The sequence below is a fragment of the Phyllostomus discolor genome, chromosome 3 (assembly GCF_004126475.2).
Source record: "Phyllostomus discolor isolate MPI-MPIP mPhyDis1 chromosome 3, mPhyDis1.pri.v3, whole genome shotgun sequence".
NCBI classification, from domain to species: domain Eukaryota; kingdom Metazoa; phylum Chordata; class Mammalia; order Chiroptera; family Phyllostomidae; genus Phyllostomus; species Phyllostomus discolor.
Genome location: NC_040905.2, coordinates 1,104,653 through 1,162,578, shown reverse-complemented (window position 1 = coordinate 1,162,578; position 57,926 = coordinate 1,104,653). Strand labels below are relative to the sequence as shown.

The 57,926-nt window shown below is 61.3% G+C and overlaps 1 protein-coding gene across 1 annotated transcript; it reads left to right on the top strand.

Moving 5' to 3' along the window:
- The first annotated feature begins 7,233 nt into the window (after positions 1-7,233).
- DDX4 (DEAD-box helicase 4) lies at positions 7,234-45,970 on the top strand. The gene is made up of 21 exons (XM_028516439.2): positions 7,234-7,351; positions 13,352-13,415; positions 18,337-18,414; positions 20,840-20,917; positions 21,830-21,880; positions 22,840-22,899; positions 28,926-29,027; positions 29,946-30,026; positions 31,197-31,238; positions 31,564-31,611; positions 31,710-31,757; positions 31,969-32,111; positions 32,716-32,868; positions 34,219-34,373; positions 36,518-36,647; positions 37,841-38,007; positions 40,781-40,926; positions 43,963-44,062; positions 44,836-45,106; positions 45,232-45,342; positions 45,884-45,970. The coding sequence occupies exons 1-21, from the start codon at positions 7,280-7,282 to the stop codon at positions 45,959-45,961; spliced, it is 2,178 nt and encodes a 725-aa protein (XP_028372240.1). The 5' UTR covers positions 7,234-7,279; the 3' UTR covers positions 45,962-45,970.
- Positions 45,971-57,926: the final 11,956 nt, after the last annotated feature.

Genomic DNA, 57,926 nt, shown 5'->3' with positions numbered 1-57,926 from the left:
GGGCAAAAGGACATCATCTGCTGAGGGCTCAGAGGACGGTTAGCAACTTTTAGCAATAAAGCATCTTCAACGAGGATCCGCCCATTGTTAGACGTAAGGCCATAACACACTCAGTAGGGCTACAGAATGGCGTCAACCTAACTACGCGCAGGGAAACCGAAGAAGTCATGCGGCCCGCTTTACCGCGGTGGTCTTCCTCGGGACCCCAGGGTCTGCCGGCATTCTCAGGCGAAGAGGCCAAGCCGCCCACCTGTGGGGACACTCAGTGTCCCCCGCCCCGAGCCCAGCCAAGCCTGGGGTGGACGTACTCGTCTGGCCTCAGCCCACCTGCAGCCCTAGCTCGGGCCCCAAGGAGCTTCCTCCCGTCTTCCTCCCTTCCTACTCTGCTGGGACAGAGAAGGACGCTCCTGTTCCCGCACCCCAGGTCTCCTGCAGCCCCCCCACCCCCACCCCCGGGTCTCGGCCAGGTGTGCAGCTAAGGTAACCCCGCCCTCCCTGAGCCTCCGGCGGACACCCACTCGCCCTGCGTCTCCCAGACGAGCTCCCACTCGCGCTCCGGGAGCCGCGTGCGCCCCCCTCCGCAGCCAGCTCCGCCCGGCTCTGGCCTCATCGCTCCCCCGAGACGCCAGTGTTCCACGCGCGCGCGTCACCAGAACTTCCCCGTGACAGCCGGCGCCCCTGCCGGCTCAGCGGTTCCGCCCGCCCTGCCGTTCCGCCGGCTCAGCTCTTCCGCCGCTTCCCGCCCCGCGCTCCCTCCCGAGACGCGGGTTGCAAGACCCGGGAATACGCTCTACCTGATCGGGCCAAGCCCTCAGCCTCCAGCGCGAGGCGGGAGGTTGGGGACCCCTCCCAGATCCTGGGAACCGGGGGCAGCCCCGCTTCGCGTCCCGCGAGCAGGAAGTGGCCGCGGGGGCCGTCGGGGGATCAAAGTCGGAGAGGGCTGGGCCCTGCTGCGGACTACAACTCCCAGAAGCCCCTGCGCCGGCAGCACGCCCCCGGCCGCGGAGCCCCCGCCCCCGGTTCCGGCCGGGACCGCGGGGCCGCTGCTCGCAGGTCTCGGCGTCTGTCGCGCGCTGTCCCCCCTCCTCCCCCCCCGTGTCGCATGTCACATTCCTGCCCCTGGGGCTGCAAGGCTTCTCGAAGGAAGGACGCCAGCGCCGGCAGTCCTTACAGCCCGCAGGCCACGTGGCTCCCGTGCTCTGCGGCCCAAGCTTTCCGGGTGACGTCCGGGCTCTGGCACGTGCTGCTGGAACTCTGCACCGGAGGGAAGCCGGTTTGGAGAGAAGTGTTAGGTCGGCGCTCCTCCCCGCCAGACGCTGGGTCCTTTTTCCTCTTTTGAATGCATGGCCAACTTCATCTCTACACCGGACTTGTTCAACCTTTTCTATCTCATGGCATGCGTAAACTTCTAAAATTCTGCGGCACGCCAAAAATATATTTCAGGTCCATCCGACAGAAAAAAATAGGTATAATTTTGATACATTCACACCCAACAGGCTGTAGTTGTGTTAGCTGTTGTCAGTTTTTATTTGACATGTAAGGGGAAAGTCAGTGTTCCCTGGCCAAATAGCTCGGTATCGCATGTTTTAAAAATGCTTGTGGCACGAGGGTTTAAAAATCTCCATTCGAGGCTGAAAGAGGCGTTCCCGAGGGTTTCGGCACCTCCTCCCAACCCCAGGCATTTCTACAAAGCGACCTCAGATAGACATACAGTCGAGGTAAGATCAGCGTGCTTGTTGTAAAAAGTCAGCTCAAGGTGGGTCCTCTGAAGAGCAGTTGGAAACTTACCCACGTCCATCGTCCACAGGATGCTGGTGGTCTTTTTTTTTTTTTTTTTTTTTAACAAAACAACCAGAAAAAACCCTGACAATGTCCTGTAGTGTGATAAAGAACTCGAGCCAACGTGTCCAAATGAAGCAGCTAATGTTGAGTGCCAAGCGTTTTATACACATCATTTAGTCTTCACCGTGATTCTGGAAGCGTCTTTTACCCGTTTCACAGAGGAGCAAACAGTCCTGGAGACTTGAAGGGACTTGCCCCGAGGCCAAACAGCTAGTAGGAGGCCGGTGAGCTGGAATTCAGACTGAGGCCCGGTTCGGAAGTCGTGCTCTCCAGCAACGCTTGACATCGCCACAGTGACCGAAGGCGTGGCAGACGCATGGCTGGTGCTACAATGGAAACGGAGGGCCACCGAGTCTGGGGCTCGTGCTGCCGGTCACCGCTCAGCCGCAGAGCAGAGACAGGGATTGGATTGTAATTGCGCTTTTATTACTGTCAGAGGCTGGCAGTCTGAGAAGGTGGTGGGTTCAAACCCCGACACCCACCTTCCCTTGAGCTCTCTGAGGCAAGTTTACATCGGGGAAAGGTGGGGTTTGGAAGGGGGATTCCTGGGGGAGCAAGGACCTGCTGTTCCTCTTGGGTGGAGGGGGAGGGGGGCTGACAGGGGAGGCTGCAGCCCCTTCCCCAGCTCGCCCCCTTGGTGTCCATTTGCATCAGCACCCCTCTCCCCTCCTGGCACCTGTGGGTCACGGCCAGGGAGGCTGAGTGCTCTCTGGTCGGGGAGCAGAGGGGTAAAGCATCTGCTCTCCAGTGCCCTCAGTCAGGGGGTCAGGGGCGGGGAGGGCTTGCAGTTCACCAGTGGCCCTGAGCCGTGCGAGCGGTTTGGCTGTGTTTCCCATTCCTGTCTCAGTCTCCCTGTCCCCTCGCCCAGGAATCTCCCCAGCTCCCCACTCTCCTGCCTCATAAGGAATGTAAACGGTCCAGACTTCCCATGGTTTGAGCTACGGCTTTTTGACTTTGCACTGGTGTGGAAGTGATACACTTTCAGTGGAAACTACACTTCGCATTTTGAATTTTGATCTTTCCCAGGCTAATGACACGGGGTGCAGTACTCTCCCATGCCACAGTGCGACCACGGGAGTGAACCACCAATACGCTACAGCGTACCCATCGTGCTAGCTGGGTTTGCCCACCCGTGGGTTACCATAGGCGTTCTGAACACGTGTGAGGCAGGCCAGGCTCAGCCATGATGTTCGGTAGGTCCTCGCTCCCAGAAACCATGCCAAAGGAGTGGTGCGGTGGGTGACAGTTCCCCACTGTTCCAATGCCCACTGCTACATGGGTTCTATTTTATTCAGTGGGTTATAATCTGTTCATCATTTACTTTGATGTTTAAAGTGTCCCTGATTGGCTAGGAGCAGCCCATCCAGTTGGTTCCGTGGTGCTTCGATCATTTTCGGAAGTTTTCTTGCTTTTTTTTATAGGAGCTGATGTTTCGGGCTGGTCCTGTGTATTCCTGGCCCCCGGCCACATGGCATCTGCCTTCCCCCCAAGAGCGCTGGTTTCTCGTAGTGGCAGATGGGGTTCGGAGACCCCAGTCTGGGTGCCAGCGTGCCCATCGCCAATGGGTGGGTCCTTGTTTCTAGGCTTTCCTCAGTGGGCACAGTTGGGGAGTCCTTTTGTATTTTTTTTGAAGGCAATACATCATTAGTTCATATTGATATTTCCAATTCAAATTTAGGAATATAGGGTTATTTCTTGACCTCTTTGATTTTGTTTCAATCTGTTTTCTCTCACAAAAGCATTAACTTAACTATATACTATTTTAATGCTAACAATACAATCCGTTTATTTTTTGATAGTGGGGTATGATATATCCCACTAGGAACCTATGGTCAAATTACTGTATTTTAAATCACTTGAAATAACTCTTCTCTGTGTGGTTAATCCATGAATTTAATACATATTTACTGATGCATCTTTGTTTATTTTTTGCTTTAAATTTTAAGGTTGCTTTTTTGATTTTGATTTCATTTTGTTTGGTGATCTTGCATAACAGTCACGTGGGTTCACAACCAAATCCACTCACACAGAGGAGTCTAGTGCACGTTCTTCCCTGTCTCGGCCTGTCCCCTCTTTCCTTTCTCCCAGGTAGGCATTGCATACACACTGGGTTATCTTTCTATTTAAAAACACGTAATAAGCACATGTGAGCCGGCGTACCGGACACGCGACTCTGCACCTGTTTCCCAGCACCGATTCCTCGTGCTCGCCCCAGACCAGCACCCGAGACAGTCCTCGCGCCTTTGCACAGCTGCTCAGGAAGCCGAAGGGGAGTAGCACAAGCCACTCTGGCACAGTGTAGGAATTAAATGTGCTTGAGAAACGGCCGGTGCAAGGGCCCCCTCCTTTGTCCCCCGGAAATCATGAGACAAGTCTCCCGTGTGAGTGGTAGCCCCCACCCTGCCCCTGATACCGAGAGGGTAGCAGGCATCCTGGTCACCAGAGAGGGGATTCAGGGCTCAGAAGGCTGTATGGACAGACATTGCTACTTCACCACTGTAGCGACTCAAGAGGGAACCCTTTTGTTTTGTCAATTCTTCATGAATTTATGGTTTCTCTATGTAAAACGTTTAAAAACTTCCTGCTTTGGTCACTTTTTAAGTCTCATAGTTTTATGGGGCTCCTGCATGTACAAAGTTCAGTTTCTCTCCTGTTAATCTGTCTTACGACAATTTAGTTATCTTATCTCAGTCAGACAACCTAGAGCAAAGGAATGTTGTTTTACCCTGCAACACCATGGGCAATGTCTTTAGGCCTGCAGCAGGGCCTGACACCCAGAACCGTGTCTGGTGGCCTTGCTGTCCGGGTAGCCTGCCCAGGTTGCCATGGTTAACGAGTGGACAACCGATGCCAGCTTTCCAGCCGGCTGCCGGTGGTTGCCTCCTCCATCCCTGTCTGGCAGCTCCGACTCTTCCATCTTCGGAGACGGGGACGAGAAGAGATACATCACTGTTCCTTGATGGGGCCTGGTCCCTGCTTCTCAGGGTGAATTAGTCCTCCTTCCACACCCTGACTGAAGGGGACGACCTTCACAAATCCCTCCTCCTTTGCCAGTCAGTACAGAAAAGCCAGCTACCTTTCTTAGGAACGGCCAACATGTAGTGGGGATGGACAGGGCTAGACCTCGGGATGCTACGCTTTCCTAGTGACCGTTCAACCAGCTCCAGAATTCACTGACGAAACACTTTTGCTGCCAAGGGCCGAGAATTCCCCTGAGGAAAGGATCGTCCAGGGCGCCCTAACCCAGCATTTGACCTTTTACCCTGCACCCTTTCAAGCTCTCACGCAATAGACTTGCAGGAGTGCTTAGGGACCACTGCAGGGGTGTCAGTTAGGAGGCCTGGCTGACTATAAGCGGGGTCTCCAGGAGCACCAGTTCAATCCCAACCGGACTACTTCCTAACCCAGAACCTCGGTGTATTAGTTCTCAGTGGGGAGCAAATGAGTCTTGTCCTGGGTCTGCTTTCTCACCGTCAGAAGGCCCCAGGGGAGCTGAGCGGTGCTAACCAGGAAGGGGCTGAGTGAGCGTGCCATCAGGAGAGGTGCAGAGGAGACGGCTCCGCCCGACCGCTGCTGGCTCCAGCGGCTGTCCCCAGACCCGAGTGTCTCCCGTCCACACCCATGGCCACCACACTGCAGTCTTTTCAACACAGCCTTCATCTTTTTGCCATCCCTGGATCAATGAATACGATGAAGCTTTTATTTAATTAATTAAAAATATTTATTTTAGCTTCATAAGGAGGAATTATTTTCTGAAATGACAGTTTTGACAGGCTATGGTTTTCTCATACACATTAAATATTAAGTGTAAACACTAAAAATAACTATCAAAGTGAAAATTGTCCGTGGGTTGCTAAAATCAGTGGCATGCGTACCCCCTTTGGTAACTGTCGCCTTAGCTGCCGCTGGAAGAGCTCCAGAGTCCCCATGTCCCCAAGCCCGCAGGTGTACCGAACCCTGGCTCCGCTGACTTCCTCCCTTAGCTATGTCCCCGGCACCACGCTTCCTGGAACGATGGCCAAAGCTGCTGGACGTCAGTTACACACGACGTGACCGATGGGAGCAGGAGGCTCGGCAGGGCCCCGGCCACTCTGGTTCGACCTGTGCCCCTGGGGTCAGGGGGGGGTCACATGTCCAAGCCTGGATGAGCCACCCACGCAGCACAACTTCCTCTGCGTCCGAGGGCAGCTCCTTTGCCAAGACGTGGTCCCCGGCTCGGTAGGACGAAGCCTCCGGGCACATCGGCGGGCAGCGTCACCCTGCCACCAGACCCTGGGGTCCCCGGAGAAGAGGCAGGAGCCATCACCCGAGGGGCCAACTGCCGCGCTGTGGCGGGGGTGGGGGTGGGGTGGGGGTGGGGGTGGGGTGGTGCTGGGCCCGCGACAGGGCAGGAGCGAGCTCGGGCCCTGTCCCCTGTCGCGTTCAGTGCTAGGAAAGGGGGGGGGGCGTGTGTGTCCGGTGGCGCTCGCACAGGGAAACACAGGGTCTCTGCACAGCGAAGACCCTCCTCCCCAGGGCTGGAGGGACAAGCGGCCACAGCCCAGCCCTGCCCCCTCGGGCCTAACGGGCCGCAGAGTCCAGGACGTCCCAGCGGGTGGTGGGCGGGGCCATGGTGGAGCAGGGGGCAGAGCAGGTGGGCGGGGCCTCGCGCCGCCCGGGCGCTGATTGGTTGACGGCGCGAGCCGTCGGGGCCATTAATGGCTGCCGCACGCAGCTGACGCAGGCTCGGCGTCCCGCACGTGCGGCCGTTTAGGGGCTTTCTGCGAGGACCCGGGGCGAGGCCGCGGCCGAGGGGTGAGCGGCGGCCGTGGCCCGTGGCGCGGGCTGGTGAGACGGGAGGTGGACGGACGCCCGCGGGGGGCCCCTCCTGCCCGGGGTTCCGGCGGCCGCGGGGCGGGTCCCGTCGGGGGGAGGCCGGGGCGGTCCGGGCTGCGCAGAAGCAGCTTCGGAACCCCGGGGCCTCTGCGGGGGCCTCGGCCTCTGTTCGGGACCCCGGTCGCCTTGCCCACCAGCTCCGAGGCGTTCGTTGGTCCCTGGGGGCTAAGACAGTTGTCAAAACCCCCAGCCCAACGCCTTGCCCGCCTCGTAAGGGACCCGAAAACGCCCCCTCCCCGTCGCTCGGGGCCCCTTCGCAGGAGGAGGTAAACCTGCGACCAGCCTTGGGGGCGAGCGTCTCGGGGGCTGCCCAGGGCGTTCGTTACGCGAGTGGTCGCACCAGCTTGCAAAGACGACACGGGTGGCACTACGTGCCACCTCCCCGCGAGAAGCCAAGCGTAGTCCCCTTTTTTCCAAGGACACTGGCGGGAGGATGACCCCCTAGCTGAGAAGTTTCACGCGTCTGCGAGGCGGTGATCGCCGGTGCTTCTGGAGACGCGGCTCTGGTGTAATTGAGGCCCAATGTGTCTGTGTTTTCACGAAAACAGAGCGGAAACCCACCATGGGAGACGAGGACTGGGAAGCGGAAATCATCACGCCCCACCTGTCTTCCTACGTGCCCGTGTTTGAGAAGGTAGTACAATTGAAAGTGCACAGTTCGTAAGTGCTGCGGGTTGGATCCAAGTGGAAAAATCACGTGGTGGGAAGGTTTTGGGCGAACTCCTATTAGATTTTAGTTCATTTCCTTCTGTTTTTTTTTCCCCAAACATGTTTTTATAGAGGTGGTAATGATAGGAAAATTACAGTTGCAATTTTTGATTCTAGCCTTTTCATTTTTCACCATTCCATATTGGTTTCCTAAAAATAATTTCTTGTGGTTATTTAACATTTCATGGAAAGGCTCTGCCATAATATAATTGATTTGCTAGTGGTGGGAATTTGGATGTTGTTAGCTTTTCACTGTAACAGTGTCACAAATATCTATGGCTTATTTGTTTTAATCTGGGGGCTTTTTAAAAAATGGAATGACTTGATCAAAGAGTATTTTATGGTTCTTTTTTCTCCTGGTTCTCAATGGAGTTGTTATAATATAAGTTTAATTCACAGATGCACTTTCTCCAGTGGACTTTAGTAGGCAGCTGTCTGATGTTTATTTTTTCTTTGTCTAAGATTTTGTCTTCGTCAAGTATTCTCCAGACAACGCACTGCACTGGAGCATGTTGTGCGTGTTTGTTGCGTAAGGTGTCTGAAATTCCGTATGGCTGACTCGCATCTCTCCGATGTACCTTTTTAGAACTTTCGTGCTATTCACTAACCTACCTCATTTCATGATACTGGGAATACTCATTTGAATGTAATTTCTGTTAACAAATCTACCTTATGATTCTTTATACATACGTGTGTGGGTCTGATTTGTAGCAGATTTCTCCGTCTGTCTGCAGACGTGACACCTGGTGCTGGGTTTTGCGGTAGCTATTTGGCCTGTTTGACTCGGAGGAACATGGCACAGTTAACTGCCTTGTTGCCTGCCCTGGCTGAACATAAAGGGCCAAAGCTAGTGAGTCTGCGACTTTTTAAAATGACATTTGTATGGAGGGGAAATCTGAGCCCAGTTTTATTCAGCTAGTTTCTTTCAGTGGCACAGTTTTGTTTTTGTTTTTTTTTTTTCCTGAATGTGTTCTGTTTCGTTAAACTTGAAGTAGCTCTGAGACTGCCTTGGATGGACCATCATATCTGTGATCGGCCTTTTCCGAGTGCTCCTCAGGGTTTCACCTGGAGATCTAATGTGGACACATGATTATATCATTTTGCGTAATCGGACACTGTTCTTCTGGTGGCTGTTAGGCTGTGCCAGTTTTAGATTTTGAGGCGAGTGTGCCACCCGAGGTCAGCAGCAAAAGGTGTGAGGTGGGGACACACCTGATAATCTAACAGGTGTGCAGTGCAGACAACTGAGCACGCAGGGGTTTGCCCGCTGCCTTGGAGCTTGCTGGGGTGAGTGGGGGGGGGGGGGCTGTGCTCGAGGGCGTGGCCAGCTGGGCAGGGTGGGGCCTGCTTCCTGGCTGCAGTGCCTCCTGTTCCGGGACCTCGCAGGGGTCACTTCTCTCTGACCTCAGGGCCTTCCCCGTGGCACGTCTCAGCAGGCACGTACTCTCACGATTAAAGTGGAAACAGCTTTAAAGAATTGGTCCGTCCACAAGCAAAGTTCGTAATATCATTGAGATAAGCAAGCTTGCACTTCTCCGTGCACAACACTACTGAAACAGCAGGAAAAAATGGGGTCCTTGGACATCGTTGAGTTGGCAGGCCTAAGGAAGTTGAAGTGCTGGTGCCTGGGGAAGATTTCTAGCAGTTTCTGAGTCTAGGCATCACCGGGGTGCGGGAGAATAGTGTCTCTCTTCATGGAGGCACGGAAGATCACGCGTGCTGCGTAGGGCCAGCTGTGGGGGATGGACAGGGTGCTCCTCCTTGAGTCTTAGAGGAGGGTGGCAAGGGCAGAGGGCCACAGGGCCCAAGGAGGCTAGAGAGGTGGTGGAGAGGCTGGTGGAGCTGGTCCAGAGAGCGAGAAAAGTGGGCGCTTTTGGAGGAGGGCAGGCAGAAACCAGGCCGCAGAGTCTGGTCGGAGGTGGGGCCCGGCTGGCCCCCAGGAGCAGGGGGGGCTGAGCCTCCGGTTCTTGCTCCTCCTCTCGGCCGGCCCCTGCCGGTGCTTGCAGTGGGTTCTGCCGCTGCAGCCTGGGGTGGATGGCCTCAGCCTGAGTTTTGATTGCTGCATGTTTTTGTTTGGGGAAATTGCTTTTACGTGGAAAATGCTTTCATGCAGAAATGAGGGCCTGGGTTATAAGCTCTTACAACAGTCACATGTATTTCTGGGCTTTGGTGGTTACTCCTACATTTCGAGGTGCTTTGCTCTTTCCTGTGTGACCGGATAGCCCCCTGGAACCTCAGGTCTGCGAGTGACACCTGAGACTCGGCGAGTCCTGGCTCTGCCCGGGCCAGTGGAGTGGCGTTAACGGCACGTGGCAGCTGGGCAGCTGACGGAGGGGCGGGGGGGGGCCGGGCCTCACCTGGGGCCTGAATGGGCTGTGCTGCCCTGCCTGGACCCACGGGCCGGAAGGAGGGTGGAGGGCGGCAGTGTCCGCACCGTGGGGCTGGAGCGTGTGTGAGACCGAGGGGGAGAGCTGCACTCACTGTCTGTTCAGAGTTTACACGTGTGGGGCACGCCGGCGGGTGTGGCCCGTCTGTCCAGGGTATGTGGACGGCCTCCCTGAACTCTCTTTGGTGTGGGGCCTGGAGCAGGAGGTGAGATCCTGGTGTCCGGCGCAAGCTGCTGTGCGGCCCCGATGCTTTCCAGGGGGTTTTGGGCCTAAAGTGCGAGCGGTGTCTGCAGAGGCCCTTGCGGGGCTGGGCCGGAAAACACAGAGCCGTGGGCGCTGGACCTTCAGCTGGGCGGGGGAGGGTGTCTTCAAGGCTCACACGTGGTCCTGCTGGAAGTTTGTTTGAGTAGCAGACCCCTGTGTTTAAAAAGAAAAACAACTCAGCTTGTGAATGGAAGCACTCTTTTGCTTGGAAAAGACAAAAGACTTACAGAAGCACGATGTTCCGTAATGGAAGATAACGAGGGTGCTTACAAGGGAAAAGAAATTTGTTTATCGTAACAAGTAGATGATTTGCAGCTGTGTGTGAGGAGTGCCTGTCCTTGCGTGTGCTCTTACGGGTACGCGTTTTGAATTTCCGAATTGGTTCACCCGGATGCCTTAAAAGGCTGCACGTGGTTGACAGTGAGGTGTCCACAGTGAGGTGTCCACAGTGAGCTGACGAGAAGGCCTGTGGCCTGCCGGGGGCGGGGGCAGTGCTGAGCACAGCGGGCGAGGGGCTCGCTCTCACGGGCCCCGTGTCCTCCAGGCGGGGGCAGGACAGGTGCATTCGAGAGCCAAGTAATTATCAACAGTGAGCAGTGCCGTGAAGAAAATTGGGGAAAGTGTGTGTGTGCGAGAGAGGTGTGTGCGTGTGACAGAGGCACAGACAGACAGACAGAGGTGGCCGGACTGCAGTCGGGTGGTGAGGGTTCGCCTCCCTGGGACAACAGAGCACCTGGTGCAGAGGCCCCGGGGAGGGCGCGGACTCGGGGCCCAGGGCAGCAGGAGGAGCCGTGTCCCAGGGCTGCTGTGACGAGTGCCCGCAGAGGTGGGTCCTGGGGGGGGTCGGGGGGAGAGGGCGTGCAGGCCCGACGTGCACTACGCAGGTGTGCGCAGGGCTGCGCCCCTCCTGGAGGCGCCACGAGCCAGTCCGTGACCCCGCAGCTCGGGGCGGCAGCTGCCCCCCGCTTCCTCGGCTGTGTCTCTGTTGGCGTTGTCTTCCTGCGGTCCCCTCCGCGTCCTCGCGGACGGCCTCCACCTTTCTCTCACCAGGACACCTGTGAGGTCGGGGAGGCCCACCCAGGAAGCCCACCCTCTGGAATTACAGTGCGGGCACTTTGCCCAGATAGGGCTGGATGTCTGGGGGCCCCCCCTTAGCCTCCCCCCGCAGGTCTGGCCAGCGCCCAGGAGGCCGGGCAGGTGGAATAGGAAGGAGAGGGAAGTGGAGTGGGGGCTGGGTCCGGCGGCGGAGCTGCAGGCAGAGTTGAGCGGCCGGGCTGGATGTGGGAGGAAGAGGCCCCAGGGTGCTGGCTTGGCCTTTCAGTTCCAGCCACCAGACGGGTGCCGTTCGCGCCCTGGGAGGGAGGGAGGGGCTCCACGGGAGAGGACGGGTGGGGGAGGGTGGTGCAGGGCTTCTCCGTGTGTGGTGGTTGGGTGTGACACTGGTGTGGTCCCGCGTCGGGGAGGGTGTTCGTCGGTCAGGCCGTGGGGCTGCTGCTCAGGAGAGGGATCGTTGGGGCGTGTTCTGTGCATCAGTGGGACTTGGAGGCGTGAGACTGGGTGAAGCAGAGCTGGGCAGAGGGACACTGGGATGGCTGAGCCGTGGGCCCTGGGGCAGCCCAGCGTCAGGGGCCAGCGAGGAGCCCCAGGGGCTGGCAGAGCGGGCAGCAGCCAGGGGTGGGCGGGACCGGATGGACTGTGCTCCGGAGACCAAGTGGGGTTCCACCCCCCCCTTGCAGGACGCACTGCCTGCAGCAACCCAGTCCCTCCTTTCCGGGTCGCCCGCCTTTCCCTGCAAAGGAAGGGTGGGGGCTCCACCTGGGGGACTGGGGGGGGCTGGGGAAGGGGGCGGTAGCTGGAGGGGACTAGGACGTCCGTCCTTTCTAGGGTGGAGAAAAGGGTTGAGGATTTTATGCTGAACTGATCACATTGAACACATTTTTTGATGTTTCAAAACTTGCCTTGAGATCGGTAAGTTCCATGTATGTGGGGTATTGAATTCCAGGCCTGAAGATCACCTGATAACAGGTGTCCAGGTCTTTGTGCCGGAGCCTCTCCCCGCCTTCTGCCGGCTCTGCAGCCGCTGCACAACCAGCCCGTTCTGGTGCTCTCCTTGCCCCGTCCTGCGCTGGCCCCTGAGGAGGAAAAAGGCCTCTAGGGGTCCCCTTTGAGAAGGGAAAGGGGGTCCCCGGTTGGTTCTGATGTCTGTGACGGCAGACATCGCAGCTCTCTCCGGTGCCCCGCACCCCCGAATACCGGGGGTGCACGTGCCTTTCGGTTCCTCGGGAAAGTGACTGGAAGACACTCAAGCCTCGTGAAAGCCGTTTAGGGTCTCTTGCGAAAGACACTTTAGAAAATCACCTGGGGCCACCTGACGTGGTGCCCTCCCTCCCTCCCTCCCGGCAGCAGCTCTGGGTCTGTGCTGGAGGGGTGCTGTGGAGGCAGGCCCTGCAGCCCCCCCCCCCCCCCGCTGCCCCCCGCTGTGTGGCCACGCTGATCCCGGCTGCTGCTGCTGCTGCTGCGTGGGGGAGTTTCAGAGCACGGCTCCCTGGGGAAGCTCCTGTGGGAGGAAGCCACGGACTGGATTCACGAGGGACTCCCGGGGGCAGAAGGGAGTTTCCTCGGGCGTGGGTTCCTTTCTGCGGGCCGGAGCACGTGGGGACGCGAGGGGAGTCTCACAGGTAGAGGCCGCTCCGCACTGCTCCCCGCCTGCCCTGCCTCGCCCCCGCCGACGAGTGGGTGTGCATGCCGCGCTCCCTAAGCTGGGCTGCGCGTTGGCGGCGGTCACTTTGTCCACGTGTCCCTCGGTCAGCGTTCGCTTACAGCACAGTGTTTGGTTATACTTCTCAAGTTCACGGGTGGCCAGGCCTCCGCTTCAGTGGTCAGCAGACTCTTTCCCTAAAGAGCTGGGCGGCGAGTACCGTGGGCTCTGCAGACCGTCCAGCCCGGTCACGGCTCTGGGAGCCCAGTGGAAGCAGCCACACACGCGCCCAGACGGAGGAGGGCGGGGCCTCCAGCCCCGGCTCCCTCCCGGGGCTCCCTCCCGGCTGCGGTGTGCCCACCTCGGTGCTGAGGGGCGTGTTAATACGCTCTCCACCCAAAGTTGGTGTGAAGATTTGGGGGCAGCTGATAAAGGAGCATCCAGTGACCCAGGCGGATGGCAGTCCGCCATCGTCTTGTTCTGAGCAGAGCCCACCGATTGAGAGTTGCTGATGTCTTGAAGCGGACGACGCGTTCTCGTCAGTCCAGGTAGAAAACCCGTCTCTCCCTCCTCACAGGACAGGTGTGCTTCGGGAGCGAATGGAGACACTTTCCACAGGAGCCCGGGCTCGTCGTCGGCAGGTGGGTGTCGAGGCGGGAGGCGGGCCCTTGCAGGTGGAGGGCAGTGTTGCGCGGGCGAGAGCTGCCCGCGGGCGTCTCGGAGGGCGTCTTCCTCGGAGAGCTCGGGGCGGGGCCGCTCCGGCCGGGGAAGGGAGACAGGAGGGCGTCCAGTGCTGTGGGCGGTTCTGTTGGCCGGGAGGGTTGGCCTAAGGCCTTGGCCCGGCCTGGACGCCTCGCGCTCGGCTGGCAGGCCGCGGGGCCCTGGCGAGAGGGCGGGCCTTTGGACTGCGGAGGGGGCTGGAGGGGGCCGACGCAGTGGCGGCGACCTGTCCGGGCAGCCGCTGTCTCTGCCGGAACTGCCGCTCCTGCCCCGAGCCAGCGGTGTCTCTGGCACCTGACGCTGCGTGGGGGGAAGGTCCAGGAGAGGAGGAGACACGCAGTCGGGGAGGCAGCTGCGGTCCCCCCGCCCCCACCCCGCTGGCTGACCTGAGTGTGCGTGGTGCCGACACAGAGGGTGGGATGGGTGGGAGCGGCAGGGCTCAGCTCAGAAGGTACCCCCTGCCGGTGGCCTTGCGTTTTGCTGAAGTCCAAAGGAGGCTGAAATGCTATTTCTGCTGCATTAAAAAATTGTAACATGAAATTGACCATTTCAACCACTTTTTAAAGAGTACAGGACAGTGGCATTAGGTCTAGCTGACTCTTAAGCGAGGCGGGAGTTGGGGGCACTGACCCCGCGTGGTCAGAGTCCGTGGGCGCTCAGGGCCCTCACGTGAAACAGCGTGGAGGGGCAGTGTGTGCGGCCCGCCGTCCGCATCTCGGACCCCCAGCCGCGCTGGGGACGCACACGCCCCCGTTGCTGGGCGGCCATCACCGCCATTCACCCCTGGAAGCGGCTCACTAGCCACGCTGATGCTTCATGCCCATGAAACGCTGGCCCCTGGCGGCCTGCGGGCGCCGCCAGGCGAGGGCTGGGGGCGCCATCAGAGGTGGGAGGGCCCGCTGAGACCCTCCACAGTCAGGGCAGCAGGGCTGGGCAGCCCACCCCCCGGTGGGGAAGCCTGGGGGGGGGGGCTGGGGGCCGGAGCTCCTCGGGGTTAGAGCGGACGTTGTCCCCGCGGTCGCGGGAAGCGGAGAGCAGTTCTCACGAGCGGCGCAGTGCCCTGGAGTCGCCTGGGCTGCTGTCAGGCCGCACCCACCGCTCATCATCGGCACCCAGTGCCGTGCTCCGTGGGGAGCGTTCATGGGGTTGCTGCCCCCGAAACAGCGAGAGGCTGACTCTGCCTCCACCATACGAGCAGTGTGCACGCGTGTGTGCTCACAGTGCTCAGAGGGCAGGTGGGCAGAGGCGGCCCGTGCGTGTCAGCACGTCTGTTCGCAGCAGTCACGGTGCGGTCGGGAGGAGGCTCGTTCTCGAGGTGCCAGAGAGAGGCTGGGTTTTGTGGGGGGGGGGGGGGAAGGTTTCCTTCTTTTGAATGCCAAAGCGTAACATTGTTTTGTGTGGGATCTTGAAGAAGCTCGATTGGGAGAGCCCCCAGCTAAGACCCAGGACCTGTTGTGGCATTGCGTCCCCGGCGCTGAGGCCGCCGCCGCCAAGTCAGGCGACGAGAAGCGTGGGCTCCCCGCTTGCCTGCTCCTGAGAGCGGCCACTTGCGTAGCGCTGCTCATCAAACACGTGTTCTTGATTACAGGGAGACGCGCTAGGCCGATGACTGTATGCTGAACCAGTACCTAAATACCCTCGTGCAACCCCCCCAGAACTAAAAAACCCCCAAACTTAAAAATACAGAGGTGAAAAGAAGTGAGAGAATCTGAGGTCTGGCCCCAGCTGGGCCCCACGGACAGTCTGCCGACGCCGTCTGTTTGGGTCTCCGCACGGGCCCGCACGCAGAGCTGCCGCGTTGCTGCCCACACGCACACGCCCCTTGTGTCGCCCACGGCATTTCCTTCGCTCGCCGGCTCTCGCCCCCACACCCTTTTCGTGGCCTCAGAGTGGCCTTCAGGCGTCCTCCTCTCCGCCGTCGCTCTCACAGAACGGAGCGCTGTGACACTCCATGGTGACGGTCGGGAGCTGTCTGAGTCATCGGGGGTGTACTCTGACTCTGTCCCGGTTCAGCCAGAGAGTTCCCACTCTGGGTTTCAGATGTGAAGTGGTGACGTGGCCGCTTGTCAGGGACGCCATCTGGCCCTGGCCGTCCTCGCTCGACCTCTGGGGTGCAGGGTGATGTCCGCCCCTCCCCCCCGCATGCCCACGCCCACGCCCTTCCTTCCCTCTCTGCCAGTTACCACTCCTTGTGCCTGAAAGTTTGTGTGCCTGCCATTCCCACGTGGGCCATGCCACCAGTGTGTGACGGTTACATTCCCCTTATTACTCAGCCTTGTTTTTAAGAAAATTACACTTTATTGACTATGCTATTACAGTTGTCCAGTTTTTCTTCCTTCGCCCCCTCCACTCACCCCTCACTCCCGCAGGCCCTCCCCACACCGGTGTCTGTGTCCATGGTCATGCGGGTGTGCCCTTGGGCTGCTCTGTTCCCTGTGCTGGACTTGACGTCCCCACGGCTGTTCTGCAGCTGCCAGTTTGTACCTCCTACTCCCTTCCCCTTTTTTACCCATCCCCCAGCCTGCCTCCCCTCTGGCGGCCGTCAAAGTGTTCTCTGTATCTGTGCTTCTGTTTCTGTTCTGCTTGTTTGTTTAAAGAAGCAGACTCTTAACATTTCATATGATAAGGGCTTGGTGATGATCAACTGAGAACCTCTTTATCTGCCCTTCCATTCTAAACGATGGCTTTGCTGGGTAGAGTCATCTTGGCTGTAGGTCCCTGCTTTTCATCACTGTGAATACTTCTTGCCAATCCCTTCTAGCCTGCAAAGCTCCTTTTGAGAGATCAGCTGACAGTCTCATGGGAACTCCCCTGTAGGTAATTAACTGCTTTTCTCTTGCTGCTTTTAAGATTCTCTCTTTACCTTTAACCTTTGGCATTTTAATTATGGTGTGTCTTGGGGTGGACCTCTTTGCATGCATCTTGTTTGGGACTCTCTGCGCTCCCTGGACTTGTCTGTCTACGTCCTTCACCAAATTAGGGACGTTTTCTTTCATTTTTTCAAATAGGTTTCCAATTCCTTGCTTTTTCTCTTCTCCTCTGGCACCCTCATGATGCAAATTTCCATGCTTGAAATTTCCATGCTTGAGATTGTCCCAGAGACTTCCCTCCTAATTTTTTTGGCTGCTTTTTTCTCATGCTGTTCTGATTGGTAGTTTTTTGCTTCCTTATGTTCCAAATCACTGTTTTGATTCTTGACTTTAACCACTCTAGTGTTGATTCCCTGTAAATTGTTTTTTATTTTAATTAGGTATCCTTCATTTCTTTTCTTTTTTTTTTTTTTTACAGATTTCATTTATTTTTAGAGAAGGAGAGAGAAAGAGGAAGAGAAACATCAGTGTGTGGGTGCCTCTTGAGCACCACTTGCTGGGGACCTGGTCTGAAATCCAGGAGTGTGCCGGGACTCGAACTGGCAACCCTTGGTTCGAAGTCTGGCGCTCAGTCCGCTGAGCCGCACCAGCCAGGGCAGGGCAGGGCAGGGTGGGGCTGATTTGCCCTTTGAGAGTTTGGTAGAACTCACCTGTAAACTGTATCAGACACGAGGCACAGATTTAAGTACTGATTCAGTTTCTGTGGGATAACTTGATTTTTATTGCTTCTTGAGTCATTTGGGTGAGTTAATTTTCTCAGAACTTCTTAGGTTTTAAATTTAGGAGTATGAAGTCCACGGCAGTTTTGTCTTCTGTTGTGCTGCAGAGCACATCACGTGGGGTGCGTCCTCCCGAGGAGCGCCCGAGCGTGCAGGGCTGTGTCGGTGTCGGGTGGGCGCAGCGCCGGCTGCGGACTCGGGAGCGTCCGGTCCGGCGGGCGGAAGCCGCGCCCCCTGGAACAGCAGCCGCGCTGTGTGTGAGGCCGCCGCCGCCTCCGTTGAGTCACATCACTGCTCGAGTGTGCCCCCCTCCGCCCCCGCCCCCCGGCAGTCTCCCGGGCTCGGTCCCTCCGGCGGGGTTCCGGTGGTCTCTCTGAAGGACTGGCTTTGGCCTTGGGGATCACTCTGTTGTCTGTTGCCTGTTTTATTGAGGACTGCGCCTTTTCCCTCGTTTTGTGTGGTTTTGTTTTTTTTCTAACGTTCCAGTTGAGATGGCTGTTTAGCTCGTCAATTTTGATTTCTTATTTTGGAGCATGAAAACTTAGGTACTGATAAGTAACATTTTTATCGTACAGTTCTAAGTAGTTTTAAGGTCCCATTATCAGTTTTTTTTCTGTGAGCTGGACCATATAGATGTGTTTTAAAAGTGCCTTTCCAAGCGGGAGGGGATTTTAAGCAAGCTTGGTTTGTGTAGCAGCGTGTCCCGGAGTGCACGGCGGGCGCGGTCGGTGCTCGGGAGCACACCCCTGCTGCGGGGGGGGCGCGCTCAGCCCCTCGCCGGGCGGCTCTCGCACGCGCGTCCGGGCTCCTTCCGGCCGCTTTGCTCGCTGTTGCCAACACGCCCAGTGCGTGCGAAGAGGTCTCTGTGCGTCTGTGCTCGGTGTCCGTGCGTGCGGGGGAAGTCCACGCCAGCACACTCGCAGACACGTGTTTCTAATCTGCACCACGCGGGGAGTTCGCGGCTCCGGGCCCGCTGGCGTTTGCTGGTCTCCCTCGACCGCGTTGCGCGCGAGCGCACTCCGCCTCCCCTCGACGTCCGGTTTCTTTGCTTGTGGGTGACATGTCGTCCCCGGTCCGTTCTGCTTGGGGGACGACCTGACCTTCCCCTGACCTTCCGCGTGCCCGCCCTCCTGGCTGCTGGACGCAGCCCCCCCCACCCCCCGCTGCGCGGTCCGCACACCGAAAGGAGCGACGCGGGGCCGCCTGCCACGGCGCCGGCGAGTCTGACTCGCTGCGCGTGTCGTTCGCTTTAGACTTGGACGCGGGGCCTTCTCAGCGAGACCGCTTCGTGACGCGGGGACTCGCCTCTGGGAGGAGCTGGGGAACCCGAGGTAAGTAGCGCCGCCGCCCGTGCGGAGGCCTCGCAGCCGTGGGGTGGGGGCGGGGGGTGGGGGGGCGGGGGCGGGGCGGGGCGGGTCCGCCGGAACCCGGTGCGCGGTAGGTTTCCTCGGGGTCATCAGCTCGTCCTTTTTTCGAATGCCCCGGTCCTGCCGCCGCCATCCTCTTGGGGGACAGCACAGCCGGCGCCGCCGCACCGAACTGCTCAGACAGAACTGGTTGAAGACGGTGACGGCCGGGGCTGCCGCCTGCCGCGTGTGCTGCGACCACCGACGTCCAGCAGGGGGCGCGGGAGGGCCCCGGAGCCTCGGGCTGGGGTTTGGTGGTTCCCGGGGAAGGGCGCGCGGGAAGCTGCCGGTGTCTCCCCAGTGTCGGGCCAGGAGGCTGCTTCTGCAGGCCGGGAGTCCTGCGTTGTTGTGCCGGAGCAGCCGCCGCCTGGTCCGGCGGAGAGGGATGCCACGGAGGACGGCCCGGGAGTCCGTCCTTGCACTGGACCGCAAAATGCGGACAACACCCCGTGCTGCTTTATCGCGCTGTTCCTACAGGGCAATGAGCCGTTGCTGGACTCTCGGATTAGATGTATTTAAAAATACAGATGGCCGTTTACTTTTTATGGACTGTCATAGGGCCAGTACATAGCACTTACTATTGAGTTTATTTTATTTTATCCTTTGAAAAACTACTGGTATTTCTAGACAGTTTTATTCATTGGAAACTAAAGGTTGATGTGTGTGTGTGGTATTTCATTTGATATTTGGAAAACTTTGTTCAGATACAGTTAACACAAATGTGAAGTTTATGTTTTGACATGTTCCTGCTACCAGTGGAAATCGTTTATCCTTTGAGTGTACGCATATGTTCTGTTTTCTCAGCCTGTACGTTTAGTAAGGGGCATTGACGGTTCGGGCCGTGTAGTTCTGCAAAGAGGTTCAGGTGTGGGTTCCGTTTGCTGTTAATAACATTAGAAATTATATCTTAATGCCACACTTGGGGGAATATTTAATATCTAGGCATATTTTATTAAAGTCCTACTTTAGAACAGGTTACGTGGTGCTTTGGGTGTGGACTTGTAAACGTTGTTGAATAAAGCCGTTTTCAGTGAGAAGGGGGAAGCTGAGGCGGGTGGGACCGCGGGTGTGGCCAGGCCCGCGTGTTTCAGGGAGGAGCACACAGTGCGTGTCTGGCGAGAGTGCCCTGGGCGGCGTTGACCCTGGGACAGCCGTCCTCACGCTGCACGTGCTCGTAGGTCTGGGGGTTCCCAGGCCCGTGAGTGCAGCCCCCCCCCTCACCGGTCGTCGGACGTTTTGGTGTCAGTCCCTGCGGTGTTCTCTCTCAGAGCTCGAGTGGCCAGCACCGAGGTTTTGAAACCCACCCGTCACCGCTTCAGGTACACCCCAGACGAGCACGCTGCCCAGGGAAGGACGGCCCAGCGGCCTTGCTCCCTGGCCGCCCCCCCCCCCCCCCCGCACCTCCAGAGGGTCCCATGGAGCCCTCTGCCCTGTGTCGGGGCGTCACAGAGACAGCCGAGGCAGGTCACGAGGGTGCAGGGCAGGGCTCAAATGTGTCCCGTCGCCGGTTTGGACGCCTGCTGTTACCATGTTTTGTTTCAAACGACTCTGCTACTTGCCAGAGCGGTCTGCCCTCCGGACTCTTAGTGCGGTGGGGCGGAACCACGTGGGGAGGAGCGTTATCGGAGGGGGCTGCGGACGGAGTGCAGGGAGGGTCGCTCTCAACAGGGGGACCCCGGAGACTCCCCAGCAGAGGGGCCTGTGGGTGTGCTGCAGGGGTGTGGGGGGCAGTGGAGGAGAGGCAGGACGTGGGGCCCGCCTGGGGGGGCGGGCAGTGCGGAAGGGCCGCAGGTACAGGAGCCCGCGCTGTGGGACGGGGGTGTTGGGCCTGGTGGGGGTGGGGACGTGTGTGGCGGGAGGGGACGCCAGGGGCAGTGGCTCTCAGCTCGTCTCCGCAGCCCACCCTAGTTTCAGTTTAGAGGCAGAGAGAGGAGAGGACGCCAGCGCTGGAAGGCAGCGTAAGGGGCACGCGGAGCGCCCACGGCAACTGGGGGAGATGCTCGTTCGGGCGATGGCCTGCCCTCGGAGGCGGCGGGTGGACCACGCTCGGGTGAGGCGCTCGAGGAAACCCAGAGCGGGTGTTGTGACGATGACGACGGCTGCAGGGGGACAGGGACCGCGGCTCGTCTGAGCTTCCTTCAGTGGCCTGCCCGCCCCTGCCGCAGTGCCGGGGCGCTGGGGCGCCAGGCTTCTTTAAAAGGAGGAGCTGGGCGTGACAACGGCTGCTTTGTGTATTCCTGTGCTCCTCTGTCCCTGTCCTCGGAAGTCCCCGAGAGTCTTCCAGCCCCTGGTTTGTGACACGCGTCGCGCTCCGTGCCGAGGAATGTTAACCCTGTCCGAACTTTTCCAGATGCTGGCGAGAGCAGCCGGAGGGAGATGCCCTCCGCAGCGGGTGGCTTTGCCGTCGGAAAGGGCTCTGGGAGCAGAGGTAACCTGCTTGTGCTGTCTTACCGTGACCTCGGGTGACCGCCCCTTCTCCGGCCGTGGGCTCCTGTACCCCCTTCGAGACACACGCGGTCTCGTGGGGTCCCGCACACCCGGCTTGGCCGGCGGTGTCAGAGCGGCAGTCCCTGCCGCTGCGGCGTGCCTGCTGCTCTGTGGAGCTTTGCTCAGCCTCTCTCCACGCCGCCTCCCCGCAGGTGAACCCTGTCCTGTCCCTCCGTCCCCGAGACCCTGCCCCTCCCACACAAGAGACCCTGTCAGCCTCCACGGTGAACTTGAGTCTCCATCCCCATCCTGAGTTGAGCAAAGACCCATTTGGAGCTTTGAAATGAAGCATTTCCCCTATAACCCTTAAAAACCGTAGGTCAAAAGTAGGGTTAAGTTCAAGACCAGTAAGGTGTAGGTGGACGCCTTTCCCAGGCACTTTGGCAGCCCAGCGCACGAGTCTTCCGGGGCTGGGAGAGGGGGGGAAAGGGGCGTGGCAAAGGGCAGGAGCGGGCAGGCCTTTTCGGAAGCACCTTCGAGATTGCTGGGGTTTGGTGCATGAGTAACTGGGAACCTAGGTTTGTGGTGGCGCACTCCTTCTGAAGGGGCCGTCCTTGTTTTGAAATGACGTGTCTGGCCAAGGAGAAACTCGCTTTGTCACTCAGCCACATAGCAAGGCTGTAGGGCAGTGGTTCCCAGGCCCCGGGGACCGCTTGTGTGTGTGTGTGTGTGTGTGTGTGTGTGTAAGACAGTTTTCCTTGGATGGGGCAGGAGGCGGGGACAGGAGGCGGAGCTTCCCTGGTGGCCTGTCACTCACCTCCTGCTGTGCAGCCAGGCTCCTCGTTTATGACGCAGAGGTAAGGCAAGGGTCGTGTCCAGAAACTTTGCGAGTTTAACTCTCGGTTCTGTGCAGGTTTCTCAAGTAGCCGGCTGGAGGAAGGCGACAGCTGCGGCTTCTGGAGAGGTGAGGCGGCGGTCCGCGTGGGGACTGTCAGGTTGACTGTCTGCAGGGCGCGCTGAAGCGAAGCTAAGGTTCAGCGTGTTAGTCTGTCCCAGTTCCAGTTTCCCCAAACCCAGGTTATGAAGCTGCTGTCTGTCGCCAGAGCCTCAACCAAGAGCTCGGGCCTGCTGGTGGGGCCTGTCGCCGCGTGCCTCTGCCGGCCTGCAGGGGCACCTTGGGAATGCCGTGCCGCCGTGAGAGAAGGGGGTATCGGAGACAGCAAGTCAAGAGTGGAGATGGCCCCTCCGAGTGTAAACCGTGTGGGGCACGCGGGTGCCTGTTCCGAATCCCAGGCAGTCAGTCTCAGCAGTTGGGAAGGGGCGGGGGGCGCAGACGCTGCTGAAACCCGCGGCAGCTCGGCCCGAGGCGCTGGCCCGGGCCCGGAGGGGCGCAGGGGATGGTGGGCGTCCTGGGTCCAGAGCGGCCCCCCAGGCTGGGTGGCGCCTTCCGGGGAAAACCTGACCCAGTCGAGGTGGGGGGGTGTCGAGAGCCGGCCAACATTTTTAGTAAAATTGACATTTACGAAAGTCTTAATTTTTAGCATGTGCCTAGCACTTGGCAAAGAGTGGATTCTCAGTGACACACTTACCGTTAGGTATTTAGCTGTATTAGCTGATCTGTGTAGGGGATTGACTGAATGATGTTTTTATGTTTCTGTTGTTAAAATTATTTCAAGAATTGTTCATATTTTAACTTACGAAAATATTTTCTTACTAATCTACCTTGTGACAGTGGTACTTTTAAACTTGTTTCCAGATAGTTTACAAACAACTCATTGTTTCACCACAGCAGACGCACAGCAGACGCACACAGTCTCCCGGTAGTTCCAGGCGTATGCCGCAGCGACGGCAGTGCCGATGGTTGTGCTCTGTCTCTGGAGTTAATGGTTCAGATCCTACCCACACGCCCCGTTTCCGTTCCAGAGCCCAGCAGCGACGGGGAAGGCGGCCAGGCACGGAGCAGGGGGTTCCCCAGGAGAGGAGGTGAGGCCGGCTCTGGGGCCGTGTGTATGTGCGCCAGCAGCACCGGTTCTGGGGGGGAGGAGGAGAGGGCGCTCTCGTGGGGAGACCTCTGAAGAGGAGCCCTGTGGCATGGAGGCTGTGCTGTCAGTGCGTGGGTGGGGGGGTGGACGTCCGGGCGGCGTCCCTCTTCCCGCTCCCTGCTGCCACTGGACCCCCCCCCCCCAGCGCCCCAGCACGGGACTGCAGCGGGAAGGGCCGTGCAAGCCCCCCAGCCCCGATGCCCCGGGACGCCTCTGCCTCTGGGCGGGGCCCCCGGAGCCATGGGGGAGGGGGCAGAGGCAAACTCCTGTTCGTCCCTGTCTGGCGGGGCTCCACCCTGGCCTGCTGAGCCTGCCTTTCACTAACCCGATGTGGGACGGCATGAAGACAGTGGTTCTGGGTTCTTGGTTACCGCAAGCAGACACATTATCGTGGCCGCAGCCATGCAGCAGAGCTGCGTCTAACTAAGGAGTCTGTTGTTTGGGACTGCCCGGCCGTCAGGTACTGGTGGTCAGGTACACCTGCACCGGTGTGGTTGCAGCAGCTGTGGGACCTCCGTCCCCCTTGCTCAGCAGCCAGGTCAGCCGGGTGGCGGGCAGGCCCCCTGGCTGGGCCTGGATGTGCCGTGGGTTTCCTTGGAGCCTTGGAGCCGTGCTGGGGGGCGGCGTGGGCGGTGCACGGGCGGCGGTCAGTGTCACACAGTGTGGGGGCCATTGTGCGGGAGGAAGGTACAGGGGACTCAGCATCCTCTCCTCCCCCCAACAAGCAGGTTTTGACTCTTGATGTTTGTAAAGCGTGGCTTTTATTTGACACATTTTAGTGGTTTTTTGCAGTGAGTGTCCTCCTCACCGTTACGTTTTTGCTCGGTCAGTTTAGTTCATGTGTGAGTGAGGGTGCCCGAAGCCGGCTGCGGCTCTCCGCTGGGTTCCGGCTCGTGGGCCGCAGGGAGGACTGGCCGGGCCTCCCGAGGCCTGCTCTCCGCACGGGGACACTCTCGGACAGCAGCCTGGCCCGTCCTTGCCCCGGCGGCCGTCGCGGTGGGGGGGGGGGGGGGTGGTGGTGGTGGTGGTCGAGCCGCACTTCCCGGGGTGTCGGCTGTGCGTGTCTTCGGGGGACTGTCTGCTCAGGCTGTTCCACAAGCGGGGTCGTCCTCCGACCGAGCGAAGGGTCCTCGTGCCCTGGGGACACGAGTGCCGTCCGCCTTTCTCGGGCGTCTCCACTGTCCCGACAGGCCCTTCGCAGGGCAGAGGTTGTCGGCCGGCACAGTCCCACTCGTCTGTTTCCTCCGCCCGCTGCTTGTGCCTCCGGGGTTGCGCCCAGAGCGCCCATGCCTGCTCCGGGTCGTGCGGCTTCCACATGTTTCCCCCGAAGAACCTCACGGGTTTTGCTCTGACATCGAGGTCTCTGACCCCTTCTACTTCGTTCTGGCCTGCGGTGGGGGCGGGTCCCCCGATCCTCCCACCTGCGGAGCTCCAGCCGTCTCAGCACCACTCGCCCGTGTTGTGTGCTGGCGTATGTCTCTGCACGCCTGTTCTGCTTGGAATGGAAGCTCCTTGCAGGTGCAAACTAGTAATTTTCATCGAACTTGGGGTTTTTCTCTCCTTATTGTGGTAAAATAACCATAACACACAGTTTGCCATTTGCTCTCTCTCTCTAAACGTGTGAGTTGGCGGCATCCAGTCCATTCACGGCGCTGTCTGTGCACTGGTGACCGCCGCGTCCACCAGACCCGCTCGGTCCCCGCGCAGGGGCCTGTGTCCGCCGGGCAGCAGCGCCCGCGCCTCCTTCCTCCCAGGCTCCGGGGGTTCGTCTCCCCTGCGCGTGTTGCCGAGGCGGGACCTGCGACGCCTGCCCCTCCGTGCCGGGCTCCGTCTGTGTTGCACCCCGGTGGCCGTGGCCCTGCAGGCTGGGGCAGACATCAGAGCCGCCTTCTGCTGGTGTGTGGCCGGCGGCCCGCTGTGCGTGCGTCACGCTCCGCTTGTCCGCCTCTCGGGGGATCCGCACTGGGCTCCGGCGCTCCTGCAGCTGGCGTGAGTGACGCCGCTGTGTATCTCACATCCCCCTTCCCGCGGGGCTCACCTTGGCGTTGGTGTTCGCCTTTTCATAAAGGTTTTATACCTTTTAGTGACTTTTTTCTTCAACATTTAAAAAGATTTGTGTATTGAAAGTGTAGATCTAGTTCATATAGTTTGACTTCTATCTTGTTTTATCTTACAATGTGTTTATTTTAACATAAATGACTATTTTTAAGACCACGTAGGGCCCTGGCGGGTGTGCCTCAGTGGATGGAGCGCCGGCCTGAGAACCACAGGGCCACCGGCTGGATTCCCCGTCGGGCACAGGCCTGGGTTGCAGGCCAGGTCCCCAGCAGGGGGCGCGTGAGAGGCAACCACACGATGACATTTCTCTCCCTCTCTTCCTCCCTCCCTCCCCCAATGTGTTTATTTATTTATAAATTTATAAATAAATAAAATCTTTAAAACAAAGGCCATGTAGGGCGCGTGGCACTTCCGCCACCCTCAGACGAGGAGACTGCGCGGAACTGGAGTCACAGAGACGCCCGTGCCCCCCCCACCTCCGGTTGGGAGGCTCCTCGCATGACGTGGGACCGGTGCCGTTCGCACGTCTTCGTGTGCATGTCGGGGCTTCTGCTGCGTGTGCAGTCAGTGCACAGCGGGCGCCGGAGACCCGAGCCCCGCACGGCCGTGGGCTCAGCGGAGAAGGCGGGTGTGAGGGCACCACACTGAGCCTGCGGAGCAGAGGAGAGGGCAAAGAGGACGTGGTGGCGGGCTGGCCAGCGTGATCGCAGGCGGACAGACCTGAGGAGGAGGTTCTCTGAGCTGGGGGCGGGAGCGCTGCTGGCAGCCCTGGGGGCAGCCCTGCTGTTCCAGCCTGTGTCTGCGCCCCTGAGCGGGGAACAGGGCGGGGGAGTTCAGAGAGGCACGCGACCTTGAGCAAATTGAATAAAAACATTCACACCCTGTGTGTGTGTGTGTGTGTGGAAATTACAGTGTCACAAAGATAAACAAACCTTCCCCGGGGGAGGAGCAGCAGGTGCAGAGCGGAGGTGCTACTGTGGAGAAGGTGCGGGGGGGCCAGGGCGGGGGGGCTAGCAGGATCCCGAGGGCAGACGGAGGAAGGCCTGGAGCCGGATCTGGGTCTGGGAGCCGTGGCACCCTTCAGACGACGGTGGTGCTCCCAGGCCCCCGAGGGAGGAGGTGCTGAGTGATCCAGGCTGGTGAGAAGGAGCCCCAACAGGAAGAAAGGAGTAGAGAGGCGGTAAGCCTCATAAGTAAGGAAAAGTTTTAAAGTTGTGAACATACTGGTGAACCTAAATGAGTGATGAGTGTATAAGCTGATACTAATGATGATTGATTTAGGGGTTTTACAAACAAGAAAGAACCAAAATACCAGTAAAGACGTATGTTTTTTTTGCCAGCTCAGAAGCAAGGAGAATAAGTGGGAAATAATTTAAGTTTCTTAAATCCGGCAAAACTGAAGGGCGATCAGAAAAGGATAACGTAAAACGTGGGACTTACGGGGTCGGGGGGGGGGGATCCAACAGAAGGGCGGGGCTCTAGAGGGAGGGGACTCGGCTGAAGGTAATTTAGATCTTTCCTAAGTGTGTGTGGTGAGATGGAAGGGTATCAGGAAACCAGGAAAAGCGTAAAGTGAAATACAGCGGCTGGGGGAGCCCCGCAGGACAGACGGGACCACAGAAACATTGAGAAAGACAGTGAGATGAAAACACAGAGCGAGATGGAGGAAATCCAAACCCACGTGCCAGCAGTCACGGTGCACGTAAAAGTACATCAACGCGGACGGAAGGGGAGTCCGAGCCGGCCGGGCCAAACCACAGGAAGCTCAGCCGCCACGGACGCAGGCGCGGCAGCGGGCTCGTGCGCTGGCCACGGCGCAGCTGATCGGTGACCCAGGCACGCGCACTAGGAGGACGTCACAGTCTGAGGGGGCTCGACTCTGACACCACGTTCCTTACATGAAGCAAAAGTAAACGTGAGAAAAATGTGCAAATCCTAGTGAAACCCTTAATTCTAGGTTGCAGTCCGTTTTACTCAAGAAACTGAGGGCAGCAGAGTGAAAAGGACTGAGACCGCAGAAGACGTGAGTCCCAGCTGCTACTAGGCTTGGTGTAATGTTTCCGTGTGGAATAGCACGCCCCAGAATAGAAGCTGCGTGCTCTGCCCCAGCGTGTGGAGGAACACACACGCACAGGCCGACCGTCTGTGAAGGGAGGAAGAAGGTCCACAGTGCCACAGAGGTTCCGTCAGGACCATGTCCTCTTGTCAGCGAGCGGTGACAGCGGAAATCAGTATCGGACGCCCTGCCCTGGTGGCTGGGGACTGGACCTCCCAGCTTGCCAAGAGCAGTCCCTGCGGAGGCACTTGGAGCGGAACGACGTGGAAACGGGGTCCGCCAGAACCTACCGGACGCAGCTGCCACAGGCCGGCTCTAGAGGAAGTGTTACGGGCTGGAACGCGCCCATTAGGAAAGGGACGAGGGACGAGTGTCCGACTGGGGAAGACGGCTCCGTGGAGGAAGTTGGAGAGCTAGTGGACGCGAGGGAGATGGAGACACGCGGGGAGTGTCCCTCAGCGGTCCCGGGGGGTGCGGTTTCCCGCAGCGGCAGAAGCCGGGCGGGCTCGGGGTGCTGGCGCGGGGCGGAGACGGTCCCGTGCGAGGGCGTCGTCTCAGGCTCAGAGGCCGAGCTCGACGCTGCCTTCAGCAGGGAGGAGCACATGACGGTGAGCTTCAGGTGAGGCAGGGACATGCAGAGCAACTCGGGACATCGGGTGGGCAGGGGCTCCCGGGACGAAGACACACGGGGGTGGGAGGGGGAGGTGTCGGGGACGTTTTAGTCCTAAACTGGGTGGTGGGGCTGGTGTTTACTTCATTATGTTTTACGTGTGCGTATGTTTAGTGTGTGCTTCTGTTCACGCACACAAACAAGACAGTAACTTGGGCCTGAAGACGACACGCAGACGAAAGAGGTTTTGTGGAGAGAGATTCGGACAGGGCTCCGTGGAAGGCCAAGGGGCACAGACAGTTGAGAGTGATGTGGGCGTGAGCCCTGCCAAGCTGTGGCTCGGCTGAGGGGCGCTCCGGGGGCTCAGGTGGTGGGCAGGAGCTCGGAGCTGCTCCGGGTTCGTCCGCCCCGCTCCGCGAACAGGCTGTAAAACACGCGCAGCCCACGTCGAGACGGGTCTCCTGTGGGAGCGTTGCTGACCAGCTTCTCTGGGTGTGGAGAGTCCGGGTTCATAAAGGAAATCTCAGACGTGCCATTTCCACTCAGTTGGCATCTCAGCCCGGAATTCATCTTGTTCTGCCGCAGGTGCGACCCTGTTTCACTTGAACCGTGTGCACCGATTCTGTCGGTGTGCGGTTGAGTGGAAAGTGTGCTGTTTATGCCAGGAAACCGGGCCTCGTGTGTGCCTGCGTGTCTGCGTTCTGAGTCTGACGTTCACCGCTTTCTGCAGGGCCTGGCGGCTCTGCGCCGCCTCTGTCGGGAGTGGCGCCGGGAACCTGTGCAGCGCAGTGCACCCGGGGGTCCGGGCTCCGGGCCGCGTCCCCGCTCCGCGCCCCCAGCCGAGTGGCCTGGGGCAGGAGGCGCGGGGCCTCGGAGCCACCGGTGCGTTCAATCTGTGCCCAGATGTATTCAGCCCACCTGGGGGCTGCGGAAATCCTGTTAACGATGCAGTTGTGGCAACTTTCAGTATTTTCAGTGTTTTGTGGCAACTTTTTCCTTCTAGTCGTTTTTAGTTTTGACTCCCAAAGCAAGCAGTGTTTTTTTTTAATTGTAGCCGTATCTGTTTACAGTAGTAAAGTTAAATACGTGTAGTCAAACGTGGTGTTCCTTTTTGGTGATTGTTTGTTAATGCCTTAAACTATTTATGTAAGTAATTGAATTGTCAAAGTGTAAGTTAAATCGGGCCACCGTGTCCCCAAAGTGTCTTTGTTTCCCGTGGCCCGTGTGCGTGCCGCTGCTCCAGGCTACCAGGACGGGACCGATCCGGAAGCTCCGGGCTCGGCCAGGAGAGGCGGAAGAGGGAGCTTCCGAGGCTGCCGCGCGGGATTCGGCCCCGGAAGTCCAAGTGAGTGGCGGGCCACAGGCGGTGCGACCCGGTGCGGAGGAGGTGACACAAGGTGACGCCTGTCGCATGGGGGCGTTAGGAGGGTCACGTGCGGACGGCTCAGCACGGGGTGGGCGCACAGAGCACAGGCACACGGGCACTCGTGTTGGACACGTGTCATTCAGACGTGGTCCCCGCGTCCTGCGTGAGGCGGGGTCCGGGACCCTTCAGCGGGCGGCGGGACTCGGCGCTCTGCTGCGCCGTGCTGCCGAGTGTCGCCGGGCCTGGCTGGTGGGGCTGACCTCGTACCCGGCCCTCCCTGCGGCTCCGCCTCCCCGTGGGCCTGCGTTCGCCAGCGGGGCCGCCCCCTGAAAGGCCTCCAGCCGCCACCCCGTGAGGCTGAGGCGCCGTCTTCAGGCGCCACTGTCGGGCTGCACGTCTGTCCTGACCGTGGGGGGCGGACCGGCGGTTGTGGGAGCTGAAGACACAAGTTTGCAGTGACGATCCGCTGGCTGTGCAGCAGACCAGTGAACGTCACTTCTTAACAGGCGCAGGGGCCTGGGGGGCTGCCCGGGGGCGGGGGAGGGGGTAGTGGGAGCGCAGGGAGCTGCCCAGAGAAGCCGCCGCCGGGCAGCTCCGGGCCGACGCCGCACGCCTCTGGGGGCGCACCAACACCTCCAGACACGCTGTGTCGCGTTGTGGTGTGCGTGGGCCCGGGCTTCTCTCATGGAGCGACTTCAGTGAAGTGAAGTCCGAGCAGGTCGCTGTGACTGTGGGGAAACCCGGCGAGTGCTGAGCGGAAACGTGCACGGCTCCTGTCAAACGTAAACTGACGCCACGCCTTCTGGCTTCTGCCGCTGTGCCTTGGTTTTTCCTTTGTACTCACGACTTAAAGACGTCTGGAAAGTAACACTCTGGCTTTGTCCTCCACACATCTAGACAGTGAGTATGATCAGGACGAGGGGACACAGCGCACCGGCGGCCTTTTCGGGTCCAGGCGACCGGCGTTGAGCGGCACAGGTGAGGAGCAGACCCGCGGCCGAGGAGCCCCGTCCTCACGGCCCCCAGCCCTAGGCCCGCGGCCCCTGGCGTGTGTGAGTGCGCCGGCCTGGCCCCGGCCTTCCTCTGCTCTCGAGGGCTGCGGGCAGAACCGCATGGCACAGCCAGCGTCGTCTGCCGTACAGACTCGGGGCACTGAGCTGCCCCTTGCCTGCCCGGGAGTGCGGGGTGTGCGGTGGGCTCTCAGTGAGAGGGAGGGGAGCAAGGTTGGCCAGACGCACACCTCAGAGAAGGGGCTCCGAGCTGGGAGTCGGAGGCGAGAATGAGGTGGTGGTTGTGGTGAAGAGGGTCAAGTGTGGGTGAGTGGGCTGGGGGCACCCAGGCGGGGTGTCGGGCAGCACTGACCAGGGGGGCGCTGCCGGGCTCCGGGGAGGTGCAGGGGGAGCCTTGCGTGCGCGCTGCTGAGTGAGAAGCCAGCTGGGGGGGTGCCACACTGTCTGCCTCCAGCTCGGACGTGCTCAGGGGGCAGTGGCAGGGGAGGCCCCGGAGAGCCACGGTTCCGTGGGCCGGTGGGGGGGGGGGCAGGACGTGCTCAGGGGGCAGCGGCAGGGGAGGCCCCGGAGAGCCATGGTTCCGTGGGCCGGGGGGGGGGGCAGGACGTGCTCAGGGGGCAGCGGCAGGGGAGGCCCCGGAGAGCCACGGTTCCGTGGGCCGGTGGGGGGGGGGAGGCGGAGCGCCGAGGAATTGGAGGGCAGGGGCCACCTCTGTGCGGCACGCAGAGGGGTGTCACTTGGCACACCCGGCGCCCCGAACGCACGAGCCTCGTGTGAACTGGGCTCTGGTGGTGACGCGTCGTGTGGGTGCGTCGGCGGTGACAGGCGCCCCTCGGCGGGGTGCTGAGGGTGGGGGTGGTGAGCGTGGGGCAGCGGGCGTCGGGGGGACCTTCGTGTCTTCCCCACGGCTTGGCTGTGAGCCCAGAGCTACTCTGGAACGTGAAGTCTCCAAACGAAACGTTCAGACGAGAAAAAGGTTTAAGTTGCGTGTGGATTGAGGAGGTGGGTGGGTCGAGGGGCTGGGCACCCCGAGCGCACAGCCCAGTGTCTGCACAGACACCGCCCCGTGGCTCGAGCGCTGGGGCAGAAGCCGAGAGCCGAGATTGCTCTGAACGTTGTGCACGTCGGTGTCTTGCAGGCAGTGGCGACGTCTTCCAAAGCCGGGGAGGAAGTGGACGAGGTGGGTTTTCACTTGGCTCCCTTGAGAGCGCGCGGGCAGCCGCCGGGGAGCGGGCAGCTGCTGGGGAGCAGTCAGTGTGAGTGCGAGCCGGGCTTCATTTCCACAGTCGGACAAAGGTCGCTGGTGCCGCCCCTGTGTGCTTGTTTGCACGGCCTGCTCTGGAGAGCCGTGTGACACACCGGAGGTGGGGGGGGGTGCTCGGCGCGTGCACAGGGCTGTCCCTGGGCGACACCCGTGGGCGGGGACCTGCCAGCGTGGGCCTGGCTGTCTCCCCCGTGCCTCCCAGCCTGGGTCGAGGCTGATGGTCGGCCGTGGTCTTTCATAGGTGGATACAAGGGTTTGAACGAGGAGGTGGTCACAAGCTCGGGAAAGAGTAAGTCCTGCCTCAGACAAAGCGTTCGGTTCTTGCCGGGAGAGTTCTGTTGCCCCAGTTTTCAAAGCCGCCCCCTCTCTGGGTCTGGTCCCTTCAAGGCCCCTGGAAGTCGGCAGCGGAGGGAGCGGACGGCGGCGACACCCCAGGTACGTGCAGCCCTGGGCGGCTCCCGGCACGGGGGCCGGCGCTCAGCACGCCCACACGTGTGTGAGTGTGCGAGTGTGCGAGGTGGGGGCTCGAACGGTGAACATCGGGGACGCTGCGGGGTTTCCGGTTGGTGGTGTCAGTCTCGTCTGTTTTCCTCTTGCGGTTCTTCTGGGCCCGTAAGGTAGACTCTGTTGACCGTTCGCACCCCAGGCCCCAAGGTGACCTACATCCCCCCGCCGCCGCCCGAGGACGAGGGCTCCATCTTCGCGCACTACCAGACGGGCATCAACTTCGACAAGTACGACAGCATCCTGGTGGAGGTGTCCGGGCACAACGCGCCCCCGGCGATCTTGGTCAGTGTCGGGTCCCTGCCTCGCGTCCCTCCCGAGGTGGCCGTGGGGCCGACCTGGGTTTCGTAGTACAGGGTGCCTTCCTGTGGGTGGGTGTCGGAGAACCCAGAACCCCCGTCTGCGGTGCCTGGGGGGAGGGGACGGTCAGCCCCCGTCGGCCACGCACAGCAGAGTGGACCGCTGCGGCGCCGGAGGGGCTGCCCCGCTCCGCCCCACCCCCACCCGGTGAGGGCTTCACTTGGGTCCCCTGAAAAGGGCGCTTTCTCTGGAGAGTCGAGATGCTGGCCCCCCATATGCGAGGCAGAGTGCCTCAGGGGAGAGGGTTTCTAGGGTGTCCGGTGGGGGCGGCTCACGTCCCGGGGCATCTGGGGGCGCTCCTGGCGCTGCGGAGAGGCTTGAACGGGCAGGGAGGTGTGTTCGGAGCCGCCGTCCACAGGGACACGTCCGTCTGTCTTGTCCGCCCACGGGTCCGCCGCCCCTGGGAGCGGGGCCTTCTTTCCGCACACGAAGGGGGGCTGACCCAGGCTCGGGTCGGGTCGGGTCGGGGGGAGCCTCGTGCGCGGGGTGGTCTGCACTGGTGCACGCATGAGCCGCCACCCTTCCTCAGACTTTCGAGGAAGCCAACCTCTGCCAGACCCTGACCAACAACATCGCCAAGGCCGGCTACACCAAGCTGACGCCCGTGCAGAAGTACAGCATCCCCATCATCCTCGCGGGGCGGGACCTGATGGCGTGCGCGCAGACGGGGTCCGGGAAGACCGTGAGTGGCCCCCGTGCATCCCCCGTGCGTCCCCGCCCCTGCGTGCGCGCACCCACCCGTGTGCCCATTGTCAGCGTGGTCCTGAGCATCGGTTCTCGCGAGCAGCTTGGGTCTCTCTTGCTGGGTTGAGGGTTCGAAGGTGATTCAGGGAACTGTCACCAACATTTACATTTGCTTCTGACTTCCAGTTTCACTGGGTTTCATGCTTCCGAAGAAGGAACTCTGAGCTGTTTTTAGAGTCGTTTGCTGTTAGTAGACGTTTAGTTTTTCTAGGTGTGTTCAGCTCCTTCTGGAACGAGGCAGTCCCTGAAGCAAACGGTGCAGCGGGAGGGACCGGAGGCCGCGTGTGTGACGCGCCCAGGCCGTCTGGGGGTCGAGAGGGTGGGAAGTAGCCTCGTGCACCCTGGGAAGCAACCTGGGAGGCTGGGCAGACTCGGGGAGAGCTGGTGCGGCTGCCTCGGCCTCGGGGCTCGCTGCGGCCTCGGCTGAGGAAGCCGGTCCCGTGAGGTGCGAGTCTGAGAGGGTCACTCCCAGGACCCCGGTCCCGGTCCCGGTGCGTGAGTCCCGGCCGACGTGGCGGAGTCGGAGGGGAGAGAGGGAGGCGTGTGGCGGAGCAGCCCAGGCGGGGCCCAGGCGTGGTTTCAGGGGTCGGCTTTGGTGTCTCCTCTGCTCAGTGGAAGCCCTGGAGCAAAAAAAATAAAGTGTGTTTTGCCAGATGCAGTTTCTGTAGTGGTGCTGTTCATTTTGTTTGTGCTTTTGTTGGATGTGTCGAGGCGACAGTAGTTGGTGAGGTTGTTCAGGTCTCACGTGTCTGGTTCTGTAGCGTGTCATCTGCACGCTGTCTTGCGTGCTCACCGCCCCAAGTCCAGCCCCTTCCGTCGCCGCTTTGCTCTCCCCCTCCCCCGCCCCTGAGGGTGACGCGTGTGGCGGCCCAGATGTGTGATTCCCCGGGCTTGGCTCTGCTTGTGGGCTGCTGGCGTCCTGCGTTCTGGTGGCAGTGTCTTTGCTGCCCCAGAGGACTCAGAGCAGCTGCCAAACGAGGCTGTTCCCCCCAAGTCACACCTGTGTCCCCCCGTGAGTGAGCGACTGTTCCTTGAAGGGGTTGGATCCGTGCGCTGCTTCTGGAAGAGAGCTGGAAATGCTTGGGCAGGGCGGGGTAGCCTTACCAAACGTTTCACATTGTGTGATACGAGCGTCAAGACCTCGGTGCTAAAGCTTCATTGGAATGGATCGGTTTCCTCCCTCGTCTAAGTTGACCAGCGAGACGGGAGCAGGCCCTGAGGGAGGGAGGTCCTTGCAGGGAGGGCGCGGTGCCTCACGAGCGGGGGGGTCGTGCCGTTTCGCCCGCAGGCAGCTTTCCTCCTGCCCATCCTGGCGCACATGATGCGGGACGGCGTGACCGCCAGCCGCTTCCGGGAGCTGCAGGAGCCCCAGTGCCTGGTGGTGGCGCCCACCCGGGAGCTGGTCAACCAGATCTTCCTCGAGGCCCGGAAGTTCTCCTTCGGGTGAGTGCGTGCCGGTGGGGGGAGCCCCCATGCCTGTGCCCGTGCCTGCACCCGTGCCAGGGCTGCCGCGCCGGCTGTCCCCGCTCGGAGGGGAAGAGCTCAGTGAAGGGGCGACCGTGGACGCGGTGTCACTTGGTCGAAATGTTCTTTTTCATCCTCGAACTTACGTAGTCCCTGCTTATTTTAAGTTTAAAGACAAGCGTGCTTGTTAGAAGTTAGATAACGGGGAGATGGTAAGAGAGTGGTGGTGAACGTGTTGGTGTGTTATCTGGTGGATCTCAACTTACAAAATGACCTTGGGTATGCTAATAAAAATGTGGTGTTTTCACACATAAATTTGGAAGGCTGCTTATGTCGTAGTCAGACCTGATTCGCAGCGGGTTTAAGACTGTCCGCGTGCGTGTACTTTATTTCCCTGTTTGGGGCACTACGTGGTTTCTGGCTTGGGGCAGCTGTGGAGAACCGTGCGGTGAACAGCTGCCCGGTGCTTTTCCACCTTACGTTTTAAGTGTGTCCTCACAGCGTATGCTAGTAAGTTGAACGCCGAGGGACACGAACTTACTCCAGAGCTTGCACTGGCACGCACCTCCACCAGCAGTGTTCAGGGCGCTCGCTTCACCGCATACCTCGCCAGCACCTGGTGCTGTGTCGGTGACCTGCTGAGCCTTCGCACACTCCCCAGAGCCGAGCTGCTCCAACGGCAGCTGCTGTCACCGCGCAGGTGCTGGGGCCGGGCGCCGGGAGCAGCCCAGCCGGGTGCTTCGGGCTGGGGCCTCCTGGGAGGCCGTAGACACGAGGTGGCCCCGGACTGCGGCCCTCTGGAGGCTCGGCTGGGGTCCGCAGGCTGGGCCCCTGCGGACAGAGGAACGCTCCGACGGATGGACGATCGCGTGTCCCGGGCCTGGGGCGGGGCTTCCGAAGCCTGAGGGCCGGCGCAGAGGAGGAGCGGGGGGGGGGGGGGGGGGCTGGCTGAGTGGCGGCTGTGCTGTAGGAGGTCGCAGCCGCGCTCGCCACGTCGTTCTGTGTGTCACTGCGAGGTCACCGAGCCCCAGTGCCTGCTCCGGCCGGCCGTGCGGCTCCGGGGCCTAGTGTAGATGCAGGCTCTTCGTTCAGAACTCCCACGGAGCAGGGCCAGGGCCAGGGCTGCGAGGGGCCGAGCCTCAGCCCGAGCTCAGGCTCCTCTAGTGGGGGCCCCGCGTGCCCGCGAGGGCCGCCTCCTGCGAAGCCCGCCTCGCAGCCCTTGGGGGGGGGGGCGTGGGGCCCACACCGGACAGGAAGAAGGCGTGTTGAAGGACTTGTGTGCGTACTTTAAACCACCACAGGCACCTTCACTTTTAAACTTCATTTAATAGTTAAGAGGTTGAACTGCTTTTTTAAATGCTTGATGATTTTCTTTGGGGAATTATCCATCTGTTACCTAACCAGTTTACCTGCTGGGATCTTAGTGTTTTTCTTCACGATGTTTTCAGAATTTCCTGTGTAGAAGCTACTAGCCTTTTATTTTGCGTAGATCAGTTTGTTTGAAATGAGACTGTAATTCAAAGTCTTCTGCGGTTAGACACTTGGATGGTTTTCAGACCCTCGATACTGGAAACAGCGTTGGCAGTGAGTTGTGCTCTCCCTGAGCTTTGCCCGACGTGGGCACGGAGCTGAAGGGCGGACCCCACGTGTGACGGTGCCGGGGCGGAAGTCAGTGTGGGGGGCTCTGCAGAGGCCCCCCCGACCAGCGCCCCTCCCCTGCCCTGCTCCCAGGGGTCCTCGCACTTGAGGGTGGACGTCCTGCCGGTCGGCCGGCGCCGTCCTCTCCCGGCTCAGAGCACCGTCCAGCGTAAAAGCGTGGGGACGCCGTGCGTGCGTTTCCCGCCCCCCCCCCCCCCCCCCCAAGCTCACGTCTCCGTCCTGTCTCCGTCCCGTCTCCGTGGGGTGGGGGTGTTCGTCCCTGCTTGAAGAGCCGTCGTCAGATAAGCAACACAGCATTTTCCTCATAGGTTTTCATTTGTTTATCAACGTCTTCCTGGGAAGAATTTATCTGAAGAGTGTTGAATATATCCATTTTTTCCTTGTGGGTTTGGTTTTACATCTTGCTGGAGACAAACGAGTGGTTTGGAGTGGCCAGCAGGTGACCTCCGTCTCTCTGGCCGCAGCACCTGCGTGAGAGCCGTGGTCATATATGGGGGCACCCAGTTCGGGCACTCGGTCCGGCAGCTCGTCCAGGGCTGCAACGTGCTGTGCGCCACGCCGGGCAGGCTGATGGACGTCATCGGCAAAGAGAAGGTGGGCCCGGGGCGCCGCGGGCGCGTGAGGCTGGCGGGCGGGGAACGGGGCAGTGGGGTCGGGGCAGGGCCTCTGTCCCGGTGCCGCCCTGGGCGTCCGGGCGCCAGGCCCCGTCGCGTTCTCGTGTGATTCTCCGTGATTTCGGCAGGAGATGACGCACAGTCGTCTCGGTTCATGCTCCGGGACAGCAGACTCGGGGTGACTGTGCAATTTATCTTTAAAAGTCCCCCAGTTAGCTTGGGCAGCAGCGGGGCTGGATTAGAACCTGGACCTGATTCCAGAGTCCGAGTGCCTCCCAGCCACAGCGGGAGGGAAAGGCAGCGAGTGCTCTCGCCCAGTTCCCTGTCTGTCTCGATGAACCTTCTCTTCTCCTGGAGGGAAGCCTTTGGCACCAGTCGTTTTGCCTCCTTTTTGAGTGTGGGATGATCCGAACCAGGATTGTTAATTTTTAAGACTTTAAGTCAGGACTTTAAATTCACTTGTGTGAACGAGATACGCTGTCTTCAGTTCCCCTGTAACGGGGCCACTCACGGCACGCCTCCCTCGCCACGGGCCTGCGCTGCTTCCCACGGTGGTGCCCGCTGGTGGTGGGCGGGGGTGGGGGGTACAGTGCGTCCCCACCGTTCCCGAGGGGAGAGGGGAGGCCTTAGCAAGGCTGCGGAGCGGTCAGAACAGAGCTGCATTCTGTGAGCCGTTTGCATCTGACGTCCACTCAGGAGTTCTCGCTGCTTGAGGAGTCTGACCTGGTCAGAGGGCACGGTCCAGACCTGGGCCGTCCAGGCAGCGCTCGCCAGCCCCGTGTGGCTCCTCCGCCTCAGAACGGGCTGGAGATGGAAAGCTCCCCAGGAACGCCGGCCCTCGGCCAGTGCTTCAGAGCTGCGGGGTCGGGGGGCCGGGGGCCGGTGGCCGGCAGGGGAGTCCGTGAAGGTGCCGGAGTTCTGAGCAATCCAGGTCTGCTGCGGGGTTGACCCGGAGGGTTCTGTGCCCCGTAGTCCTCACGGGCAGGATGGGCCACACGCAGAGGGAGGGGAGAGCTGGCAGGAGCAGTGACAGTGTCACCCCCGGGCACGGCAGCTCTCGTCGCACACGCCGTCCCTCACTTCATCCTCACGGACGTGTTGGTGGTTGGAAGCGTGACGAGCGCTCTGGCGTTAACTGTCGTGTGCTGTCTGGTCTTCCAAACTGCCCTCAAGATCGGTCTCCGGCAAGTCAGATACCTAGTCCTGGACGAAGCCGACCGCATGCTGGACATGGGCTTCGGGCCGGAGATGAAGAAGCTGATCTCCTGCCCGGGGATGCCGCCCAAGGAGCAGCGCCAGACCCTCATGTTCAGCGCCACCTTCCCGGAGGAGATCCAGAGGTAGTTTCCTCCGCGGGCACGGGCCGTGCGCGTGAGCGCCCGCACGGGAGGGCGCAGGGGCAGTGGGGTGGCCTGGGTCTGGGACAGGGACAGACGATGGTTCTTTAAGATTTTAAAATAGTTTGAAAAGTGGGTGTGTTCCTAACAAGTTTACCGCAGTTTCCGTTGTTTCCTGCCTTCGTTCCGGGCCTTGCATCAGCGTCACATTCGGTAAAATGTGTGCGTGTGTGCTGGGGCTCAGCCCCTAGCGAGGGTTCAGTGAGGGCCCACTGAAGGAAGGCACCGTTGTACCTGTTTTTTCTTCACGTCGAAATGACAGCGCTGGGGCGCACTGGGCCCCCGGTGGGGGGCTGGCGCACCAGCCCTGACCCGCGCGGTCTGGTGTGTCCCGAGGGCGGGGGCCGCACCCCATCTCTGCCGGTGCGGTCACTCTCCCTGCTGCCCGCTGGTCCCCGGCCGCGAGGAGCCTGAGGGGCACAGACCGCGGCAGAGGCGGAGCGGTCCTCTGTTCTGGAGCCCAGGCCTCTGGGCCGCAGGACCCGGCGCTGCGGCAGGCGGGGAGTGCGGACTGGGGGCTGCTTGCTCGAGCCACAGGGCTCCTGTGCCTGTTGGTCAGATGAGGGGCCAGCCCCACGGAGAGGGGCTTCAGGCTGGCCGCCAGCTGCCTGTTCAGCGGGCGGTTCCAGCTTCCGTCAGGCGGGGGCAGCTTCCAGGGGTGGTGGCGCGGTGCGGCCCCGACCATGTCGCTCTGAGGTGGCCCCGGTCCCACGGGGAGCTGCGTGGGGCCCCGTGCGCCAGGCCTCCGAGCACGGAGCTGGCCGAGGTGCGCTCTGGCCGTGCGGGCTCAGAAGTCTGCTCGTGGAGCTAGAGCCTCGTGCAGGGAGAGCCTGGAGCTCCCGCGGAGGCGTTCGGTGAGCTGGCACCGCCTGCTTCTCAGGGTTACACAGAGCAGGGGCTTCTCACACTTAGGTGGCACCCTAAGTCTGAAGTGGCATGCCCACATTTCCACCAGCATCGTCCTTGGGAACTGCTGTCATCACTGATGACCTCCTTAACTGGTGAGTAATGTCCGGGCTGCCCATCTGCTCTCCGGTTCGCCCTGGAACAGGAAAGGATCAGGGTCACCGCCAGCCAGATGGCCGTGTGCACCGCCGTCTGAAACCCGTAAGCGTGTCCTTGGCGAGGGTTCAGAGACAGACGGCTGGGCAGGGCGGATCCGGTCCCTCCTTGTCCCTCCTCGTTACTGGTTCTCGCTCTCGCTCCTGCTCTGCTGGTGCACGGGACACCTCTCCTGCCCCTGCCGCCCCGCACGCTGACCCGCTGCTCCCTTGGGTCAGCTTCACCCTCGACGACCCTTCTCCACAGACCTCAGTGTACACTGTTTAGGACACTGTGCACATTTGTTGGAACACCTGAGTCTTCAGTAGATGCTGACTGTTGTGACCCCAGAGTTCACAGTAACACTACTAAATATCAAAGTCTTTAGCACATAATTAAAACACGTAGCCGTTAAACTGTATGTTTTGAAAAGTGTAGTGAGTGTTTTGTACAAGTGTGTACATCCTGCTTGAAGTGCGCCCCCAGAGGCAAAGGCCGTCTGTGCACCTTTGCCCCCTGGTGCCTTGCACCGCGGGTGCCCGATGCAGGGCCCTCACCAGCTGCTTGGCGAGCGGAAGGGGTGATGGGAGTGAAGCATCGCGGACCATTGCAGGGCCTGTGCCCGGGGAGGGCGGCTGGACTGGGGGGAAGGCAGGTGGAAAGGAGGCTGTCCTGCTTTCCCTGCCGGGGGACGAGGCGAGGCGAGGGGAGAGAGAGAGCAGCGGTTTGTGACGACTCCAGGCGTGCGGCGTGTGAGCCCTGGCCCCCTGCTGCCCTGGGAGGCAGCCCGCAAACAGGGGACATAGCCGCACAGGAGAGCGGAGGCCCGGGGAGGACTTGGGTCTGCCCTTTGGCCCTCCACACTCAGCGTTGTGGCGGGCAGCCCCTTTCTCCCTCTCCAGGGCTCCGGGTGACCTTGTGCGTGTCCGGATGCGGACACCCCCAGCCACGGGGGGAGCGCCCACAGCCCGCCCGGGCCTCCCTGCCTCTGCGCCCTTCGCTTCCTGGCTCGCTCTCTGGCCCAGTTCTGCTCCGACAACGCGGGTTTCTGTCTGCCTGCGGCAGCAGGGGCGCCACGCGGAGGTCTGGTTCGCTCACGACGGTCCCCTGGCGGGTCCGTGACCGGCAGACCGCTCTGCCCCAGGGAAACGCCGGAGTGAGGAGCGGAATTTCTCCCATGAACTTGCGTTTCGGTCTCCAGTGAACAGTCCTGCTTGTCGTAGTCCGAGAGTCACTCTAGTTCAGCCAACTTCTTATTTTTGTTGTGTGTGTGTGCACCGTAGATGGTTCAGCGTGGTTTCTGTCATTGTCGTACGCACACTTGATGAGGTCGTGCAGACTTACGTCGTTACACCGCTGTATACAGTTGTCTGTGCCAACTTGTCACTGTCGTGTCCACATCGTGCGCAGCCGTGCACGGGCAGCGCGTCCAGCCGGCGCCGCTGTGCCCGCTGTTCGACACAAGCTTTTTCACTGGTGATCGCGCGTCTTGCAGAAACGGGGCGTCTGCTCTGACCTTGGGGCGTAGTGCTCGGCTGACGCCCCGCCTGCCGTGTTGTGGGTGTCACGCCCGTCCATCGTCCGACGGGCCCTGCAGTGGCGCCGGCAGGGGTCAGCAGACGTCCCGGGCACCCATGGGAGCGGGCGAGCTGAGGAGGAATCTCTGTCTCTCCAGGCTGGCCAGGGAGTTCCTGAAGCCGAACTACCTGTTCGTCGCCGTCGGACAGGTGGGCGGCGCCTGCACCGACGTGCAGCAGACGGTCCTGCAGGTGGGCCAGTACGCGAAGAGGGAGAAGCTCGTCGAGGTCCTGCGGAGCACAGGTACCCCGCCGGCGCCGGCGTGGCTGCTCGCGAAGCTGTTGGCAGGGTTGCCGCAGGGGTGGCTGGGCGTGGCTCATTGAATAAGTCTGTTTCATCACGTCCTCCTCTTGTAGAGCTGTTTCTACGATCCCGTTTTCTCCTGAACGCTGCGGTAGTGCAGTCCTTGCTCCTTCACGAGGTTTAGAAGAAATAGGGGGCCTGAGACTTCGCTTGATAGTGTTTTACTAAAAAGGTTTCAGCAGCGTTTTTTGTTTGTTTGTTTTAGAAAGTAGAAAGGCTTAATGATGTATCTTTACATCAAACACCACTCCACCAAAAGTGAGTTTTTGCTGTGTGTGTAGTTCCCAGTTTTTGCTTTCTAAGGCCTCCTGCGTGGGTCGATTCAAAGCATTTTCAAGCTGGAGGGGCCTATGAGGATCTAATTCTGATTCTTCACAGCCCCAGTGAGAAACCTAGCCCCCCTCCACCCCGAAAACCAGTTTTTACGGAGACTCACCCGTTTCCTTGACCGAGGCGGCCGTGGTCCCCTGACCGCAGGCCAGGGGACTGAGAGGCACCAGTTCAGGAAAAACGGCCATTTTTTTCTTGAAAAGCAAAAGCATTTCCATTTCTCTGTCATTACTAACCTTGGCACAACCTCAGCCACTGACGTTAATTGTAACTTGTGAGCATCGTGACTCATGCTTCGCGGCGGACACTGGAGGCCGGGCGGACAGCTGGGAGGTGCCACACACACCGTTGCGCCAGGCTCACGAGCGTCCCACACGGCCTTCTGCGCCCACGGTCCGCGTCACACGGTGCGAGTGGCAGAAGTGACGCCTGACGAACGTGACTCAGGAGACCGCCTTCCGGCAGGGTGTGGGGGACGGGAAGCCCAGGACAGGCCTGTGTTCGGTCACCAGTGTCCGTGGGCCCCGTCCTGCACGCGGTCGTCCCCTGCCCACTGACGAAGTCCGGCGGTCTGGTGTCACGCCGCCGGAGCTAGCTGAAGGTCGTGGAAATCAGCTGGACGCCGTCCTGACAAACACACAGCTGGACAGCGAGCGGATCTGTCGGGCAGAGGGGTGTTTTTGAGGTCTGAGGCGTCACGGGGAACACGGGTTTGCCGGCTGGCGTGCCGCCATGTGTCGATAAAAGCCAGCCCGAGTGAAACAGGGCACGTGTTTGTAGTGCACTGAACGCTGGTAGGCTGGGGAAGAGGCACGGGGTTTTCTCAGCCAAAGCTGTTCCATGAGCCTGTGCATCAGGGATTTCACCCCTCCGGGAACTCGGGCCCTGGCGGTGGCGGCTGGGTGGGCTGGCGCGTCGCCCCTGCACCGAAAGGTCGTGGGTTCGGCTCCCGATCAGGGCACGAGCCTGCGCTGTGCATTCAGCCCCCGTCGGGGGAGGCACACGGGAGGCAGCTGGTCGGCGTGTGTCTGTCGCTCTGTCTCACATGCCGGTGAGTGCGTCCTTGGGTGGGGATTGAAAATGACAGTTATGTGGACTTGGGACCCTTAAATGTTTCTAACTTAGTTCCTGTAGGAAGGATTTTTAAAATAACTTTAATACGGTTAAAGTGTTTAGTTTCTTTATTTTCTTGGAATTTTAGGAGTATCTATCTCAGTAAAGTATCTATCTCTGTTTTATCTCTGTAAAGTAGTCAGAATCGAGGCCTTTAATTTAAGAGACTCGATAATTTAGTCTGTTCGTCGTCTGCAGAGGGTGCCAACATACTGGCCACACACAGTGGGGGATGGGGACCACACTGATGGCACGTAGTGTGGCTGCTGGTCCCGGTCTGGCCTCGCTCTCGTGCCGTGCCCACCCACCCCACTCCAGCCGCACCATGCTGCCACTGTCCCCACACACCAGGCCCGCCCCTGCCTCGCCGCAGCCTGTGCGCTTGCTCGCCCTCCTCCCAGAGCGGAGGAGCCCCCACAGGGCTGCTCGGTTTTCCACCTGCCTCTCGGGGCCTTCGCAGACGACCTCTGCCCGGGCATCTGAGCGATTCGCTGTCTGGTCTTCTGCTGCTGTCCCTGCTCAGCCCCCAGTGACCCTCTGGGACCCTCCTCCTGCTGCCCTTGTCCGGTGCAGGACCGCGTGCCCGCAGGAGGGCAGGCAGGGGCCTGGCGCCGTCGCTGGACTTCCCGCCCCTGGGACGGGATCATCCCCCCCACCCCCCGTGTTTGCTGAGCAGAGGAAGCCAACGACAGGGAGGTAGGGCGGGCGGGGAGCGGGGTCCCCCGCCTCCTGCGCTGGGCCCGTGACTGCCCCTCTCAGCATTCTTCAGGGCGCTTCCCCCCGTGGGACGCTCTCCAGCTCGTGCATGAGGTGCCGCCAGCTAAACGCTTTGAAGCCAGCAAGTAGATAACCGTTAGCACGTTAAGTAAGAGTCCGGGAGGAAGCCACCATTTAATTCTCGTTGCTCCTCTGTAAGGTGGTCTGGGGGTACAGGGTGTAAGACAAAGCGAGACTAGGAGATGTCCCAGGGTTGTGGTCCCCGAGTTCACGGGCCCTGGGTCGGATGCCGCTGTTAAGACACCCCGGGCGGTCTGGTCAGAGGGAACAAAGGGACCAGCTGGGAGGCAGAGCGAGGAGGGGTTTATGTGCAGACGGGGCGGGGCGGGGGGGGGGGGGCAGAGACCCTGAGGCAGGTCTGGAACTGCGGGGACGGGGCGGGGGGGGGGGGGGGGGGGGGGGCAGAGACCCTGAGGCAGGTCTGGAACTGCGGGGGCGGGGGGGGGGGGCAGAGACCCTGAGGCAGGTCTGGAACTGCGGGGATGGAGCGGGGGCAGGCGGTGCCCCTTAGCTTCCCTGAGTCCCTCCGTCCCTGTGGGCCTGGCGCGGGTGAGGGGCAAGCTGGTGTCTTGACCCCCTCGAGCAAGGAGGCAGTGGTTCTCTCTTCAAGGCCCCTGCCGGGGAGCTAGTGTGCGAGTCCCCAGACCTGCCGGGCCCGGCCGCGTGCGGGGAGTGAGGCCGCTTTCCTGCCCCTGTGCCGCCGCTCCCTCCTCTGGCTTCAGGGCCAGTGCTCATTGCCGTTCCGTTGTCTCGTAGGTGACGAAAGAACGATGGTCTTTGTTGAAACTAAGAAGAAAGCAGATTTTATTGCCACTTTTCTTTGCCAAGAAAAAATACCAACGACAAGTATCCACGGGTGAGTGGGCCCTCTCACTTTCCGGCAGAGCGGCGACCCCTCCTTGCCGTTGGCTCAGAAGCACGGGCGTGTGTGACTGACGCGACGCCGTCCTGGGACTGGAACTCAGGGCTCTCAGAGCCTAGACTGTTGTGCTTCTCAGTGTCCTCAGGGGCGGGCGAGCCACAGGGCTGCCCCGACCTCCTCCTCCTCCTCCTCCTCGTGAGGAGGCCGGCGTCTCAGCCCAGCCCCCCGAGGGTTCCCCGGTCCTGGGGTCACAGTGTTTCCTCTGCCGAATCCGATCTCTGTGATGGCCGGAGCTACTTCACTGGAGTGCTGAGAAGCATCCAGTTAACCCAACTTTGTTGGTACTCTCCTAAGTAGGCACAAAGTATTAACCAGTGAATGTGTAGGATTCAGAGATTATACTTTAAAAAAACCTGTATGTTTAAGAAAGCCTTCCAGCCCAGTAGTTGTGTTTCTCAGGACTGCGCGGACCGTTGACAGGTGAGCTGGGGCACCTGTCACCCTTGAGTTCGTGCATTGGCTGCGTGTGTCAGCTGCCACCTCAGGTGCCAGCGGGGACGGTGGTTCCGGCTCAGCGCGTCCCGAGGGTCACATACAACGATGGCTTGCGGGGACTGGTGCCCTGCACGGTCTGGGAGGGTAGACGTTGGTGCAAAGCGTGGCCGTGGCTGTTTTCACCGGCGTCACCACACGTGCATGCCGAACCGTGGAGGCCCTCCTCAGGGTTCCCGAGGAGCGCCCTCGACCCCGAGCCTCCCGCCGCGCAGGGACCGGGAGCAGAGGGAGCGGGAGCAGGCGCTCGGAGACTTCCGCTGCGGGAAGTGCCCGGTTCTCGTCGCCACCTCGGTGGCCGCCCGGGGGCTGGACATCGAGAACGTCCAGCACGTCATCAACTTCGACCTGCCGTCGGCCATCGACGAGTACGTGCACCGCATCGGGCGCACCGGGCGCTGCGGCAACACCGGCCGGGCGCTCTCCTTCTTCGACCCCGAGGCCGACCGGCTCCTGGCGCAGCCGCTGGTGAAAGTGCTGTCCGACGTGAGTGTGTGCCCGTGTCCCTGCGCGTGTGCCACCGAAGGGGGGGGCCCTTCACCCAGGGGGCGGACGTGCCCCGCGTGAGGGTGTTCCGGGGGCGGGCCGACCCGGCGTCCCTCTGTCCCCAGGCGCAGCAGGACGTGCCCGCGTGGCTGGAGGAGATCGCCTACAGCAGCTGCGTGCCCGGCTTCAGCGGGAGCCCCAGGGGAAGCGTGTTTGCGTCCGTGGACACGAGAAAGGTCGGTGGGGTGGGCCGTCCGGGACTGGGCTGCTGGCCACTCTTCGGGAGTGCGCCTGGCCCTGGGGGGGAACGGGGACCTCGGCGTTGACCGAAGCCCGTCTTTCCACCCTGGGAGGTGACCTCGCTCTCCGCACAGACGTTCTGGGCCTCAAGGGGAGGAGTGAACGTCCGGAGTCGTGCCGAGACGGCCTCCTTGCCCTCCGTGCCGCCCCTTGGAGTCCCGGCCCGGAACCTCTGCCCTCCCGGGGGGAGGTCTTGGTTTTGGGCTCCGGCCCGCACTGCTGCCAGAGGGGCCGGGGACCGGCGAGACGGGCGGCGCGTCTCCTGTGCCGTCGGCGTGTGGGGAGCGGAGACCGTGAGCACACGAGTCACCCGTGGGCACGCCGGGCTTCACGTGTATCCGTGTGCCAGAACTGGCGGCCCAAGTGGGTTTGGGGGCATGTTTTGTGCTGTTGGGACTCCGCTGGCCGCTCTGGGCCTTGCTCCAGGCGGGCGGGGCAGACGGAAGGCCTCCCCCCCTCCCTCCGCAGAGTTACCAGGGCAGCAGCGGCCTGGGCGCAGTGGGCTTCTCGCCCCCGCAGGCCCCTGCGCCGGCCGAGGAGGAGTCCTGGGACTGACGGGGACGCCCGCCCGCCCGCCCGCCCGGCGCTGCAGCTTCGGCGACGGAGGAGGAAGTGGCTCTGACCCCGAGCTCCAGCGGGAGCGTGCGGCCTCGCGTCTCCCCCGTGTCCCGCTCCCACCCCCACCTGTGCAGACCCCGCCGACCGGTTGTGTGAAACGCTGACGTTGCAGCGTCATGGTCGCCGTGCCGACGGCGGTGACCAGGCGGATTAAAGCCTTCCAAGCGTCTCGTGTCCACGTGTCCGCTGCGTGCTCCGGGCGCGGCCGTGGCCTCACATGCTCTGTGCGGTGTGTGTCGGCCCTGGGGCGGGCGGGTGGCGGGGTGGGCGCATTTTCACTCGAGAGGAGGGTCCCGAGGTGATGGTGGGTCGCTGAGACGGGAGGGCGGGGGGTCTCCTGAGGCGGACCGCGGGAGGCTCGCCGCTCAGGTGGCACGGCTTCGGAGCCTGAGACGTGCGGTGGCTGTGGCCGGCGCCTGCAGCGGGGGCTCCGAACTCGGCGGGCAGCGCGGGTTTGCATTGACCCGGCGCCGCTCCCCTCGCACCTGGAGGGTGGGGCGCCCCCCCCCCCCCACGCGCTGCTGCAGCCCACTCGCCGTCTCCGCTCCGCGGCGAGTGGTCAGCCGTCCGTCCTGGGGTCGGTTTGCGGACCCAGCGCGGGCACCAGCCTCGCGTGAATCAGAGGGTGGTGAGTCCACACATCCGTGCGCACGCAACGGGGGACCCCGCTCTCTGCTCAGCCCCGCCCACAGAGAACAGCGCCGCTCCCTCTGCCCCGTCCGACGTTCCGAGGTGCGTGAGGACGGCGAGCGCCGCCTCTCACGTGCCGGTCTGTGTCTCGCGCCCACCGCGTCTGGGACGTGCGGAGGCCGTGGGGCCGCTCAGTGAGTGGCCCCAGGCCTGCGGACGCAGCGGCGGCGGCAGCAGCGAGGTGCGAGCCTTGGGGAGACAGAAACGGTCGGCCCTGAGTTCGTGTCCTTGTTCGCTGAGAAGGAAACCCCAAGGGCGAGCCCCCTGCACGCATCTCGTCTCGGGGGCTGGTCAGGGAGGGGGCGGCCGCCCACGGACAGTGGGGCGCGCAGGAGACGCTGTCGGGTGACCGGTTAGACGCCTGCCTCGCACCCCAGTCAGAGGCGGCCCCGTGCTGGCTATAATGAAGGTGAAACGGAACTGCAGACGATACGGTCACGTGTCGAACCCGTGAACGGGGAGTGAGTTGCTTGTGAACTTGACAGAAATCACGAAGGAAACAGCAGATTTGTTGTTCTGTCACGAAAGGGTGGTCATCCTACAGAGCGAGGCGTCAACGGCAGGCACCACACGCAGCCCCTGCCCACCGTGGGTGCCGGCGTGCCGCTCACGCGTGCGGGCATGCGGGGGCACCGACAGACACGCACACGGGAACGGACGGACCGCCTGGGGGGAGGCTCAGGGGGCAGAACGCACACCGGCTGGTGGGAAGCTCCGTCCCCCCGGCTTCACGGAGACGCAGCCGACACACGTCCGCGGTGGGAGTGGGCGGCGCGCAGCGTGAGCCTGGGGTGGTCCCTGCGGTGGACTCGGCCAGCGCCTGTCACCTCGCACACATGGTCACGGGGAGGAAGACAAGGCCCTGGAGACAACTGGTCGCTTCAAATGACACAGTTGGGCGTGTGCGCAGGGAGGGGAGCAGACAGCCCCCCCCCCCCGTTTCTGTCCTGTTACCACGACGCTGTCAGTGGCAGGTCTCCGTTCCCGGAGGTCACGTGTGTGTGCTCCCTTCCAGAGCCCGCGGCCGCCGGTGCTGCCCATGGTCCCTTCCAGCCCGGAGACCCTCCGGGGGCCGGTGGGCACTCCAGCGCCCCTTCCTCACCGCGCTCCCCAGGCCACAGCCTCGCCCCCGGCTCCCGGGGAGGGCGACCATGTCACTCGGGCCGTCCTCCTCCTGGGCAGCGTGTTCCCTGGGGTCTGTCTGCCCCGTCTGCCCTCTCTCCTCACCAGGGGGTTGGGGGGGGACCTGCCCTTTTCACTGCGGGGCCCACGCAGGTTCCAGGTGGGCGCTCCGGAAGCTTCATCCCCACAGGTGGTGGCAGAGGTCTGAGGCTTCCTCCTGAGTGGGTCTCTCAGTTCCCGCGGGTGCGGGTGTGGGTGCAGGTGTGGGTGGGGGGTGCTTCCCAGGCCCCCCCTGCACGGGGGCTGTTGTGTTGCCGCCTCACCATTCCCCCGCCTTTGCCCTGTTCCCGCCTCATGGAACTTCTGTCGGTCAGATGGCAGAACCGTGGAACCAGGTTGTATGTGTATCGTCAGTTCTTTTGTTTTTGCCTCTTTGCGTATGTTCTGGTAGAACTTTTACCTCCAGCTCCTACTGTCTTTAGCACTTACGTTTACCTTATTTTCTGTTTTTCTAAAGGTGGTTTAACAGCGCATTTTCTGCTTCACTAGTATTTTATTTAATCCCTGGAATTTAACCTGTGAAGTCACTTTTTTACATTGCTTGGCATCAGAAGTCTAAGCCTTCGATATGTAAGCGCTGTGTGTGCCTGGCTCTGGCTTCGGTCAAGTCCAGCTTGAGTGGCCGTCCCCTTTCTGTGCCCTCTGCCCTGGCTCCTGCTGCCCTCCCCGAGGTCGCCGGGGCCTGCCCCGGAGAAGCAGTCCTAGGCTGAGAAGTGACTAATAAAACTGGGTTCTTTCCCTGAATTCCTCACATTCCAATGAGTCAAAGGCCCTGGCCTGGGTTGAGGGAGGAAGCTCCCCTTGCGTGCTGCCCCGCGTGAGTCCCACGCGGGGCAGAGCGTGTGCAGGGGACTGGTGCGGGGGCGGGCCCTGACGCACACACGGGGCCCATCCCTCAGCCTCCCCGCTGCCCTGCCCGCACAGATGTGTCCGTTGCTCCCCAGCCTGAGAGCAGACCGGCTGTGCGCTCCTCACACGGGGGCACCTGTCGAGGGCCCGTGTTGAGGAGGTCCGCCCTGCCCGAGCGTGAGGCTGCGAACCACGGCCAGCAGCTGAGCGCACGGGAGCGGCAGGGCCCCACCCAGCACCGCCACCTCGGAGTCAGCCCGGAACCTCCTCCCGAGCGCCTCTCCCCGGCCAGCCAGGAGGGAGCGAGGAGGGTGCCAGCTGGCCGCAGGCCGTGCCACCGTGTGTTGCAGCAGCTGCAGCTGAGCGACGGCTACCAGGGCCCAGTGGAGCCCTCCCTACAGGGCGGGAGGTTGGCCGGCCAGGAGCCGGGACCAGGGCCAGGACCCTGCCCGCTGGGGCTGCGCGGTTGGCGTCCAGGTGGATGGCGTCCAGGTGAGGCACCCCAGCTGCTCTGGGCTCCCCGTTGGAATCTCAGTGCCTGCCCCCTTCATGCCCCACCGGTCACAGACTCCAGCTCACCTAGAGCCTCGGGGACTTACAGCATCTCTGGACCCCAGCCCGGACCCGCCGCCCAGCCCGGACCACGGAGCCAGCTCTGCAGAAGTTGGGTCTCCTGGAGTCCGGCCGGAGAGGACACGGCAGCGGACCGGTGCCCCAGACCCCAGCACGCTGGGAACTGGGTCTGGGGCTAGGGGGCCAGGTGAGTGCCTCCATCCTCTCTCTGGGAGGGGGGGGTCCCTGCCCTTCAGCTGCCATCTGGGGAGACTGTCATCCCTTCAGAGCAGGCACTGGCATCCCCCTCTCCGTGGGGGTTTTGCGAGAATTCCTGGAAAGAGTTGCCTCGGCCCGCTGGGGTGTTCTTGGGAGTCTCCTGTCCTTGAGACTCTCTCACCATTCAGAGCAGAGCACCCTTTTCCCCTTTCTGAGCGTATGGACTCACTACGCACCCCGGAGGGGTGGACGTATCTGTTTTAATACGACCTTTGTCTTAGGGTTGGGAGGCGGTTCCCTGGGGGGGACTAAAACCCTAGCAGCAACCACCACGCTTCAAGGTGCTCAAGAGCCCCTGCGGGCAGGTGGAGACGCCCCCGAGTAAGGAGGGGGGTCCTTTCCGTGAGCGGCGGGCGGTTGGCTGTCGGCGTGGGGGGTGCCGGACTATCGGTGATCTCTCTGCTCACCTCCAACACCGGAGACAACAACCGGGTTTTCCTCGTGTCCGCCCGCACCCGGGGCAGGTGTCACGCATGTGCCACTGGGCGCCGGCTCGCTGGCGGGTGTCGCCCGAGCGGGGCTTTCTCCCGGCCGCCTTCAGGGGCGGAGAAGCACGTCGGAGGTGGCACTTGCACGGCGGGGTCGTCACTCGCATCGTCACCACTTGTGTGCACTGACCCCATTGGCGTCTGACTGGGCTCCGCGTCCAGCGGTCTCACGGTTCCCAGGCCGCGCTGCCCAGCCTCGCTCTGCCCGGGAGGGTGCCCGCGGGCCCCCGCTGGCTCCACGTCCGCTGGGCGGCCAGTGCCGCGGGCAGGGGCAGGCCTCCCTGCTGCGTGTCCATCCTGGGAACAGCCGGGCCCTGCTGCAGCGCCTCAGCGTGGGCACCGGCGTGGGCAGCAGGGCAGAGGGCGGCTCGGGGCCCGAATCGTTGCGGTTTATCGCGGCGTGGGTGTCATGCATGACACACGCAGAGGGAGTCCGTGCGGGTGAGCCGGCAGGAACAGAGAGGTCTCACCAGGGGGGTCGTCCGGGAGGCGGACGTGCTCTGCTGTGGTGGAGAGGCTCGGCCGGCCTACGCGGGGGTCCCGGCCCCACCTCTTCCTCGTGCTGTGCTCTGAGAGGGGCCAATGGTGCGGTTTTTCCCTTTAAAATAAAACTTAGCCCCAACAAAAGGCTCAGACCTTAAGGGATCCCTTAAGCAAGTTCACCTGCGGACACTCCTCACCACCTCCAGGTCTGTGACCTCCGCGTCCCCCTCTCCAGCCGATCCCCGTGTGTGGAGGGAGTCCACAGTCCGGGTTGTGCCACCGCCGGTCGCTGCCACGTGCCCACGCCGGAGCTGTGTGCACTCAGGGTCCTAGAGTGGGCCCTCCTTCCTGTGTGGCTTTCCTTTTCACGGTTTTATTTATTTTTTAGGGTTAGGGAAGGGAAGGAGAAGGAGAGGGGAAGAAACACTGATGTGTGAGAGAAATATCGATTGGTTGCCTCTCGAATGCCCCAGCCCCGGAGGGAGTCTGCAACCCAGGCGTGTGCCTTGACTGGGAATCGAACCTGTGCCCTTTAGGCTCACAGGCCAGCACTCAACCAACTGAGCCACACCAGCCAGGGCTGCGTGTTGCTTTTTAAAAATATATTTTATTGATTGTGCCATTACAGTTGTCCCAATTTTTCCCTCTTTGCCCCCTCTGCCCAGTGCCCTCTTTCTCCAGCGGTACGACCCTCCTCGCTCCTGTCCGCGGGTCGCACGTGGAAGCTCTTTGGCTTCTCCGTTTCCCACACTGCTCTTGCCCTCCCCTCGTCTGTTTTCTACCCACTACCTGTGCTGCTCATTCCCTGTGCCTTCCCCGTTCTACTCCCTCCCCTCCCCTGCTGCTGACCCTCCGTGTGACCTGTGTTTCTGTTCCTGTTCTCGTCGTTTGCTTAGTTTGTTTTTTAGTGTCAGTTGTTGATAGTTGTGGATTTGTTGTCTTTTTACTGTTCATAGTTTTTATCTTCTTTTTCTTAGATAAGTCCCTTTAACATTTCACATAATCAGGGCTTGGTGATGATGAACCCCTTGAACTTGACCTTATCTGGGAAGCACTTGATCTGCCCTTCCATTCTAAATGAAAGCTTTGCTGGATAGAGCAATCTGGGATGTAGGTCCTTGCCTTTCATGACCTGGAATACTTCTTTCCAGCCCCTTCTTGCCTGCAAGGTCTCTTCTGAGAAATCAGCTGAGAGTCCTATGGGAACTCCTTTGTAGGTGACTGTCTCCTTTTCTCTTGCTGTTTTTAAGATTCTCTTTATCTTTGACCTTTAACATATTAATTATGATGTATGTTAGTGTGTTCCTCTTTGGGTCCAACTTGTTGGGATTTTCTGTGCTTCCTGGACTTGTATGTCTATTTTCGTCACCAAATTAGGAAATTTCTTTCATTATTTTTTTCAATTAAGTTTTCAATCTCTTCCTCTTCTCCTTCTGGCACCCCTATGATTGGGATGTTGGTACATTTAAAGTTGTCCCAGAGGTTCCTCAGCCTCTCCTCGTTTTTTAAAAAATTATTTTTCTCTTCCTGCTGTTCTGACTGAATGCTTTTCCCCTCCTTGTGTTCCGAATCATTGACTTGATTCTTGGCTTTATCTTCCCCACTGCTGGTTCCCCGTAGACTGTTCTTTGTTTCACTCAGTGTGACCTGCACTTCCTCCTGTGTGTTGTGGTTGCCGTGCCCAGCGAGTCCTCAGAGCATCCTCATCCCCCGTGTGTTGAACTTTGCATCTGTAGGTTGGTCGTCCCTGTTGTATTGAGTTCTTTTTCTGGGCTTTTGTTCTGTTCTTCCACTTGGGCCTTATTTCTTTGTCTCCTCAATCTGGCAGTCTCCCTGTGCTTGTTTGTGTTATTAGGTAGAGCTGCTTTGACTTCCTGTAAGAGGCACCCATAAATTGTGGGGGGCAGAGCCTTGGTACCCACCAGAGCGGGGTGACCCGCTGCACTGCCTGGTGGCTCTGTGTGTGGGGAGGGTTCGGGGAGGGGACAGTGCCTCGGCCTGGCTTCTGGGGGTTTGTCTGGCATCTGCCCTGTGTGACGGGCACCCTTCCAGCTGTTGCCCTGGTGCTGAATCCCAGAGGGGGTGGGGCTGCACTCGTTCTAAGTCTGTGGGGCCCTTTAAACAGACTCTCTTGAGAAACCACAGTTTCTTGGGCCACCCCAACCCCCACTAGCTTTTACAGCCAGAGGTTCTGGGGCTTGATCCTCCCGGTGCCAGAACCCTGGGCTGCGTGGCCTGGCCTTTGTCTGGGACCGCTCTCTGCCAGGGCGTCCCTCCCAACTCTTACCCACCACGCGTGGGTGTGGGACCGCCCGTTCCGTCACCGCCTCTCCGTGCCGCACCACGTGTCTGTGCCTTGGCACCGTCTCCTGGACTCTGCCCCCCGCCCCCCCCGGACGAGTGTGGCTTCCGTGAATCCTTGGCTGTCGGACTTCCACACAGCTCAGTTTCCTGAGGGTTCTGGCTGTTACTTGTCTTGAGATACAGTCGTGACTCTCTGTGGTTGCCCAAGGAGGTGAAGCGTGTCCACCTGAGCCTCCATCTTGACCGGAAGTCTGTGTGTGGTTGACCAACACAGTACCTGCGAGATTCATCCGTGTCGTGTGTATCCACAGTTCATTCCTTTCTATTGCTCAGCGTCCCGGACAAATTGTGTGTCCCGCTCCTTGTTGATGGCGTTGGAGTTTACCGTTTTTCACCATGACGAATAAAACTCCAGTTATTGTAGTATGTGCTTCTTCTACAGTTCTTTGGTCAACATAAGCTCACAGTTCTCTTAGGTGTATCCCTGGGAGTAGAATTGTTGGATCGTCGTGTAGGCGTGTTTAACTTTATTAGATGGAAACAGCCAGAGAGCTTTCCAGAAATGACGGTGCCACTTAACACAGCCGCCGGTGCCGTGAGCGTGCCGTGAGCGTGCCGCTCGCTCTGCAGCCTCGCCGTTGCGTGGTGCTGCTCGTGGTGGTACTCTAGCCACTTCCCGCGGGCTCGCTTTAAGTCTGCCTGGTGATTAGTGACGCTGAGCGTCTTTCCACGTGCCCATTGGCCGTTTCTCTCTTTCTCAGCGCATTCCCACGTCTGCCCAGCCTCAGTCTGGCCAACAGTGCCCATGGGGGGGGGCCGGGGGGGGGAGCAGGGGAATGGGGGGATGGCCTGACACCAAGCGTTGTGAAGGGGTTTGTCCTCGGGCGAGATTACAGTCCTCTGGGTCCCCAATTTTATTTATCAGGTTGGCACCGGCCGTTTTCACACGTCAGTGGCTGAGCAGCGAGCTAGGAGCGAGTCTTCCGCTCACCTGACTGTCCAGGGAGGGGGTTGCTGGCAGGTGGGCGGCCTCTCGGGTCGGGAGGACACAGGACTCCAGGCTTCTCCCGCGCGGGGCCCTGCAGTCTGGCACGTGGCTCATGGAGTCTCCGCGCTTCTCTTCGTCACAACAGAGGGAGGGAAGGGGCTGGGGGAGGAGGAGAGGCCATGGGGACGTTTACGGGACCCGTGCCACTGTGGGCGACTCCGTCATACGCGGCTGCATGGTCCCCAGACGCTGCAGCCCCTGCCCCTGGGGTTAGCCTCTGCCACTGCGGATGGGGCGGCCCTCCCAGGGCCAGGCCGGGGGCTTCCTCGTTACACTGAGGGTCGTGTCCTCACCCGCCAGTAGCCCGCAGTCCGTGGGACACACCCAGAGGGTCCTAGGACGTCTTCCCCGCCCCTGCCTCCTGTGACAGCGCCACACCCCAGGGTTTGGAGAGTGACCCTGGGGTGCCCGCCCTGCCACCGCCCAAAGTGCTCCGTGGACGCTTTTCCCAGCATGGCTTTATCCGAGAGCGGGTATTTGTAAAATAAATGTAATTTGGGAAAAGGTAATAAGGCCACTTTGCCTTTCATTAACATTTCAGGACTTTGTGACTTTAAAACTTAAAAAAGTGCATAAGTAGTTTTTAGTGATTTATCAGGAAATGACCTCTATGATGGCCCAGCCCGTAGGGAAATGCAAAGCTGTTTCCCCCTCCACCTTCTCCCTGGAGCTACGGAGACACTCCCGAGATAATGGACTTGTCACACCCAGACCCTTAAGCAGCGAGAGAGGCGGCCCAGAGCTGTGTCCACCCAGGGGTGCCGGGAAGAGGGAAGGACGGGGTGAGTGCTCTGTGAGCTGAGGGGCGGAGCCCCAGGGTCCCTGCGGGAGCAGGCCTCTCTGCAGCCCGAGTGCAGCCCACCTGTCACCAGCGAGTCCTGAATGTCACCTCAGCGTGGAAGCAGGGTGAGAACACGCCCAGGTCTTGTACCAAGTCTTCGGGGTCCTGTGCCGTTTCACAGTCCCCTTGCGTCTCGGACGGGATGCTCTCGTCGTCGGAGACGCTGGGTCAGTGTTCAGAGCGTACAAAACAGACACGAGTGTCCCCAGTTACGGCTCACACACCCGGGGGAGATCCCCACGCCCAGGCTGTTCCCAACCCGCTTGGAAGTTTTCCGACGGCTGGGTCAAGGCTCAGCCTCTGCATTTAAGTTTGGGCGGGTGAAGCTGCATAAAATAACAAACCGAGGTGCTCAGGTGCTCTGGCTGCGCTTTACGGGCCCAGTGGCCGCAGGGGCCGAGGCTCCTGACGGGCGGGGGAGGCGAGTGGCCGCTGTGGTGGGTGGCCATGTCCCCCAGAGGAGGGCAGGGACTTCCGCCCCGGCCCCCCGAAAACGCTCAAGAAACAAGGAGGGTCTCAGCGCAGCCCGCCCATTTTCAAGGGTGCAGAGCTGGGAGAGAGGTTCATAAACGAGCTGGTTCAAGTGAACCGCTGGGGCAAAGTGAAACCTTTGCTGTGTTCAGGCCGCTCTTTCCGGAACCCGTGGGTTTGGATCGGATGAGACACACTGAAGTGAAAGCAGTCAAGGCTGCAGTGACGGGCAAACCCTGCATCCCAGTGCAGGCCTCTCTGAAGAGGAGGCACTTTGCTGCTGCAGGGGCACTCCCACCTGACTTACCAAAACCGTGACCTGCAGCAAGTTCTCGGTGCGGGACAAGGACCCCTGGTCCCCCCCAGCCCCCCAGAACGGGAACGTTCTCCGCTCACCACCCGGCCTTGCCAGGTCAGGGCCGGGGCGGGCACAAAGCCTTCTGCAGCCCGGGGCCTCCTCCCCCAACCCTTTCTCGTCGGGGCCCGAGTGTCCCCAGCCGACGCGGGGCTGGGGTGCGCTGCGCCGTCCCCGGGGCTGGTGAGGCCCCCCCAGGGCTCAGGGAGGAGCAGGCGCTGCCTCCGCTGCCCCCCCCCCCACCCCAGCACAAGCATGGAAGGGCCTGCGGACGCACTTCTCAGACGCCCGGCGTTCCCGGGCGGGTGCAGACGGCCTGGTGTGGTGTGAGTCCGGGCAGCAGCTCGGCCGGGCGCCCCCTGTTGGTGTCCGGGTGGCAGGGCGGCCCGGGTGGGGGCGACCGTGGGGCCTTTCCTCGCCGGCTGCCACGGTGGACTGTGCGGAGTCCGAGCCAAGCTCCCCCCAGGAATGGGCCGCCTGCTGCGGGGCCAGCGGTCACCCCAGGTGGGGGTGTCTCCCCGTGGAGCTGGAGGGAGCCGTGAACACAAGGCACCTGCAATACCTGGGCCCCGGGGGCTGGGGGGGGGCGGGCGCGGGGGCTGGGGGGCGGCCCTGCTGCGGCGGCGGCGGCGGCGGCAACTCTGCGTGCTCTCGCCGCGTGCAGCCGTCTCCCGAGGTCCCGGGCGTGGGGCGGCGCCCCTGCGGCCCTCCCTCCCGCGTGTGTCTCCTGGGGGCGTGGCTATCCACTTCTCCATCCGCCCCGTGGTGAGCCCAGAGCCGGCACGACCGAGACCGCCACGGCCACCGCCACGGCCACCGCCACGGTCACAGTGCAGGCCTCTCGCCCTGCCGGCGCAAAGGGGGCGCTGCGGATGCGCAGAGACCGCAGGGCCCCCGCCGAGCGGGCATTTGGACCCCGGGGCCGGCCCCGCCCCCAGGGGCGCTCAGGGGGCGGAGCCACCCTGTCTCCACCGCCCGCCACTCTCTCCGTTTCCGTTCCCTCCCCCGACTGGAAAACCACCCGGGGCTGAAACCCTCCACATGCTGGACGGTAAAAGAACATGGTTTGCTTTCTATTCGGAAAGGCTTTTTTGTTTGTTTTTTAAAGATTTGATTTTATTTTTTAGAGAAGGGGAGGGAGATAGAGGGAGAGAAACATCAATGTGTGGCTGCCTCTCGCGCGCGCCCCCTACTGGGGGCTTGGCCTGCAACCCAGGCACGTGCCCTGACTGGGAATTGAACCTGTGACCCTTTGGTTTGCAGGCCGTGCTCAACCCACGGAGCCACACCCGCCAGGGCCAGAAAGCCTCTGTGTTGCCAGACTTTCCCAGCAGGTACTGTCCGTGTCCTGGTCGGCGTGCACGCCGAGATGGCTCATGTTCCGTGGTTTCCACTGTGCTCACACCTGTCGCATTGTCCCGAAACCGGTCCCTCCCAAGCACCGGCGTCAGCCTGGGGCCCGTTTGGTTGCCCGGAGCAGCTGCAGCCGCAGTGGGTGCCGCAGGGAGATGTCTGTGAGGGTCCGCACACCCGCCTTGGGGGGGCGCCCCAGGGGCTCCTCGTCCCGAGGCACCGGGCGGGGGGGGGGGCCCAACCGGTCTGCCGTCACATGGACTGTCCCCTCGGCTCTGCGCTGTTCTTCGCGCTCATGCGCTCATTCTCCTCCTGTCTTCCTCTCCTGTCTTCCCCGGCGTCCGACCTGGCGCAACCAGCCGCCCGACACGCTTCTCCGAGGAACCCTCTCCCTGGGACAATGAGCGCTTGTGCCCTGCTGAGACGTGTCTTAGTCACGTCCCCGCCCAGGGCGGAGCCAGCGGCTCCTCCGGTTCCCGACGCCTCTGCTCACCTCTCCCCGTCAGCACACACCCCGGAGCCGCGCACACACGCCCCCTGGACGGCACCGTGCGGCCCCCGCCCTGTTGCCACAGGGCAGAGCGCAAGGCCTGACTCCGGTCTGTGTTGGTGGGTCTCTTCCCTCGGCCTCAGTGTTGCTCTGTTCGAGTGTGCCGTCACCTGCTTGGGCACGACCGGAGAGGTGCCCCTGCAGACAGTTTCGTCACTGAGCCAACGCCGCAGACCATGGTGGGCAGCCTGCCCCCCACCGGGCCCTGTGGTCCGGCCTGTCGCTCCGGGCTGCAGCCCCCCCCCGCCGCGGCACCTTCTGTGCCCAGCGCTGGAGGCACCTGCCCCATGGCGGGGGCGGGGGGGGGCGGTTTGTGGGTCTGGACGTAGGGAAGGGGCCATGGAGCCCTGATGGGTGTGGCTTGTGGGGTGGGCGTCGTCCTCTGGAGCCAAAGGGGCCGGTCCAGCCCGCGGTCTGGTGCCTGGGTGGCAGGTGTGTCCCCGTGGGGGTGCATGTG

Coding starts and splice junctions, on each gene's coding strand:
- DDX4 (XM_028516439.2), top strand. CDS start 7,280: ATGGGAGACGAGGACTGGGAAGCGGAAATCATCACGCCCCACCTGTCT. Junction 29,028..29,945: donor ATTCGGCCCCGGAAGTCCAA/GTGAGTGGCGGG, acceptor CCACACATCTAG/ACAGTGAGTATGATCAGGAC. Junction 32,112..32,715: donor ACGCGCCCCCGGCGATCTTG/GTCAGTGTCGGG, acceptor ACCCTTCCTCAG/ACTTTCGAGGAAGCCAACCT.